At 48.1% G+C, this 70,414-nt stretch overlaps 2 protein-coding genes across 7 annotated transcripts; one reads left to right on the top strand and one right to left on the bottom strand.

The window, feature by feature from the left end:
• Positions 1-19,842: 19,842 nt before the first annotated feature.
• On the bottom strand, positions 19,843-22,443 carry LOC131518382 (macrophage receptor MARCO-like). Its single transcript, XM_058740838.1, has 2 exons — positions 22,187-22,443; positions 19,843-21,036 (listed from the first exon to the last, which is right to left on the bottom strand). The coding sequence occupies exons 1-2, from the start codon at positions 22,441-22,443 to the stop codon at positions 20,853-20,855; spliced, it is 441 nt and encodes a 146-aa protein (XP_058596821.1). The 3' UTR covers positions 19,843-20,852.
• A 46-nt stretch (positions 22,444-22,489) lies between these two features.
• ZNF496 (zinc finger protein 496) lies at positions 22,490-58,993 on the top strand. Of its 6 annotated transcripts, none has more exons than XM_058740830.1 (10): positions 22,490-22,603; positions 23,787-23,891; positions 24,247-24,673; positions 24,948-25,131; positions 28,848-28,924; positions 29,785-29,847; positions 48,313-48,424; positions 49,053-49,160; positions 50,157-50,270; positions 55,800-58,993. In XM_058740830.1, exons 3-10 carry the CDS (start codon positions 24,284-24,286, stop codon positions 56,534-56,536), a joined length of 1,785 nt encoding a protein of 594 aa, XP_058596813.1. In that variant the 5' UTR covers positions 22,490-22,603; positions 23,787-23,891; positions 24,247-24,283; the 3' UTR covers positions 56,537-58,993. The 6 variants fall into 6 exon arrangements, with proteins under 6 accessions (XP_058596813.1, XP_058596812.1, XP_058596817.1 ...); XM_058740829.1 differs by having other exon boundaries at positions 48,292-48,424; XM_058740834.1 differs by lacking the exon at positions 29,785-29,847 and having other exon boundaries at positions 28,848-28,900.
• Positions 58,994-70,414: the final 11,421 nt, after the last annotated feature.

Raw genomic sequence — 70,414 nt, 5'->3', positions numbered from 1 at the left:
ATGCCAGGGCCCCACAGGGTTTCCCTGACCACATTTTAAGAACTATAGCTGTACATCTGGGGTGAGTGTCTCCCAAACTCTACGTGCTGCTTTCACATCCTATGTCATTATTGCACATCATTATGTTAACCTCTGACCTATCAAACAAAATCAAAATTTTTGTTAGAGCTTCATAGAGAAATCTGGAGACTGTATTAGGGATGACGAGACTGAAAAGAGAAGTTGGATGAGTCACTTCAGAAAGATGGCCAGTGCTCTCCTCAAAGACACTGAACCAGAATTATGGAAGACGGGTTCATATGTGACTGTGGGTCGTGCATTCACAGAGCCTGGTGCTCCAGATGGGAGCTGTGCTTTGGGCACCGAACTGTTTTTCCCATGGAAACTCTATGTGATACACCCCAGGGGTGAAAAACCATTAATTTAATGGTAGTTAGGTCATGCAGTTGGGGCCAACCAGTGACCTGGGGATTTTTTGTCTTCGCTCCATTATTAGGAAGCCCACAAAGAGAAAGTCCTGCAGGAGGGGAGCTTGGGTCCTGGACCCACAGAACGAAGAGTGGGCTCTGCAAAACTGGGTGCTGTCCATCTACCCCTTCATTTTCCTGCTTCTCAGGGCCACTTAACTCTGTTTTGCTCCATGTTCTCCTGCCTAAGCCCTCTGCTCCATGACTGAAGGAAGGTGCTCGTTTCTTCCAATTTTAATCCAGATATGAGGAATACAAATGCAAAATCGCTAGGCACCCACAACCCCCTGGGTCTAGCACATCAAAAGAAAAAAAAAAAGGCAGGGGAAGGGTACTCAGTTGATTCCAGGGCTGTGGAGATTTTCCAGTGTTAAGAAATTGCTTAACCCTGTGCAGTGTTGGTGGAATTGTAAATCAGTACTGCTACTATGAAAACAGATAGGGAAGTTCTTCAAAAGATTAAAAACAGGGGTGTCTGGGTGGCTCAGTCAGTTGAGCGTCCGACTTCAGCTCAGGTCATGAGCTTGCGGTTCACAAGTTCGAGTTTGAGCCGCGCATCGGGTTCTGTGCTGACAGCTCGGAGCCTGGAGCCTTGTTCAGATTCTGTCATTTCCCTCTCTCTCTGACCCTCCCTGCTTGTACTCTGTCTCTTTCTCTCTCAAAATAAATAAGCATTAAAAAAATTTTTTTTAATTAAAAATAGAGCCACCATATAAGCTAGCAATTCTGAGTATGTATCCAAAGGAAATGAAAATCATGTTGGAGAGATATCTGTATCCCCATGTGCATTGAAGCATTATCACAAAGGCCAAGACATGGAAACAACCTAAGCATCCATCAACAGATGAATGGATAAAAAATATGTGATATATAGGTATAGATGATATAGATATACATATACATATAGATTCAGATATAGGTACATAGATATCACTATATATATATTCAAACATTTAAAAAAAAAAAAAAGGAAATCCTGCCATTTGCAACAACATGGATGGACCTTGAGGGCATTATGCTAAGTGAAATAAGTCAGACAGAGAAAGATTAGTGCTGTATGATCTCACTTCTATGTGGAATCTAAAACAACAACAACTCAGGAAAAGATCAAATTTGTTACCAGAGGCAACAACCGTAGGGTTATGTCTACGGTCCAATACTTAGTCCTTGGGGCACCGGGTGGCTGACAGAGAGTGGGTGTTTTTCCCTTGTAGCAATCTTGTGAAGGGAGGTGAAGGCGCTCAACGCCCTTGACCCCCTTATTGTCATATAACAATCCTGGGGGCAAAGTGGGTAAGCAGCAGTTGTGAGGGTGAGATAGGTTATCATAATATAAAGGCAATACTTAATAATTCTCCCATTCAGAGGAGGTATGTGAGACCCAGCATGCATCTTTTGTCCCATGTCCAGCTTGTTGGTGCATTCTCTATCAGCCCAACAGTAAGAATTAAGATCAGGGCTATGGCACCAGTAAGGGGCAAGGGCTGGCAGAGTTGCATCCAAACCCCTGGGCTTGGTCCACATGTTGATTCCTCAAGCTTCTGTCATGCACAGACCAGCCAGCTTCCGGGGCGTGGCTGCAGCAGGGCTGGAGATCTCAGGGGCCAGTGTCTTTTTGAGGGTCAGTTTAAGCGGGTTGACTGGATCTGGGTCACATTGCCAGGTTGAGGGTTCCTCTGAGTTGGCCTTCTTAGCTCTGGAGTGATAGACCCATGGGGTGATACCTGAAACTGAATCCTCTATTTGGTTGTATGCCTGTAAAGTCCACCTCCAAGTCTTTGAAAGGGGTGGGATTCTGGTAACTGTCAGACCAGGTTTAGGGAAGATATGGTTTGCATATTTAGAGATCCATCCTGTCCAGTTGCTTAAATAATCATATGCCCATGGGGTCTTATTATTATACCCATAGAATAACAAGCACAGAAGATTGCCTATATATGAAATACTATAACAATTTTCTGAAGTTACCTCAAGTTGTCTAGTTTAGGCAAACAACAAACATTTAAAGACAATCATAACTAGCATTTAACATCCATAACTGTGCATTGTTGAAACATAGTTGTTCTCTCTAAAACCCACCCTTTCCAGAGATAGCAAAATTGAGACCAATGCACTTGTAGAACAAATCCAGTCTTAACAAATCTGGCCTAATTATTTACATAAGCTCAGCAAGAATAGAGGTTGATCATGAGGATCTTTTAAAGTCTGCTTTGTTGGAACCTTTTATAAGGAATCTCCGGGTTGAAATTTTAGTAGCCTCTCCAGGCCAGAAGCCAAGCCAAATACTTGCCATCAGACAGGCCTGCAATCCTTGCAGAATTGGGTGAATTCCTCTTCATGAGGTCCCCAAGATATCCTGAGGTTCCTGCACCTGACAGGAAGTGACCTTCTTTACTCACCTGGTGAGGCTGCTGGGAACTCTGTAAGCAAGGCACCAAGCCAGCATTTTCTAAGGGGCTTTATGGCTCCATGTTTTATAAAGCCAACCCTAATTCCTTAAAGCTGTCTGGTCATATCTGAGTCTATGAATGTCATCCTCAAATATGACATTCCAGTCAACACCTTGGTAAAATAACCAGTATTTCCAAATGGTGACCTGTTATAAGATGAATAGATTCTTATTGAACTTATGCAAACAATTGTAATTGTCATGAAAGAAAGAATACTCATTGAGAGTTTTGAATTTGGGGGGAATTAAGTAGAGAGAAAAGATAAATGCTTCAGTTTATAAATGAATACTTTATGACATTTTTGTATATCATAGATATCTTAAGAGAAAGTTTCCTTAATCTGGGAGAGGAAACATTAGAGAACCAGCAATATTTTCAACAAGAATCACAGAAGTATAATCTTCCTCAGTTCATTTAATCCCATGTTTCTAATTCTTGTTCAATTTGAATTCAGCTTTTTAGTTCTGGAAATTGTTACACATTTTAGTATTAATCTTAAAGATGTTGAATACCTGTATTTATCCCCAAAGTCCTTTTTATAAATCTCCTTGAAGAAGAAACACATTTTGTGAGAGAATAATTATAAATGGCAAAATCTCAGAAATAGACATCATTGAAGATTTGATGAGAGTTCATTATGATGCAATTGACAAAGAAATTTGGTTATTTCTGTGACACATAACATCTCAAGTAATCAGAATATTAAGTGATGACCTTATATCAAAACATTAAAATTTTAGGAATTGCATATATTTGGGCAGTTACAGCATTTACCTGTGCAATACAATCTAAGGTTTACCACTATATAACAGAGCTTTTCCAAGTAACTTAACATCCGAAATAAAAGGGCCTAATTGGTCAAGAAGACTTCCTTTACCATTTTAAATCCTGAGAAGTTTGTTAAAACCTCAGAAGTCATAAGTACATCCTAAATAGGATTACAGATTGTTACAAATCTTACAATTTTATTTATTCAACCAAAGTGGCAATAAAAGATCCCAAAGGTGAATGTATAGCATTATATAGTTGTTATCAAAACCTAGCTCCTTTGACATTCAGAAGTTTTAACTAACTAATCAAAGACCTGATAGATATGAGACCTAAAACTTTGATTTTCCCGGAGGATAAATCTTTGTTTGCATTGTCTTATCAAAAGCAGATCAACAGTTCAAGAAAACTTTGTCATTTGAGCAGAGAGAAAAGCAGTATTTCAACCTTATACTAGTGTACTTTTAAAGTTCCATTCATCTCAACCTTCTATAATTTTCTTTTGCCTCTAAATTTTGTCCCAAAGCCATTTCTTTCCAAATAAACAGTCTCATTTAGTATAAAATTACTTTCTTCTACCCTCAACGAAACTGTATTTCCATTCCTTATATCTTTCTTATATACCTCCTATTTTCCTACAGAGTTGCTTTCTTTATTTTCATCAGTCTTAAGTACATTTAGCAGAATTTTAACTCTTGGGAAACCTTAGTCTCCAATTGAGAACTTAGTAACCAATTGAGAGGTGTTTACATCAGAAATTTTTTAGATGGTAAATTCATGAACCAATTAAGTACAAAGCATGTTTTCCAATAGGTCCAAATAGCCTTAATTTCTTAGCAATAAGAAGTTAAAAACACACACCTATGTTCAATAATCAAAGCTTTAGCATTCCATCCTATTTGGAAAGTTTCAGGTTACCAAGGACCTTGAAAGTTATCTTAACAATTACCCATGAAAACTTTGAGACAGACAAAATTAACTATCATTAACAAATTTCAACAGAGATAACATGAGCTTATTTGACCTTTGCTGATAACTTTATTTTTTTTTTTTAACGTTCATTTATTTTTGAGACAGAGAGAGACAGAGCATGAACGGGGGAGGGGCAGAGAGAGGGAGACACAGAATTGGAAGCAGGCTCCAGGCTCCGAGCCATTGGCCCAGAGCCCGATGCGGGGCCCGAACTCACGGAGTGTGAGATCGTGACCTGAGCTGAAGTCGGACCCTCAACCGACTGAGCCACCCAGGCGCCCCTGCTGATAACTTTAAAGACAGGTCCAGTAAACTTAAATTAGTTTAAACATTCAGCGTTTCACCTGTTTCCACCTAAAAGTCCATGAATTTTTCCCCATTGTCAATTTTCATTTTGGGGCACCAGTGGAGATATCTGAAATGGGTGGTCCAAGGGATGTGCACTTTGCTCCTTGATTTGGAAGGTGGGAGGAGGAACCAATGGTGCCTGAGACACTGAGGATGGTATAGGACCACACCCAAGTTGGTGCAGAAACATGAGGGGGAGGGGAAGGCTGAAGCAGCAACTGCTTGGGAATATTCCTTAAAGACCCTGTCCCGAGGTAGACTAACCACAGTTGGCTCCAATTATAGCTGTTAACCTGGGAAATGAGGGAGAATCCCTCACATCTATCTATTAAGCAGAGGAACAGGGAGGGAGAGTCAATGTCCCCTTTTAGTCTGGTTCTATCTTGGCTAGACCAATAAGGTCCCCTTCTTGAGCTTCCTCCTGATTTCGGCTGGGTTTTGGGACTTCCCCTGGTTGGGACATTTATTCTTTTTAATGTCCTTTCCCCTGCAGTAGGTTCATTGACCCCTTGCTAAGGAGGTTCTGGGCCTCCCCCCTTGCTGCTGGACATATTTATGGCCTTCTCAGCCCCCTGCTCTGATCCCCCTGAGAGCCTCTTGATATCAGCGGATGTGGACTGGCGTCTGGAGAGTGCCTGCGCCTGGCTGAGGGTGCAATCTGGCCACAGGGCCTAGTGGAGGAGGGTTCTCTGGCCTGGAAGGGGAGGAGAAATGGTCAGTGGTGGCAGCAGCAAGTCCTCCCAGGGAGGAGTTTCAAGCTCAGGGGAGGGGGGAGGGAGCCTAAAGAGTCATGAAGAGGGAAACATTAGGTGAGCGGTCAGTTGCTTCTTTGGCTCCCTGGGTAAGTCTCCACATAAAGTGGTTAAAACCTTTGCCTGGCTCTCCTTGCCCCATCCCAACCCCACAATGCTCCTGTGAGGCAGAGTCACAAAGACAGGGGGATAGGGGTGCCCCCTCCAATGAGGAGACCAGCCAGATGCCTGCCTGGCCGTGTCCTGAAGGAACCTAGGCAACGCTCAGCCCCACAGGTCCCAACTCTGCGACCCATGATCAGAAACCATTCTGATATCACCACAGAGTAAGCACCATCCATCGTGAAATCGCAGATGGGCCCACTCAGACTCCGTGGCCCCCTGGGGACCCCAAGGACACCCGCCCATGGAGCCACAGAATCGAACTCGGCAGGCAAGCTAGACCTAGTCACACATTGACATTCACATACACACCAGAAGTTATTATATTCCCTGCCATAGAATCCCTACCTGTGAGACCTCTGAAGTCTCAGGGAGTGATCAGGTCCTCCCTTCCACTCTTGCGAGTGGGCCTGACTAGATTGGACCCCAGCCTTACCGGTTCCGACCCTCCGGTCCAGGACCTCATCTGCCGAGTCTCCTCGAGTCCGGTGGAAACAGCAGAGTGGGCCAGCCTGAAGGGGACAGAGAAGGAGACTGCCAAAATTTAGGCACTCTCCCTTGTGATCCCTCATTCTGTCACCACCTTGTTGTTCTCCCAAACCAGCGGTAACAATGGGCCAATGCGGTTGGGTTTCCGGTCAGTGAACCAAATTTTTTATGGAATCAGGCTGGAACGCTGGTGGGAAAACCAAGCAGCACTCGGAGACCTTGGTGGATTGGAGATTTATTTAACACCAGCAGGCTCAGAGGAGACCATTTCTCCAAAGATCTGAGCCCCGAATGCGAGCAGGAAGGGTAATTTATAGTTATCAGGCTCCATGTTTGTGTGTGTGTGCAAATATGCACACATATTTGTGTGCATAGCATACAAGGAAGAAGGACCTCCCCCCCCCCAGGAGGGGTCTCTAAGCTAGAGACCAGAGTTTGTTTTAGTCCAATCAGCCATCTTTGACGTACTTTATCCACTTCTCCAACACTCCCTCCCCCTCCTCCCCTTCTCTCACCCCTCCTCTTCCTATCTTCTCCTTCCTCCTCCTCCCCCTCTTCATCCTCTCCCTCTCCCTCCTCCCCCTCTCTCACCTCCTCTTCCTCCTCCCTCTATATCCTCTCCCTCCTCCTCCCTCCCCCTCCTCCCTTTCTCTCACCCCCTTCTCTTCCTTTCTTCTTCCTCTTCCTCCCCCCACTTCTTCTGACTTAAGAGGTACAGGATTGATGTCAGCTGGGCAAGTCCTAGGCATCTTTTCTAGAACCTCTTTTGGAATAATGTGCCTGCCCCAGCCGATCCAGCTGTGGACATGACCTCTCCAAGGCGCCTGTGCTTCACCAGTGCCCCTGCAGCCTGGACCCACTAGCACAGTGGACTGCGCCCAGTCCCCCTGCATGTTGTCCTGTTTTCTAGGACGTGTGGTGTGCATTCGGGCACAGATGCCCCGATGCCCTGAACTCCTCAGGATAATCTCTGGCAAAGACTGCAGGAAAGGCACTCCTGGGCCACAGGCCAGGGAGGCAGGCACAGGCGGCTCTGGGGATCTCCCCTGGGAGGCAGTGTGCACAGAACACTACTTTTTTTTTCTTTTATAAAGTCTTTTTCAGTCTTCCAGCAAGTCACTTTAGTTTTAGAAGGGTGCAGGGTTCTATCAACAATAGCCAAAATATGGAAAGAGCCCAAATGTCCATCGATGGATGAATGGATAAAGAAGACGTGGGGTGTGTGTGTGTGTGTGTGTGTGTGTGTGTGTGTGTATACAATGGAGTATTACTTGGCAATTAAATGGCAAGAATTAAATCTTGCCATTTGCAACTATATGGATGGAACAGGAGGGTATTATGCTAAGTGAAATTAGTCAGTCAAAGAAAGGCAAAAATCATATGACTTCACTCATATGAGAACTCTAAAAGACAAAACAGATGAACATAAGGGAAGGGAAGCAAAAATAATATAAAACCAGGGAGGGGGACAAAACAGAAGAGACTCTTAAATATGGAGAACAAACAGAGGGTTACTGGAGGGATTGTGGGAGGGGAGATGGGCTAAATGGGTAAGGGGCATTAAGAAATCTACTGAAATCATTGTTGCACTGTATGCAAACTAACTTGGATGTAAATTAAAAAAATAAATACAAATAAAAAAAAAAAAAAAAGAAGAGTCCAGGGTTGCTAATAAACCATCCAGGATTGTGCAGGGAGCTCTTACATTAAAGCCCACTCCATTACTGTGGGTACCAGCGTGCACATCTGCCTTCCCTTCTTCCCCAGCCAGGGGTACAGCATCCCGCAACTCCTAAATCCCAGGAGGAGGTTCTGCCAGAGAATGATGCTTCAGGCTTCATAGTCCCTCCCAGCCTGGGTAACTTGCCTTTTGTTCCATATTAAAATACAATGGGGGGGGGGGAAATGGGGGAATGTGGCCTAAAGCTACAAAACTCCAGCTACAAAATAAGTAAGTCCTTGGGGATATATGCACACTGCATTTTAAGAAATACTGATGGTATGGTGCTAAAATGTAGGTGGGAAGGCCCTCTCCCAGTACTTCCATTGGGAAGGTTTGAGGAGGCATCAGGAATCAGCATTTTCATTTTCATTATACAGGATACCAGTGTCTCAAAAACAAAAACAAAAAAAAAACTCAGGGTCTCATATGGTTACTGTCTTTCACACTTTTTAAAAACATTCTGGTGTGTTTTTTTTTTTTAAGTTTATTTATTTATTTTGAGAGAGTACACAAGTAGGGGAGGGGCAGAGAGAAAGAGAGAATCCCAAGCAGACCCCTACTGTCACCACAGAGCCCAGTGTGGGGGCTCAAACTCATGAACCCCTGAGATCATGACAAAGTCAGACACGTAACAACTGAGACACCCAGGAGCCCCCCTTTCATGCTTTCTTAAATGGAAAGCCAAAGAAACACATTTAACATTGCATTTGTATGTATGTGTAAAACAAGAACAAATTTCAGAGAATACCCTGACACAGAGTTCTATCATCAGCACTGTGCTTGTCCTAAAAGTTGAAACACACAAGAAAATTCCTTACATTTTCTTCCCTCCACAGTCCTGCTTCTTTTTGCTGGTTCTGAATAAAACCCAGACTCCTCTAACTCCTCTTTCAAATGTATATTTGCCTGGCTTTTTAAATGCGTATTCCACCTTAACTGTGGTTGCTTGAGATTGGGTTTCAAAATGGGTACCTCAATAGCTTTTCCAAAGTACTTTGTGTGTTTTCTTTTGAGGACTTCCCCAGATAGGCAGGCGATCCCCAAACTATTTCTGGTGGGGAGGTGTCTCCTTTTCTTCTCTGAAACAATCCATGAAATTGCGGAGATAAGAACAGTGGTGAAGTAACCAGTGATTTCTGGCTGCTGGACGCTCCCCTCATTCTTCCTTCTTGCAGAGTTTGAGAAAACAAAAACCCTATCTCAGAAATACCATAGTCTTATTTCCAAAACTAGGGCAATGACATCTAATCTCCACTAGTTTTTTCAGTTAAAAAAAAAAAAAAAAAAAAAAAAAAAATATATATATATATATATATATATATATATATATATATATATATATATATAACAGTAACACTGGCGTTGACCCGCTACTGTAAGCCACGCACAACTCATAAAGGAAACACCAGTCTAAGACCAGTTGGGAGGATTTGTTGCGAGGCTCCAGGTGTAGAAAAAGGCTCTTCGACATTCAGCGGGCCGGCAGTACCCGCCCCTCCCCCCCGCCAAACTCATGGATCCTTCCAAAAGTCCCCCAGTAAGAAGGAAGATTCCAAAAAGTCTTAGTACAGGGTTTGGGGACGTTTCTGGAAGAGGAAGGAAAGGGAAAGCCGCATTGCCCCCAAATCAAATAGAACCCGGTGAGGAGTTGCAGTAACTGGAGACGTAAGTTCATACCCGGAGGCGATCCCCCTCTGGCGGTGGTTCTGCACTCGTGAGTTTACTAGCTTTTCACTCGCGAGGGTGCTGCATCTGCTGGGCGCGCATCTGCCGCCGCGCACGAGCCCGCGCATGAGGCCTGCTTCCGCTCTGGCTGTTACTACTTTAATTCGCCGTCAACCGTAGGTGGGAACAATCCAGACGCGGGGGGCAGTCTAGCTTCCTTTTCAAAGGACATGTCCTAGGACAATTATTCGCTGTTAACGTTTGTTTATTTATTTTTTACATTATTTATTTTTGAGAGAGAGAGAGAGCGCGCACAAGTGGTGGAGGGGCAGAGAGAGAAGGAGACACAGAATCTGAATCCAAAGCAGGTTCCAGGCTGAGAGCCTTCAGCACAGAGCCCAGGCGGGGCTCGAACTCACAAACTGTGAGATCATGACCTGAGCCAAAGTCAACGCTTAACCCACTGAGCCACCCAGGCACCCCGCTGTTAACATTTATTTAAACAACCTCCCGCCCTAGAAATGGCAGGACTGAAATGGTTCCTTTCGGGTTTCAAACACCCGCCTGACCATCTGGATATAAATACCGGATCCCGTAGCCTCTCCCTCTCATCTGTCCGGGGTGGCGGGCAGGAGCTGCTGAGACTCCCAATTCTGCCCGTTGGAGGGCGCGAGAGCCTGAGCGAGCCCTTCTTACCAAAGTTGGTGACTGATGACGACAGATGGTGGCGGGAGGCTGCAGGGTCCAGCCATGTGCCTGAGTCACCCGCGCGGGCCCCACAGACTTGGCGGGTGCTCCTACCTCCCGGACCCTTGCCTTCCCAGACAAGGTGCACCGACCCTGCCCTGGGCCAGCCCACCCGGTGTTCCGCAGCAGAGGCCCTGGAAAGTCAGAGAGGCGCGTGGCCTTGCGCCAAAGTGCTGACCACAGGAGACTCCCAGAGCCCCGGAGGGGGCCACCGGCTTTGATGGGGGTGGTGGAGAATACGAGGAACTCCGCGAGGCCAGACGTCCAGTTGGAGAGGGCACAGGAGAAGGTCATAGCAGGTCCAGCTGGAAACCAGGGAAAGGTTCTGGAATTCTAGACAGACCAGGCAGCGGTCCCATAAAATAGCCCGGAAATTGAAATTTTCGTCCCCAGAAATTCCTCAAATGCCCTTGGGGAGAGAGGGGGAGATCCTTAACTTTTCTAGGCCTCAGTTTCAACAATTCAGACGTTTGATACTTGGATAATGTATAAGCATTTATCATAGTATTAACTCAGTAAAAGTAGCAAATTAAAAAAAAATAACTTTTTAAAAGAAATATTAAACAGTCGGAGTAAATAATAACTGGTTATGAGACATGCAGGTCTGTGTGTGTGAAAGAGAGATGCTAAGGATACGAGTAATTTGGGGTTTTTTTAAAATGTTTTTATTTATTTCTGAGAGAGACAGACAGAACATGAGCAGGGGAGGGGCAGAGAGAGGAGACAAATCGAAAGCAGACTCCACGCTCTGAGCTGTCACCACAGAACCGGACCTGGGGCTTATCATGACCTGAGCTGAAGTTCAAGTGAAAGTTGAAGCTGGCCACCCAACCCACTGAATCACCTAGGCATCCCAGGATACAAGTAAATTCTAACCTTCCACATGAGAATTTGTAAAGTAAGAAACATTTAAACTACCTACTTCCAGAGCTGGAAACCTGGATCATGGAAGCCATACAGGAAGGCAGCCCTTCACATCTAGTTACACGTGGTGCACCTGTCCCATTTGTTAAGACCCACTAGTGTCCCTCCTGCCACAGCTGGGGAGTCCCCGTGAAGGCCAGTGGTGTGATCAGATCTGGGACCTACCTACTTCACAGGTTTAGAATTCTAGCTCCTATTCTGGGTGAGATTTAGGAGACAGACCTTCCCAATTTCCAAAGCTCACAATGTAGGCTTTAGGATGCTCTTTCTCAAGCAAAATATTACTACAAGCTAAAGAGTTTTTGGTTCCCAGACATCCCACAGATCTGGGAGAGAACTTTTACCTGACACTGTCTTTCCACAACCTGTTGGTGGCTGAGGCATACAAGGGCCCTCTTCAGTGAATGCTGGATTCAGTAACCGTTATGGGGCAGAGGTCTTTCCAGCCTTCAATTCCTGTACTGACAATTATCTACTTTCTTGCCATGCCAGAGAGCCAGCAACCCACACTTCTCTTTCCAGGGCTTTGCCAAAATGCTAACTGAAGTCTGATATCTGTCAAGATCCTCTTAGCCTTATGAGAACCCTTCATCAACACCCCGTTATATTAAAAGACCCATTACAGCTTGTGCCAGTGTTTAAAGAAAAAAAAAAAAATCATGACACTTGTTAAAACACCGTAAGGCAATCTATTCAAGGGACTATTGGGATACATGTAGGGAGGCAGTGGGGTCTTGCAGTGGGGCAGAGAAATTGGGCTCCACTCTGAATACAACAAGGAAAAGTGGGAATTTATAGCCAAGGAGCATGGTGGGAGTGAGCGGATAGAAAATTACTAAGAGGAAACATTAGGAGCAAAGGGGGATTCTGGCTAAGCCAACATGACCTAAAGGGACTCCTGCAGAAGGCAAGCCAGGGTGATCTGACAGCACCTGAAGGATATCTAATCAGGCATCTCCAGGGCCACCAGACTGAGCATGATAGTTGTTAAAACTGGACAGTACAGATGAACATGGACCCCCAAAGCCAGGTCTAAGTTGAAAAAATGCTCAGAGAAGCCTGAGAGGAGTTGGGTCGAGGGGAAAATCTTTGCCTACAACAGCTCATCCTTCTTCTAGCAACATGGAATAGATATTATCAGCGTGATTCATGAGGCATGTGCCTTCTCTAGAATGCAGGCAAAAAGAAGCATGAGAAACACCAACCGGCAGTGATACCCACCGTGTGGTTGCCTGGTGGTTGTGGACGTCTGACCTCACCTCCAGGTTTGTCATGCGGTTCTACCCAAACAGCAAGTGTTTTCAAGACCCCTCACCTTTGTGTTAGCCTCCCAGGTACCCTTCCCTCCTACGTTTCAGCTCAGGTCATGATCTCAAGGTTTGTGGGTTTGGGCCCCATGTCAGGTTCTGTGCTGATAGCTCAGAGCCTGGAGCCTGCTTCAGGTTCTGTGTCTTCCTCTCTCTCTGCCCCTCCCCCCTAACGTTCTCTCATTCTCTCTCTCTCTCTCTCAAAAGTAAATAAACAAAAAAATTTAGGGGTGCCTGGGTGGCTCAGTCAGTTAAGCATCCGAATTCGGTTCAGGTCATGATCTCATGATTCGTGAGTTCCACCCCTGCACTGGGCTCTGTGTGGGCAGCTCAGAGCCTGGAGCCTGCTTCAGATTCTGTGTCTCCCTCTCTCTCTGCCCCTCCCCTGTTTGCACTCCATCTTTTTCACTTGGAAATAAATAAACTTTAAAAAATAACAATAATAAATTGGGTGCCCTGAAACAGCAAGAGTCCTGGAGGCCAGCCTGAAATCAAGGCACCAGCCAGGCCATGCTCTCTATGAACGGAGGGATAGTTCCTTGTCTTCTCACTTCTGGTGATTACCAACAATCAATGCTGTTCCTCGCCTTGTAGACACATCACTCCAACCTCTGCCCCTGGTGTCACATGGCTTTCTTTCTGTGTGTCTGTCTTCACATGGCCTTACTTACTTTTTTCCTAAGACTTTTTTAACTTTTTTTTTTTTTTTTTGACAGAGGGACAAAGAGACAGAGTGTGAGTGGGGGAGGGGCAGAGAGAAATGGAGACACAGAATCAGAAGCAGGCTCCAGGCTCTGAGCTGTCAGAACAGAGCCCAATGTAGGGCTCAAACCCACAAACTGTGAGATCATGACCTGAGCTGAAGTCGGACGCTTAACCGAGAGCCACCAAGGCACCCTTTTAAGACTTTTAGTAATTTCTACACCTGACATGGGGCTTGAATGCACAATCTTGAGATCAAGAGTCACGTGCTCTACTGACTGAGCCAGCCAGGCACCCCACATGGCCTGCTTACAAGGCATCATGACATTTCGGGCTCACTCTAGTTCAATATAACTGTGTGAACTTGATTACATCTTTGAAGACCCTATTTCCCAATAAGGTCACATTCACAGGAATCAAAGGTTACAACTTAAACATATCTTGCTGGGGGACACATTTCCACCCATTCTGCCCTCGGTTTCACCCCTACCTGCACACTAAGCACATTGAGCATGAGGGAATGGGGTAGAGAGAGGCTGGCAAAGTGGAGGGGCCTCTAGAGTATCAGGAAATACCCGAAATACTTGGAGTACAGAATTCATGTCTGGGGCAAAAATATGTAGATGGATCCAGGTGTTTAACAGCAGAAAAGTAAACTGGTACACACTGAAATGTCAAACTTGAAAACAGTTGAAAGGTTCCCATGCAACTAATGGCAGAGGATGAATTAGAAGGACCTATTCAGGGGCACCTGGACGGCTCAGTTCATGACCTCAAGGTTCGTGGTTTCAAGCCCTGCATCAGGCTCTGTGCTGACAGTGTGGAGCCTGCTCGGGTTTCTCTCTCTGTATTTCTCTCTCAAAATAAACTTTTCAGTATCTCTGGCTGTGTGCTGGAGAACTTATATAAAATAATTTGTGTCTGATCCCTGTGAGGCAGGAGTAGAATCACCAGCTCTTGCATGGAGAAACTTATCTATGCCTCCCAGCATTTAAGTAATTACAGGGCAAGGAGGCAGATACTGGACTTCTGTGTGCCTGGGACTGAGAGAAAATACCCAAGGTAAGGACACCAGGGTTATAGAACTTAAACTATAACCCTGAACCTCAGGGTTCAGGCTGTATAAAGATGGAGGGAACAGGACAGGGTCTGTGCTCTGAGAGGGGATCAGGACACACATGTGGTGGGATGCATCGGAATGTGGGATCCAGCATGCAGTGAGCCCTTCTTTTCTGCTGGACAGACTTCAAACTCTTTATGTGGTGTTTAGGGCTCAGGCTTCCTGGGACTCCAGTGAGCATGGTGATAAACGCAGGTGGTAAGCCTAGCAGATGCCAAATGTAACCTTTGTAATGTCTCTTTTCTTCTTTCTCCTTCTCTTTCTATCTCTCTCTTTCACACACAACGTAATATGGGCTCCTTGACCAGTTTCCTCTCCCTGAGCCTCAGTGGCCATCGGGACTTGAGCATGCAGAAAGGAAGGTCAGAAAGCACAAATACGCATAAATGGAAACATCCAAAGAACTGCAGTGACCGGTGTTTACCTGCTGAAAAAGTCAAAACCTGTCTAGGAGGAAAAGCATGAAGATCAGTGAGGACTAAAAAGCAGACAGGCAGGGACACCTGGGGGGCTTAGTCGGTTAACCATCTGACTTCGTCTCAGGTCATGATCTCGAGGCTTGTGGGTTTGAGCCCTGCATCAGGCTCTGTGCTGACAGCTCTGAGCCTGGAGCCTGCTTTGGATTCTGTCTCCTTCTCTCTGCCCTTCCCCCACTCACACTCTGTCTCTCAAAAATGAATAAACATTAAAAGAAAAAAAAGTTTAAAAAAAAAAAGAAAGAAGGAGATGGGCAGGGAAGACGGATGCACCAGAGAAGCTATGTGTCCCCAGGAAACACGGACTCACAGGTCCCCAGGGTCTTACAGCAGCTGGGAAATGCCACAATGTACCTGTCTCGGTGTGACTTACTTCCTTACCTGAGACGTCCCAGATCTACTTGCTATACTTAGCTGTGACTCCACCGTTAAGCAATCCTCTTCTCCTAAGAGCCCAGGACCCTTAGCTACCCCCACTCTCCTGAGCCCACCTCTAAACGGCATCCACACTGCAGTGTCCCTGATACCCTTCTCTTCCTCCTTCCTTCAGCTGGAACCAAACCTTACAAAAGACTTTTCTCCTCCCCCTTTTTTTTGTCTTTTTTTTTTTTATTATATGAAATTTATTGTCAAATTAGTTTCCATACAACACCCAGTGCTCATCCCAAAAGATGCCCTTTTCAATGCCCATCACCTACTCTCTTCCCCTTTTTTATCAAGCCTCACTCTAGCCTCCTCTGGGCATCATCCCTCAAGACACAAGCCCAGAAATCTGGTTGTTTCAGCTAATCTGAATTTGTCAAACTACAGGCTGGCTCCTGGTGACCTGGCTATGTTGGCATTAACATCCCGAAGCTCACAAACAGCTCCCAAAAGCTAATGTTTGAGGTCTCATTTTTTTTTTTTTTACATTTATTCATTTTTGAGAGACAGAGCGTGAGCGGGGGAGGGGCAGAGAGAGACTGAGAGACACAGAATCCGAAGCAGGTTCCAGGCTCTGAGCTGTCAGCACAGAGCCCAATGCTGGGCTCGAACTCATGAACCATGAGATCATGATCTGAGCCAAAATGGATGGTTAACCGACAGAGCCACCCAGGCACCCCATGAGAGTTCTATTTCTAACAAGCTTCCAGGGAATGTGGATGCGGCTGGTGTAGGACTACATGGGAGGCAGCATACATACCTGTATTTGTTACAGGTCCACAAGCATATTTTGTGCAATCATGACACGAACCCCAAGGGAAGGCATAATTGTTGCCTTTCTTTTTCTCTCTTTATTTTCAATGTTATTTATTTGGGGGAGGGGGAGAGAGAGAGAGAGAGAGAGAGAGAGAGAGAGAGAGAGAGGAAAGAGAGGCAGGGGAGAGAGACAGGGACTGTGAGATCATGACCTGAGGCGAATTTAACTGGCTGAGCCCCCCCCCCCGGGTGCCCTTAAGTGTTGCCCTTCTGTGTGCAGACTCTGGGTTTTTAGGAGAGCCGTATACATCACACTTCACTGTGCACAGTTCACTTCCTGCGTTTGGCAACATCTGTCAAGTCTTTTGCTATATCCCATTCGCTGTGTCAGTCTGCAACACAAGCATGAAATACCAAGTCCTCCCTGCTCTCAGGCATCCACACCCTCCTTCTCCTCCCTGTCAGCAGTGGGGTGGGGCGGGGGCAGTTCTCCAAAGGCAGTGACCGATGGCATTTGCATTGGGGTGGGGGGTGGGGAGAATGAAAACAGAGAGACGGATTTAGGATATGTATGGATTTAGGATATGTCGGGTATGTACACAGAGAGACATTTAGGGTATGTATGTATAAAGATATTTAGGAGATATATTAGATAGAGAGCATGCACACATGAATGGGGGAGAAGGGGAGAGGGAGAGGGAAAAGTGAGAGAGAATCCCAGGCAGTCTCCACACCCAGCACGGGCCCTCGAGGCAGCTGGATCCCAGGACCCTGGAATCCTGACCTGAGCTGAAATCAGAAATCAAGAGTGGGCAGCCCAAAGGACAGGGACACCCAGGGGCCCCAGGGCAGAGAAAGAGATTTAACATATGTATACATGTAGAGAGCTATTTAGGATAAGTGTACAGATTGACAGATTTAGAGATAAGGGATTGGCTCTGGAGCCTCTGGAGGCTGGATGAGGTTCAACCACATTATGGAGGGAGAATAACCAGGTTTACTCAAAGCTTCCTGATTTCAAGGTTAATCTCATCTAGAAATACCTTCACAGCAAATGTAAACCAGTGTTTGATCAAAATCTGGGCACCTTGGCCCAGCCAAGTGGACACATAAAATATACCATCACACCCTGCTTCTCATCTTACTGGACAGTGTCCACCATGGACTCCCAGACAGCCACACATTCTCACTCTGTCACCAGAGGCCACCTTCCCTATCCTCCTCCCTTCGCAGCTCCCCTGGGCCCTGGACCCCAGCCCCCTCCCTGCTGCTGGAGATTGCTCCCACACAGCCCCTGGCTCCTGCCCAGCCCCTCTACCCAGTCCTAGGAGGGTGTTAGTTCCTCATGGGGTGTGATCTGCCAGCAGCAATTACCCCATTCCTCAGTCACCTATGGGGGATTCCAAGGCTCAGCACTGCCCAATTTCCCTCCACCTCAGGGCAGCTGCTCCCCTTCCTCCTCCCTCCCTTTCCCTCCTCCAGCCCCTCCCCTCCTCCCCCTCCTCCTCACCTTCTCCCTTTCCCCCTCTCCCTCCCCTTCCTCCTCCCCCCTTTCCTCTTCTCCCTTCTCCCCTCTCCCTTTCTTCCTCCTCTCCTCCCTTCCTCCTCCCCCTCCTCCTCCCTTTCCTTCTCTCCCTCCTCTCCTCTTTCCCCTCCCTTCTTCCTCCCCTTCCTCCTCCCCTTCTCCCTTTCCTTCTCTCCCTCCTCCCTCTCCTTCTTCCCCTCCCTCCTCCTCCCCCTCCTTCTCCCCTCCCTCCTCCTTCCCCTCTCCTCCTCCATCTCCTCCCCTCCTCCCTTTCCTCCTCCCCCTCCTACTCCCCCTCCTCCTCCCCTTCTCCCTTCTCCCTCTCCTCCTTCCCTTCCCTCCTCCTCCTCCCCTTCCTCCTCCTTCCCTTCTCCTCCTCCATTTCCTCCCCTCCCTCCTCCTTCCCTTCTCCTCCTCCATCTCCTCCCTCCCTCCTCCTTCCCCTCTCCTCCTCCATCTCCTCCCCTCCTCCCTTTCCTCCTCCTTCCCCTCCCTTCTTCCTCCCCCACCTTCTCCCCTTCTCTCTTTCCTTCTCTCCCTCCTCCCTCTCCTGCTTCCCCTCCCTCCTCCCCCTCCCCTCCCTCCTCCTTCCCCTCTCCTCCTCCATCTCCTCCCCCTCCCTTTCCTCCTCCCCCTCCTCCTCCCTTTCCTACTCCTCCCTTTCTTCCTCCCTTCCTCCCTTTCCTGCTCCCCTCCACCTCTCCTCCTACTCCTCCCTCTTCCTCTCCTCTTCCCACCCCCTTCCCCTTCCTCCCTCTCCTCCTCCCTCCCCCCTCCTTTTCCCCTCCCTTCCTCTCCCTCCCTCTCCCCCTCCCCCTCTGCATCTCCCCACTCTCTTCCTGATCTGGAAGCTGCCCTGGCCCAGTTCTGCCTGCTCTTCTCAGAGGCAGCATCTGCACCCACTCATACTTGTCTATCCCAGGGTCACTGCTGTTGTGATTCCACATTTCCACCTCCAGCCTCCATGTTCTCCCCCAAGGGTCATCACTACTTGTCTCTTGGGCATTTCAGACCCAGCAAGTACAAAATTCTACAACTGCCTCCCAAGCCCTTTCCAGAAACCTGCTTCACTGTTTCCTAGACAAACCCTTCAGCTGCCCAATTCAGGTCCAAACCACACTGTTCCTCATTCCTCTAACATCCACAGCACATCAGGGGGATCCCAGCCACAGCTTGCCAGATCAACCATCTACTGCCTGTTTCCCCTGCGGCTTCTAACTCAGCCCCTGCTCTCTGTGTCCTCCAATCTGTTGCATACAGTGATCACAGTAGGAAAGTCCCATCAGGCCATGCCCCTTCCTGAAAACTTCTGAAGATAAAATCCAGTCACTGTTCCAGCTCCTTGTTCTCTCACCATGCATGCACAGAGGGAAACAAACTCCTGCTTCACAGCCTTTGCATGCAGTTCTCTCTGCTGCAATGCTCTTCCCCACACACCTCTGTTCTGCTTGTTCAGAGCACCTGCTGAAACTTCCATACTCTCTCTGTTCAAATGTCACCTCATGGAGGTCCTTCTAGACTGCCCTGGCAGGCTCCTCCTTACCTGGGTTTTATTTTATTTTGTTTCATTTTATTTTATTTTTATTTTCATGGCATCTATCACCAATAGTGTTATATCACAGAGGCATTTATTTATTATCTGATTTCCCTTCAAGATTCCAGAAACCAGGATTTTCCATCCACCACAAGAATGGAAGAACTAGTGGCAGATGGAAAGTATTTCAATCAATCAGCAACAGTAACATAAACAGAATAAACATACACACTGATGCAAGATGGCCAATGGTCCTTGAGCAGAGTCTATATGCAGGGTTCATACCATGGTGCTTCACGCTGTGGTCCCCAACACAGTCCTGTATGGTGCAGAAAAAAAAAAAAAAAGACATTTCCATGGCTTCCAGGCCTATGCACCTACCTGCTCACTCTCTGACACCCCACTCCTTTAGCTCACCGTGGTGACGGTGGCCTCCACGGGGGACCCTGTTCTCACCCCTGCTGGAGCTTGATTGACTCTCTCAGATATCACAGTCACGATGGAGCCTCGACACTGCTCCACTTCTGCAACACGGATCCAACATAGCAGCCACATTACTGATTGCACCAAGTGCTTGCCTGCACCCTACCCCCATGAGCTGGTTGTGTGCATGGATGTGCCTGAGTGCTGGAAGTGCCTAGTAGGTGCTCAATAAGTTTGCTAAATGCCTGAACGATCCCAAACATGCACCCAATGAGGTAGGCAGCTTCATCTGTTTCCTGGATGAAGAAACTGAGGCATAGAAAGGTTAAGCATGCCTGAGATCACCTGGTCAGGAACTGATGAAGCAGGATTTACCCCAGAGGCTGGCTCTCACCCTGGGGCTGAGTGAAATGTAGAGTGAGGGCATATTCTAAGCTGTGAAGGGCAGACAGGTGACAGGGAGGTGTCAGTTTGGGGGAGGGAAAAGGAGTAGGCAGCAGGGAATGATCTGAAGCTGTACACAGTCATCTCTAGGCTCTGCATTTTATCTGCCGCAGGGCCACTGGCCCTAGGCAGAATTGTGAGCACAGATTCCCAGCACTCCACAGCAGCATCTCCGGCCAGTCACAGGGCTAGGAGCTCCAGCAGAGGGTGTGGGCGTGGGCTGCTGGCTAGACCACCTCAACCCAAACTACCTGGGCTAGCCTTGGTCCAGGCCAAGCTGCTGGCTGGTGCTTCTGAAATTGAGTGTGCCTGATTCCTGCTAACCGTGAGTCCAGGGAAAACCTGAAGGGGGTGGCTGCACATAAGATACCTGGGTGGCCCTGCATGTATCTGTCATTTGGGGGAACACTCACTGTTCACAAAGAACTTCACTGCTTCACTTTGGTGCATCTCCTGTTAAAGTCAAATCCAGGTATTTGACAAATGGTGGATCCCAGTAACTGCACTAGTCAGGAGTGATGATTTACAGTCTATAGAAAACAGGAGGTGCCCAGGCCCTGAAGTGCGAACAACACAGCTAAGGGATCCAGGTTCTCCTCAGTCCATCCACTTTCTACCCATTTGTTCTGCCAGGCCACTTTCTTCAGGGGAACTGATTTCATTTCTGCTTGGCCTTCAAACAGGATCTGAGGCAAATGGGTTCTGTGTCGTCAGGCGCCGCTCTGGTAGATGGAACCTTTTCTTTGCCTTCTCTTCTGTGGGAAAGTCCAACTTCGGTATGGAGCAGACGATGCAGAGGGCTGGTGGGAATCGGGTCTGCTCAGGGATCCTGGACATGCCTTCTCCCAGGCTCCAGAGCCTGGAAGATTAGGGATGGGCGCAGGAAGACCCCTTTGAGCCACCAGACTATGTTCAGCATAGGGTTGTGGCAAGTGGCCCTGTCTGGGGGTCCGACGGCCCTAATTCCTGCTCGCCCCTGTTACCTGACTTCAAATACCCTTCGCCTCTCTCCCCAGCACAGTATGCACATCTAGCCGTACCCTTCGCTGAAGCGAGGAATGAGCTTCCCGATCAGCCACTCGTGGCCGGGATTCCCCACAGCCCCTTTGCGCATCCCCCAGGGTTGTCCTAATGCTCAGAAGGGCCTTAGCGGGCAGCCCTATCTCAAACTGAATCATCCCTGGAAAGCGCGGGCTGCAGCGGGCTGCGACGGGGAGGAGGGGTCTCCGTCTCTGCAGCCCTGGCGTCCCCTGCGGCCGCGAGCTGGGCGTGAGGGAGGGGTTCCGGCTGCAGGGGGGTTGGGTCGGGAGGGTCCCAGGAGGACTCCGGGAATGCAGTGGCCCAGGGCGCGCGGGAGCGTCCTCCTTCCGCTGCCCCCTCCCAGTTCCAACATTCCGGTGCGGCTCCGGGATCGGGATCGGCCCTTCCCGGCGTCCCCGGGCCCCCCGGCCAGCCCCCGGTCCGCCCCCAGGCGCGTCCCCAGCGCGACACCGGGGTGGTCCAGGCCGCAGCCGCGCGGTGGGCCCCACAACGCCCCCGGCCGGACGCCCGTGTCCCGGCGGGCGCGCGCGCGCGCGCGCGGAGCGGGGCGGGGCGCGCGGGCCGGGCCCGGCCGGGGGGTGTCGGATGTCACCCCCCGCGCACACCTCGACCACTGAGATGCGGAGACCTCCCCAGTCCTAGAGCGGAGCAGGAAGTGTCCCAGGGGAGGGAGCCGGAGGGCTCCGGCCTTTCCTTTCCTGCGCGTCCGGCGGGCTCCGCGGCGGCCAGGCTAGCGCGGCCCGCCAAAGGGGACGCGCCGCGGCGGTGAGTGCGGCCCGGAGCTCGGCGGGGCCCGCGCGCTCTGCCCGGTGCCTTCCCGAGCGCCCTGGCCTCCCCGCGCCCCGCTCCCGGCCTCCGCGCGCGCCCCGGCCTCCCCGCTCCCGGCCCCGGTCTCCCCGCGCCCCCGCCTCCTAGCCCGCAGCCCCGTCCTCCGCCTCCGCCCTGACCTCCCGCGCGCTCCCCGCTACCGGCCCCTCAAGCCCGGGCCTCCCCGCCTGCAGTCGCGGTCTCCCCGCGCGCCCGGCCTCCCCGCGCGCCCGGGTCTCCCCGCTCGCAGCCCAGGTCTCTCCGCGCGTCCCGGCCTCACCACGCGCCCGGGTCTCCCCGCCCGCAGCCCAGGTCTCTCCGCGCCAGGGACTCCGCGGGCGGGGCTGTAAGGCTGCACGAATGCTGTTTTGCAGGCGCCTCCATTTGCTCGCACTAGTTCAGCCGCGTTTTCGTGCATGAGCGGGAGAAGGGGCTCGACCAACCAAGGAGAGAGCTCCTCGGCCTCAGGAAGGACGCCCGGGAGGCCGGGCTGGAAGGATGAGGAGCTGCTGCCGGAGACTTCCGCAGCAGCAAGAGGGATTGGAGTTAGACTCGGGGAAGGAGGTCCGGGCTGCGAGGTGAGGAGCCTGGAGCGGATTACGCTGGAGGCGCGCCTGGGGTAGGCGGGGAACGAGGACAGCCTGCCTCTCTGTCTGGCCTAGCGTGCCCTCCTCCTTCCTTTCTGCTGATGGGGCTCTGTCCTCCGAGAGCTGCTACAGGCATGCCCCGCCCCCTTCGGGAAGGCCCCCGGGACTTAAGTTAGCTCATTCATCAGGCATCCTTCTGCGCCGCCTGCGTGCCAGGTGCCAGGTCCCGGGGTGACAAAGGCAGACCCGGCTGTCTGCTTAGGATGATCCGCACAGACCCCTAGCGGGATGCCCCGCTGCGAAGAGTGTAGAAGGTGGGGCCCGAGCCCCCGCCCAAGCGTAGGGGCAGGTCTGAGCAATATAGCAGCCCGGCAGGTGTGCGCTGGCTGAACTCAAGGAACGAGGGGGCAGGTGGAGGAGAGATTGTATTCCAGGTGCTGGAGGCGGGAGGACACCCAGACACACTTGGAATACTTTGGTGTCATTCTGTATTGGTTTCTATGTTGCAGAGCAAGGGGGCCCAGAGACTGGAGTGTTTCTGATTGCCACTCAGTGGCATTTGTTCTCTCTCCTGGCCTCACTGGTCTTCCTGTGAAATGGGAGTGAGCTGGAGCCTTATGCAGACTGGAGTCCAAGGCCCTCATGTTTCCCCCATTCGCCCTTCCCTTGAGTCCCACAGTGCAGAGTCAGGGTTACTGCTCCCTGATGTCGCCCTGTGTGTGTTCACTGGGGAGGTGCAGGTGTGACTGTGCCAGAGCAGTACGCGGTTGCCTTCATCATGGTTTGAAGAGGACAAGGGGGTGGGTTAGAGGCTTGATGGAAGGCCAGTGCATCTTTAAACACATCCTAAAGTTTGCCATCCAGACTTGGGGGCAAATTGGGTGGAGGCTGATCTGAAAGCACTGATGTTTTTACATACGTAGTTACTTCTGCTCTACACTCAGGATGTACCTGCCTCTTTTGACTCTTCCCATCTTATGCATGGGCATCATCTGGGCTGTGTGCTTTATCCCCCTGGATTCTGCTGGGTGCCATTAATTCTTGCTCTGTGTGAGTCCAGCAGATCCAGCACCGATGGCTGGCCCTGGGCACCAGCATGGCTGATTTCTGGTCCTGGATCCTCTTTGAAGGCTCCTCCCAGGCACCCCAGGCATGTCTGTTTGTGTCTTTCCAGCTCTTTTTGTAAAGGTCTCAAGGGCAAGAACGGGGACTTTGGCTGCGAAGCCTCAAGATAGCGGCCTATTCACTTGTCCTGTCCAGGAGGACCTGGCCACGGAAGGTACCACAGAGTCTCATTTCAATCTATGCCCTGCATGTGGCCCTGTCGGGCTCCCTGGATGCCTGAAATGCCCGTGACGTGTTGATATGCTAGTGCTTCTCTCCCAGATCCTCCGCCTCATTTGGCTGCCCCGTTAGGGAAATCCTGTCATGATGCTGTTGTGTTGGGGGTGGGGGTGGGGGGTCTTCCCTATCTCCCCTTGTGCAAGGGCCAGCCACAGTGACCCTTGTCCCATGTCCGAGGACTTGTCCCATGGGCTGGTCTCTGCGGGTTTTGTCACTTTCCCCATCACTGCCCCAAAAAACTGCCACAGGAGACCAGAAAATTAAAGCCAGTGATTTCTGTTTGGAAATAGGGTCGTCCTCTGCTGCTGACCCCCATCAAATCCCATCATGCCCACAGCCCTGTGCCCCCGAGTCTTGGCTCCGAAAGAAAGCGAGGAGCCCAGGAAAATGAGGAGCCCACCAGGAGAGAACCCTAGCCCCCAGGGCGAGCTTCCCAGCCCCGAGTCTTCCCGCCGCCTCTTCCGCCGTTTTCGCTACCAGGAGGCGGCGGGCCCCCGGGAGGCCCTGCGCCGCCTCTGGGACCTGTGCCAGGGCTGGCTGAGGCCCGATAGACACACCAAGGAACAGATCCTGGAGCGACTGGTGCTGGAGCAGTTCCTGGCCATCCTGCCCCGTGAGATCCAGGGCTGGGTGCGGGCCCAGGAGCCCGAGAGTGGTGATCAGGCTGTGGCGGCCGTGGAGGCGCTGGAGCGGGAGCCTGGGCGGCCCTGGCAGTGGGTGAGCAGGGGAACACAGCGGGGCTGGGCAGCACTGGTGGGGAGGGTGCCTCGGGGCCCCTGACTGCGGAGAAGTTCTGTGTAGAGCCCCACGCTTCAGCAAGGCTCATACTGGAGTTTGGTTTCCCAAGAAAGCAGGTTCCATTCCTTGAAGGTCCTGCTTTGGGGCATGGTTCTGTCCTATGCGGGGCCCTGGCGGAGCCTATGGCGGTCACTGTGCAGATGGTCAGCAGGACCTCTCCACCTCACCCTGAGCACCCTCTCTGGGATTGCAGCTCAAGCACTGTGAAGACCCCGTGGTGATTGATGATGGCGAAGGCCCTCCAGACCGAGAGCCGGAGCGGCTGCCGGCAGAAGCCCAGAGCGACCTTGCAAAGAGCCAGGACAGCCAGCCCACGGCCGTAGCACAGGGCCCTGGGCTCCCGAGCAGAACCCCGGGCCAGCCCGGTGGGGATCCAGGTACTCAGTGGGGTTACCCCTCCCTGTGCCTCTGGCTCTGGACTTGGGTTTTTCTTGCTCATCCCCTGAAGAGCCGTGAACTGTTTCCATGGTCTGGGTCCTTCTATAGAGCAATTCAGTCAGGATCTCCTGAGGATGTGTGCCCCCTTCACTGTGGTAAATCCACACAGAGTGACCAGGGCTGTGGGTGGGTGTCTGAGGCCGCACCATCTCCTCTTCTTGAGGGTGCATCTCCAGGCTCGGTCGGTTTGGGGAGACGCCTGTGTGAGTGGCTGAGCACAGCCACATCTTGTGTTTCCGAACCTCCTTCCCCAGCGAAGAAATAGCTGCTCTCCAGATTTGTTAGGAAGCTGCAAGGAAATCTACAAGTGCTTCAGAGGGAACAGGGTGGGTTTTTCAGGCCTGAATGTTGCCTGGACCTATTTGGCTATCTGTACAAAGAGTGCCAGTGGTGGCTTGAGGGTGGCTTTGACTCCTCTAGCTATGACCAAGAGCACTCTCCAAGTCCTGGTTTCCTGGCCCACCCTTTGGGGATAATCATCATCCATATGGGTCTTTTGAGAATTAAAGGACTTTACCCACAGAATGCTGAGAGCGGAGACCCTGAGCCCCTCTTGACTTTTGGTCACGGTAACCACCATGGGAAGTTGTGGTTGAGGGGAGTGACCCCTGTGGGGTGCAGGTTGGCGTGGGCAGACTCCCCACGTTGTACTGTAGTTACACATGCCATAGGAAGCCGGGAGTGCACTCCTGTGACTCACAGAAGTGATCCTTTATAAGCTTTTCAGTAAAAAAAAAAAAAAAAAATATTAAGTTTCTTTTTGGGTGGAATTAATCTGACTTTAGTACAGATGTCCAGGCACGCTGGCCGTGTGTTAGTTTGCTAGGGATTGCTTGGCAAAGCATTGTACCGGGCAGGCCCAACAATGCAGGTTTACATCCTCAGAGTTCTGCGGGATAGATGTTCTAAACCAAGGTGCAGGCAGGCTCGCTTTCCCGTGAGGCTCCTTCCTTGGCTTGTTGATCACCGTGGTCTCCCTGCATCTCCACATGGTTGTCCTAATCTCTATTTATAAGGACACGAGTCGTTGGAGCAGGGCCCACCCTTGTGACCTCATGTTAACTCATTACCTCTTGAGAGACCTCTCTAAATGCAGTCATATTCTGAGGTACTAGGGTTGGGACACAACTCAGCCCAGAACTCATTCTCCCAGATAAACCTTGTGTGTGCACACAGCCTGGGTCGTGCCCTGGGAGGGTCTTCAGGAGGGCAGATAGGAGATCCAGGCGCTGCACCAGCCCAGGCAGGTGAGCCGGGTGCTGCAAGGGGCTTTGGGTCAGATAGGTCAGCTCCAGTATTTCCCCGGGCAACAGTAAATGGATAGGGTAGGCATGATGCGAGTTAGTTATCAGGAAGACCTTAAAATTCATCATTGACTTGTGGGGATGAGCCTCTAGTAGCAGCTATATAGTTCCTATGTTGTTGTTTTTTTTTTTTTTTCTAAGTTTATTTATTTATTTAGAGAGTGAGAATGGGATAGCATGAGCAGGGGAGGGGCAGAGAGAGGGTGAGAGAGAGAATGCCAGATAGCCTCAGCACAGTTAGCACGGAGCTTGACTCAGAGCTTAAACTCTCAACCGTGAGCTCATGACCTGAGCAGAAATCCAGAGTTTGACACTTGACCACCTGAGCCACCCAGGCACCCCAGTGTAGTTGCTAATCTTGAAGGTCTTCCTCAAAAGCTAGATTTTGTTTGGAGACAGCTCTGCAGAGGGATGTGCGTAGTGTCCCTGCACTCATTTCTTCTGGGGACATGTAAGGCAGGGCTGTAGTCCCTCCCTCAGAAGGCAGCAGGTAAGAGAGCATATTAAATCACCCCCTACTCGAATCCTGAACTTCCACAGCTGGGGCAGCCAGACGTCACCACAGGCTAAACTGGCTCCCCTCCCGGTGTCTCGCCTGTGCCATGACGAAAGCTTCGTGTCCCAGGTCCGAAAGGTGAGGGACACTGGCTTTCAGTGTTCGCTTTGGCAGTGATTTAACACATGACCTAGGGTCAGCCTCTGGGATTTCCTCTCAACCAGGAGATGGTAGTACAGCTTTCCAAGTCTCACTCTGTAAAAGGAGCATATTGTTTTTTTAAAGTTTACTTATTTTTCGGAGAGAGAGAGAGAATCTCAAACAGGCTCCACACCATCAGTGCGGAGCCCGATGTGAGGCTCAAACTCATAAACTGCGAGATTGTGACCCGAGCCAAAATCGAGAGTTGGAGACTTAATCGACTAAGCCACCCAGACGCCCCAAAAGGAGCGCATTCTAAAACACAGCTCGGGTTCACACAGCAACTCCCTGCCAGGTACATGGCTCCCCCCCTGCTAGCAGAAGCCTGAGGCAGGGACGTCATAGGAGAATATAGCAGAGGTCCCAGCAGCTCAAGTTGAGGGCAGGTGAGATGACTCTAATCACACACTCTGCACTTTCATGTGACAGTAGCTCTTCCAAGAGTACCTCACAGCTGCTTCCTCATGCAGCTTTGCAATTTATGAACTTAAAAATCTATAGATGATAGCGGAGTCTACAATCATGTTCATTACTAGCAGCTCTTACTGGCACCACAGCCCCGTAGAGCTTTAACCTTTATTTTCCCCCATATCGCGGTTGAAGCTGAGATCCCTGCACCCGTGGAAAGTTGCAGAGCTACCTGATGGCAGCATACAGTTATCCTGATGAGCTGAGTAAATACACAGATTTGCTAAACTACTGTATTGTCCACCTGAAACTAATATAACGCTGTATGTATACTATACTGGAATTAAAATTTAAAAAAATAAAATAATAGTGGCACCTGGGTAGCTCAGTCAGCTGAGCATCTGACTCTTGATTTCAGTTCAGGTCAAGATCGCAGGGTCATGGGTTTGAGCCCCATGTTGGACTCTACACTGAGCGTGGAGCCTCCTTGGGATTTTCTCTGTCTCCTCTGCCCCTCCCTGTTCATACTCTTTCTCTTAAAATTAAAAAACGGGCACCTGGGTGGCTCAGTCAGTTAGGCGTCTGACTCCAACTCAGGTCATGATCTCATGGTTTGTGACTTCAAGCCCTGCATTGGGCTCTGTGCTGACTGCTCAGAACCTGGAGCCTGGTTTGGATTTTGTGTCTCCCCCTCTTTCTGCCCCTCCCCTGCTCATATTCTCTCTCTCTCTCTCTCTCTCTCTCTCTCTCTCTCCCTCTCCCCCTCTCCCCCTCCCCCTCTCCCTCTCCCTCTCTCTCTCTGCCAAAAACAAACATTAAAAAATTGTTTAAAAATTGGGGGCACTTGGGTGGCTCAGTTGGTCAGGCGTCCAACTTTGGCTCAGGTCATGATCTCATGGTTTGTGGGTTTGAGCCCCGCATTGGGCTCTGTGCTGACAGCTCAGAGCCTAGAGCCTGCTTCAGATTCTATATCTCCCTCTCTCTCTGTCCCTCTCCTGCTGACACTGTGCAACTCTCAAAAATAAATAAGCATTAAAAAAATTTTATTAAAAAACATCACATATACACAAAAAAGCTCCCTAGTGACCTAGCGCACATGACCCAGGCATTCCCCGCTGAAGCCTTCTCATTGGTGACATAAATTCTTGTGGTTCACAAGTGCTTTACCCCTTTGACGTCTTGCAGCCCTCCTCTTGCAGATGAGAAGAGACCTGAGATTTATGAATCCACGTTTCTTCTCTTTCAGTTCTGCAAGAGCCTGCCCTTCTTCAGGAGGCAAGTCTGAGGGACACGCAGCAGGTAACCGCCCTACAGCTGCCCCCGGTGAGTGATGTGTGGACAGCCCTTGAAGAACCCCATCTCTGCCCGCGAGCTGTGATGGTGGGAGACAGATGTCCTCCCCCTGTGTGTTAGGGTTTCCCCCTTGTGAAAAAAGGGAGACCTCTCTTTTCATACTTCACAGGGTACTGTCTTACGCAGTGATAACCACAGTGATTGTATTTAGGAAATGGAGGAAAAGCAGAGATTATGTCAGTGCTGGACGCAAGCGGGCATGTTGTTGGGGAGTTTCCTGGGCGTTTTTCCCTGTTGTGATTCTGCACAAGGCCGTGCAAGGCTTCCCTTGTTGGGCGTCCCTGTGGGATGGAAAGCTGGTCCGATAGGGGGTCTCACGCACTTCCTTCCAGCCTCATTGCCTCTGGCCACGGTTTCTCATCACACCCCCTTTGTTTCTCTCTAATGATGTCTGCTGGCTGGCATGCGACTTGGGTATTACAGCCTGGTCTGGTTGTACAAGAAAGTGCATGACAAGAAGGTGTGGACCTTGTCCGGTTATTGTTCCTTACAGATGGAGGGCCATCTGAAGGCTGGTAGACACACAGTAATCACGTCCCAAGGTTGCTCTCAGTAATCCTAAGCACAATGCATCCCGTATAACCTGAAGCCTGGGTACGTGGTACCGGGCACATGGGGTGGGGCACCTCCTTTCCCCAAGAGCTGCGTTCGTGGGCTCTGTTCACATGTGTGCTGAGCACAAGTGTGAGCCCAAGGAGGGAAAACTCAGGTTTCTTATTAAAGATTGAGACTTTTGGCCAGTATGACACACAGAGATGCTGTGATCTTAGTATCTAATGAGCCTTGGTATTCGTCTTTGAATTTCTCTGCGTTCCTGTACCCCAACCAAGGTATTCGTCTTTGAATTTCTCTGCGTTCCTGTAAAGGCCCCAGTAAACAGGAGACAGATTTTGGTAAGTCAGTGCTGTTTCATCACTCTGCTGAAGATCGTTTCTGCTCAGTGCAGTGAAAGTCTTCATCATGAAGGTTTTTGTTTCTCAGTCTTTCTAACATTTTTTTTTAAGTTTTATTTTGAGAGAGAGAGAGAGAGAGTGAAGGAGGGAGTGGCAGAGTGAGAGAAAGAGAATCCCAAGCAGGCTCTGTGCTGTCAGCACAGAGCCCAACATGTGGCTTGAACTCACAATCTGAGATCATGACCTGAGTGGAAATTAAGAATCAGACACTTAATCGACTGAGCCCCCCCAGGCGCCCCTTAGTTTCAATTGTAGTAAAATACATGTTACATAAAATTTACCATCTTAACTATTTTTATGTACTGTAGTGTTTTTAAGTGTTTAGTAATACACATATTCACACTGTTATGCAGCCCATCTCCAGAACTTTCTCATCTTTTCCAAACTGAAACTCCTCACTGGTTCCAGGAATAGCTCGCCGTGTCCCCAGAGAGATGACCGTTCTATTTTATGAACTCAGCTACCCTAACTAGCTTGCATAAGAATTACACCTTTGTGACTGGCTTGTTTCACGTAGTATAGGGACTTCAGGGTCTGTCCATACCGTATCCTGTGACAGGACTTCCTTTCTGAGGCTGGATAACATCCCATAGTGTGTGTATAATGCATGTTGTTTATTCATTTTTGGTGGACCCTTGGTTTGTGTCCAGCTGTCGTGAATAATGCTGCTGTGAACGTGGGTACATGTAATGTTTATCTTTTTTCTTTGAGTAACTACCTTCGCATGCAGTTGTGAGAAATATCAGAGATCCCTTGTACTCTTTACACTAAATGGTAACGTCTTGTGAAAACACAGCCCGAGGCTACAGCCAGCGCACTGGTGTTGATACACACACGATACAGAACATTTGTGTCACCACGACCATCCCTCCTGTTGCTTTTTATAGTGAAATCCATGGCTCCTTCACGCCGTCCTCTCGTTGGCCACACTAACCACAGATGTTGTCAACTTCACAGACATTGTACAGACGGACCCCTGCCTTTGGGGGTTGACTGTTCAGTCGGCACGGTCTGAGGAGCTGTTTATTTCTGAGTGGAATTCCATGGTCCAGATACACCACATTTTTTTGCCCATACACCTGTTGAACAACCTCTGGGTTGTTTTCTAGTTTGGGCCATTCTGCCTAATGCTGTTGTAAATATTTATAAGGTTTTTATGTGAGCGTCACTTTGTGTCTCTGGGGTAAATGCCCAGGTATATAGTCCCTGGGTTGTGTGCTAAGTGCAAATTTAGTTTTGTCTTCCGGAGGGACTCTACGCCATCCCATTCCCATGAGCAGTGTGTGAGTAATCTACATTCTCGCCGCCACCGTTTACTGTTTGCACTGTTTTTTTTTTGTTTTGTTTTGTTTTTTTAAGCTGTTCTGATGGGTGTGCTGTGATGTCTCATTATGGTTTACATTTTCATTCCATGAGGGCTAATAATGTCGGGCATCTTTTCCTGTGCGGATCTGGCCTGTGAATATCCTGTCATCTTCTATGGAATATTTCATCACGACTTTTGCTCATGTTCTAGTGGGACCATTTGCATTTTTCTCTTACTCTGAGAGTTCTTTATATGTCCCCGATATTTGACCTTCGTTGGATATGTGTTTTGTAAATGTTTCCTCTCATTCTGGAGCTTGACTTTCCTTCCCTTTGACAGGGTCTTCCCACCCCCTCCCTCCTGCCCCCAACCAAGGTTTCATCCATTTTCTTTTACTGTATTTAATTTCTATTTTATTTTTTTTATTAAAGTATAGTTGAAGCACAAAAGTTTTTAATGTTTGTTTACTCCAAATTGTGAGTTTTTCCTTTTAAGGATCGTGCTTTTGGTGTAAAGTCTAAGAACTCTTTGCCTGGTCTTCAATCTCAAAAACTTCATCCTATATTTTTGCCTAAAAGTTATATAGTTAAACATTTTCCATTTTAAGTCTATGATTGGTTTAATCCATGATCTGTGATCCAGTTGGATTTGAGTCCATGATCTGTAGCTTATTTATTTATGTATGTATGTATGTATGTAAGTTTCTTTATTTTGAGAGAGAGAGAGAGAGAGAGAGAGAAAGAAAGCAGGGGAGGGGCAGAGAGAGAGAGGAAGAGAGAATCCCAAGCAGTTTCCACACTGTGGAGCCCAATGTGGTGCTCCATCCCACAAACCCACGAGATCATGACCTGAGCTGGACACTCTCCTGAGCCATCTCCTGAGCCATCCAGGCGCCCCCGTGATCTCTAACTTATAAATGAGGTGTGACACATTAGTTGTGGCTTATTTGTTTGTGCCAGTGGATGTCTGGTTCCAGCCCCATCTGTTGGAAAGGTTTTCGGGGTTCCTGGGTAGCTCAGTGGGTTTAAGGTCTCACTCTTGACTCTGGCTCAGGTCATGATCTCACAGTTCGTGAGATCGAGCCCTCCATCAGGTCTGTGCTGTCAGCATGGAGCCTGCTTGGAATTCTGTCTCTCCCTCTCTCTCTCTGCCCTCCTCTGTGCTCTCTCAAAATAAAGAAGTAAACATTTTAAAAAAAAAAAAAAAAAAAAAAGGAAGATTTTCTTCCCTCCATTGAATTGCTTTTGCTCCTTCGTCAAACATCACTCGAGGGCGCCTGGGTGGCTCAGTTGGTTGAGCGTCCGACTTTTGATTGTGGCTCAGGTCATGATCCCAGGGCCTGAGATCTATCCCCACATCCATGCTGGGTGTGGAGCCTGCTTAAGATTCTCTGTCTCTCTTTCCGCCCCAGCCCTTTCGTGCACACACTCACGCTTTCTCTCTCTGTAAAAAAAGCAAAAACTCTGTTGAGCATATTTCTATAGGTCTGTTCCTGGGTTCTTTACTCTGTTTCATTGACCTAGGTCTGTCTCTACTAATACTGCACAGCTTTGATTACTGCGGCTATTTTCTAAGTCTTGGAAGTGGCGGCCTTGATTCCTCCCATTGTATTGTTTTCAGAAATTACTTCAGCTGTTTTAGTCCCTTTGCCTTTCTTTGTAAATTTTAGAATAATCTTGTCCATGTCTACAAAGAGTCTTACAGAGATTCCGATAGGAATTTTGTTTAGCCTGTATATCCCTTTGGGGAGCATTGACATTTTCACCCATCTGAGTCATTCTGTCTGTGAATGTGGGATGCCTCTCCATTTACTTATTTCTTTTTCTCTCTTTTTTTTTTAAGATTTTTTTATTTTTATTTTTTTTGAGTAATCTCTGTAGCCAGTGTGGGACTAGAACTCACAACCTCGAGATCAACAGGTGCACACTTTCCCAACTGAGCCAGTGGGCACCCCTCCATTTACTTACTTCTTCTTTGATTTCTTTCATTAGCGCTGTGTACTCCTTAGCTTGTAAGTAGCTGTACACGTTTTGTTAAATTCATACCTAAGTACTTCATTTTTTGAGCAATTATAAATGATACTATTTTTTCTTTTTTTTAAAATTTTGATTTCTAGTATAAGACATGCAGTGGAATGGAACCTGGGTGGCTCAGACAGTTAAGTGTCTTGATTTTGGGTCAGGTCATGATCACAGGGTAATGAGTTCAAGCCCTGTATCAGGCTCGGCACTGACATTGTGGAGCCTGCTTGGGATTCTCTCTCCCTCTCTCTGCCACTCTCCCCTGCTCATGCGCACAGGCTTTCTCTGTCCCAAAATAAATAAATAAACTTAACAACAACAACAAAAAGAAATGCAGTTGGTTTTTTTGTATGTTGATTTTGTATTCTGTGATCTTGCTGGATTGACACATTGTTTAAGGAGGGATTTTTGTTGGTTTGTTTTTAAATAGAGTCCTCTAGATTTTCTATGTAAACCATCATGCTATCTGCAAATAAAAACTTTTATTTCTTTCCAATTATATGCCTTTATATCCTTTTCTTGCTTCATTCAGCTGGTGAGGACTCTTATCATGTTTTTGAAAAGCACTGATGAGAGCAGATGTCCTTGTTCCCAATCTTAGAGAGAAGGCATTCAGTCTTTCACCATTTGGTATGTTAGCTGTAGGATTTTTGTAAATCCTCTTTATCCACTTGAGAAACCTCCTCAATTCCTGTTTCTCTGGAGTTTTTATCATGGGTGGTTATTGAATTTTGTCCAATGTTATGTGTTTTTGTTTCCATTGATCACATGAATTTTCTTGCGACTCTTAATATTGTGGGTTATGTTTATTGATTTTTGAATATTGAACTGGCCTTGCCTCCCTGGAATAAACGTCTTCTTGCCATGGAATAAACGTCTTCTTCTGTTGATATATTACTGGATTTTATTTGCACTTACAGTTGAACATTGAACACATGAATTTGAACTGTTTGTCCACTTATACGAAGATTTCCTTTTGACAAATGCAGTACTTTACTGTAATGTATTTTCCTTGCGATTTTCTTAATAATGATCTCTTTTGTCACTTTATTGTAAGAATGCAGTGTATAATACATATAACATACAAAATATGGGTTAACTGTTTATATCATCGGTAAGTTTTCCTTATGGTAAAGAGCAGGTGATTAGTAAAGTTTTGGGGAAGTCGAAAGGTATACATGGATTTTCTGTTGTAGTGGGGGAGGGTCGGTGCCCCTAATCCCTGACTTGTTCAAGGGTCACCTGCATTTTAAGAATTTCTGTACCTATACTCATGGGTGAGTATGGTGAATCAGAAAGTGTCCCCTTTTATTTTCTAAAAGAGATTGTTTAGAATTGGTTTTATTTGTTTGTTATTTTTTAAATGTTATTTTAGAGAGAGAGAAAGAGAGTGCGCATGAGGTGGTGAGGGACAGAGAGAGAGAATCCCAATCTGGGGGTCCATGCTCAGTGCAGAGCCCGACCTGGTGCTCAATCTCACGACCCTGGGGTTGTGACCTGACCCGAAAACCAAGAGCCAGAAACTCAACCCTGGGCCACCCCGGCGCCCCTAGACTTGCTTTTGATTCTTCAACATTTGGTAGAATACGATAGTGGAACCATATGAATGGGAGATTTTGTCGGGGTTGGGGGGAAGTGGTATTTTAATTATAGAGCCAACTTCCTTAATGGTTACAGAGCTGTTCATGTGATCTGATAGTGGTTGAGTTTTGGTAGTACGCGCTTCTCAAGCAGTTGGCTCATTTCATTGAAATTGTCAAATGTATTGCATGTAGACTTTCTTGTGGTGTTCCTTTATCGTTTTGGTATGGGCATGGTCTGTGATATTCCGGTTTCATTTCTGATACTGGAAATTTGTGTTTTCTCTCTCTCTCTTTTTTTTTTTCTGTTTAAGTCTTGTTAGAGGTTTTCACTTTCACTGACCTTTTCAAAGAACTAGTTCATTGTTTCATTGGTTTTTCTTTGTTATTTTCCTGTTTTCAGTTTCGTTGATTTCTGCTCTCATCTTGACTGTTTTCTTTTTCCTACATGCTTTGGGTTTATTTTACTGTTTGCCTTCTAGGTTCGTGAGGTGGGAGCTTCAATTATTGATTTGAGACTTTCCCTCAAATGTAAGCATTTTTTTTTAATTTACATCCAAGTTAGCATACAGTGCAATAATGATTTCAGGAGTCAAATCCAACGATTCATCCCCTGTGTATAACACCCAGTGCTCATCCCAGCAAGTGTGTTCCTTAATGCCCCTTGCCCATTTAGCCCATCTCCCCTCCCACAACCCCTCCAGTAACCCTGTTTGTTCTCCATATTTAAGAGTCTCTTATGTTGTGTCCCCCTCCCTGTTTTTATATTATTTTTGCTTCCCTTACCTTATGTTCATCTGTTTTGTATCTTAAAGTCCTCATATGAGTGAAGTCATATGATATTTGTCTTTCTCTGACTAATTCCACTTAGCATAATACCCTCTAGTTCCATCCATGTAGTTGCAAATGCCAAGATTTCATTCTTTTTAATTGCCAAGTAATACTCCATTGTGTGTGTGTGTGCATGTGTGTATACATACCATGTCTTCTTTATCCATTCATCCATCAATGGACATTTGGGCTCTTTCCATGCTTTGCCTTTGTTAATAATTGTAAGCATTTTTTAATATAAGCATTTTAGTGCTGTAGATATCCCTCTGAGAACCACTTTGGCCGTATCCCACAAGTTACAGTATGATGTGGTTTTACCTTCATTTATTTCAGTGTATTTTTTAATTTCTCTTGAGCCTTCTTTGACCCAAGGATTATTTTAAAATGTGGTATTTCATTTCCAAAGGCTTGAAGGTTTTCCCTTTATTTTCTTTTATACATTTCTGGTTTGGTTCCATTATGATCCAAGAATATACTCTGTATTTCTTTCAAATTTGTTGGGAGTTTCTCCTCTCCCTCCAGGATTTTGATGACCCAGTGTATGGTCTGTCTTGGTATAGTCCTGTGCACACGTAAAAACAGGATATATATTCTGCTGGTGCTGGGTGAAGTGTTTTATAGAAGTTGATCAGAACCTCTTGTTTGGTGGTGCTATCAAGTTACTTCTTATTTTCTGTCAGTTGAGAGCAGGATATGGAAGTCAATAGTAATTGATTTGTCTGTTTTCCTTTGAGTTCTGTCAGTTTTTGCCTTGTATATTTTTCAGCTTTGTTGTTTGGTACATACACATTTAGGATTGCTATGCCTTCACGGACTACCCTTTTATTATATAACATCTCTAGTAATTTTCTTTGCTGTATCTCATTTGGTATTAATATACCTACTCTTGTTCCTTTTGTAATGGTTGTGTAATGTATACTTTCCATCTTTTTACTTCCAACCTGCCAAATCATCATGTTTGAGGTGAGTTTCTTTTAGATAGCATATAGTTAGGGGCACCTGGGTGGCTCAGTCGGTTAAGCGTCTGACTTTTGGTTTCAGCTCATGGTCACGATAGCATGGTTCGTGAGATTGAGCCCCACGTGGGGCTCTGCGCTCACTTGAGAGCCTGCTTTGGGTCTTCTGTCTCCCCCTTTCTGGGCCTCTCCCACTTGTGCGCTCTCTCTCTCTCTCTCTCTCTCCCCCTCAAAAATAAATAAACATAAAAAAATTTAGATAGCCTATATTTGGGTCAGGTTTTTTGTTTTTTTATTAATTTTAAATATATATTTTAAATTTTTTTAAAGTTTACTTTATTATTTATTTGGGGAGATAAAGCACTGGTGGAGGAGGGGCAGAGTGGGAAGGAGAGAGCGAATCCCAAGCAGGCTCCATGCTATCAGCACAGAGCCCAACTCAGGGCTCCATCTCACAAATCATGACCTGAGCCAATACCAAGAGTTAGACGCTTAACGTTTAACTGAGTGAGCCACCCAGGTGCCCCAGATCAGGTTTTTTAATCCCCTCTGCCAATCGCTGTGTTTTAAGTGATGAATTTAGGGGCACCTGACTGGCTCAGTTGGTAGAGCATCAGTTCTTGATCTCAGGGTCTTGAGTTCAAACCCCATGTGTGGTATAGAGTTTACTTTAAAAAAAAAAAAAAAGTCTTATTTAGACCATTTATATTTTTTAAATTTTTTTTTTAATTTACATCCAAATTAGCATATGGTGCAACAATGATTTCAGGAGTAGATAGATTCCTTAGTACCCCTTACCCATTTAGCCCATCCCCCCTCCCCCAACCCCTCCAGTAACCCTCTATTTGTTCTCCATATTTATGAGTCTCTTATGTTTTGTCCCCCTCCCTGTTTTTATATTATTTTTGCTTCCCTTCCTTTATGTTCATCTGTTTTGTCTCTTAAAGTCCTCATATGAGTGAAGTCATATGATATTTGTCTTTCTCTGACTAATTTCACTTAGCATAATGCTCTCCAGTTCCATCCACGTAGTTACAAATGACAAGATTTCATTCTTTTTGATTGTCGAGTAATACTCCATTGTGTGTGTGTGTGTGTGTGTGTGTGTGTGTGTGTGTGTGTGTATGTATCTTTATCATCTTCTTTATCCATTCATCCATCGATGGACATTTGGGCTGTTTCCATACTTTGGCTATTGTTGATAGTGCTGCTATAAACATGGGGGTGTACATGTCCCTTAGAAACAACACACCTGTATCCCGTGGATAAATGCCTAGTAGTGCAATTGCTGGGTCGTAGGGTAGTTCTATTTTTATTTTTGGGAGGGAACCTCTATACTGTTTTCCAGAGTGGCTGCACCAGTTTGCATTCATTCCCATAGACCATTTATATTTTAATGTAATTATTGACATTCCTTTTTCCCATTTGTTCTGTTTTTCGTTTCTCTTTTTTTTTTTTTCTTGCCTTGCTCTGGGTTGCCTGAACATTCTGTAGCTTTCCATCTTGACTTACCTAGTGTGTTGTCAAGTATATGTCTTTATTGTTAAAATATTCAGTGACACTTGTTACAGATGATAAGGCAGACTTTATTCAGGACCACATAGGGAACATGGCAGGAATCGTGCAGTGGAGGAGAGAGCTGGGGCTCACCTCCAAATACAGCAATGGCAAGTGGGAGTTTACGGCTGGGGAGCATGGGGTAGGGAGGTCTGTGGACAGAACATTACTAGGAGGAAACATCAGGGATAAGATGGGGTTCCAGCTAAACTGACCTAACAGGATTCTCACCAAAGGCAGGCCACAGAGATCAGACTTCACCTAGGGATGATGGACAATAAGGAACCTAATCAGGTATCAAGGGTTGGGGTTCTGGTTAAACTGACTTATCAGCGTTCTTACTAAACATGCGTTTTGTTTTATATTCTACAATTTTAAAAAGCTTTTAAAGGAGTTTTTATTTTTTTTAATATGTATTTATTTTGAGAGAGAGAGCATGCGTGTGCGTGAGCTCAGGAGGGACAGAGAGGGAGGGAGACAGAGACTCCCAAGCAGGATCCATGCCACCAGTGCAGAGCCCAACATGGGGCTCGAACCCACGAACCATGACCTGCGCTGAAATTGAAGAGTTGGACACTCAACCGACTGAACCACCCAGGTGTCCAAAAATGTGTGTTTTATAAGAAGGTGCCTTATAGGAGGGCCACAGATGGCCCCAGGAGAAGATTCGGGAGCCTGACTAAAGTTTGGTCAATCAAAGAATCTGTCATGCAGCTTTTTTAGTGATTGCTGTGGGTATTAAATTATGTATGTATGTATGTATGTATCTATATCTATATCTATATATATATATATATATATATAGATATATGTATATATCTGTGTGCATATAGATGTATACAGATGTATATGTATTGATTTTATTGATTCAAACCAGAAATCAATATATCCATATCCAGATATACCTCTCTATTATACATATAGATATATAGAGAGATATTTATCTTATCACAGCCCTTAACATCCCTTCATTCCCCCCCCCTTTTTGTATTAAAAGTGATTAGGGGTTGCCTGGGTGGCTCTGTTGATTGGGTGTCTTGAGTCTTGATTTTGGCTCAGGTCATGATCTCAGAGTCATGGGGTTGAGTCCCATGTCGGGCTCTGTGCTGAGTGAGCATAGAGCCTGCTTGAGATTCTCCCCCATTTGTGCTCTCTCTCCAAAATAAAAAAATAAAGTTTCTTTAAAAGGTGATTTAACTAGTTCCTGTAGATACTTTTTTTTTTTTTTTGGACAGAAAGAGAAAGAGTGTGCACACGAGCAGGGGAGGAGCAGAGAGAGAGACACACACACAGAATCTGAAGCAGGTTCCAGGCTCTGAGCTATCACTATAGAGCCTGATGTGGGGCTTGAACTCACGAACCGTAAGATCATGACCTGAGCCAAAGTCAGGTGCTCAACCGACTGAGCCCCCAAGTGCGCCTCCCAAGATACATTTAGAACTACATCAGACTGTCAGTTATTGAGAAAACTTAAATGGAGAAGGAAAGCCTAGTGCATCTCCTATTTTTGCTTACCATTTTCTTCCTTTTGGTTCCTTCTCTGGCTTCCTTTCCACTTAGATAATTTCCTTCAGCCTTTCCTACAGGGCGAGTCTGCTGGTCAAGATGGACTTGGTTGTGATCCATCTGAGAATGCCCGGATCCCTCCATTCCTGCAGGTGTTTTCTCCCGACATGGGCCCCACACTGCCCCGATTCCTGTCAGTACTTGAAGCATATGGCCCCCCTCTGCCTGCCCTCCGTGGTTTCTCATCAGAGACGGGGATTTTCTTCCCTCATGTGGGGAAGCTGTCATTTTCCTCTAGCCACTTTTCAGATTCTGTTTTTGGAAGTTTAATTAGGATGTGTTTTGGTGTGGATTTCCTTGGATTACCTGTTTGGGGTTGGCTCTGCTTCCTGAATGAGCTGGTCTAACGTCTTTTTCCAGAGAAGGGAATTATTGAGGCCTGGTTTCTTGGAGGCGTTTTTCGGCCCTACGCTGTGTGCCCATCTGGGACATGTTCTTGCAGTCCCACAGGCACCGGAGACTGTTAGAGCATCTCCGCCACAGTTGGCTTTTCCTGTCTTCACAGGTTGACAGACTGTCCTGTGCCCTTCATTCTGCTGTTGAGCTCATCCCTGAGCTCTCAGGTTCTCGGTTCTTGTATTTCCATTTACTTGCTCTTTATATCTTCCGTTTTCACTCACTTTGAGATCGTTCTGGTTCTTGGTGTTACCAGTGATTTTCTTGCTTTCTTTGTTCCTTTCTTTCTTCTTTTCTTTCTTTTTTAATGTTTATTTAGTTTTGAGAGAGAGAGAGAGAGCGAGCACAGGGACGGGGGAAGGGGCAGAGAGAGAGAGAGGCAGACACAGAATCCGCAGCAGGCTCCAGGCTCTGAGCTGTCAGCTCAGAGCCCGACGTGGGACTTGAACTCAGGAGCCTTGAGATCATGACCTGAGCTAAAGTCAGATGCTTAACCAACTGAGCCACCCAGGTGCCCTTGACTTTCTATGTTACGTTATGACACTCTGGGTCCCCTTGAAACCTGTTCAGGTGGGTTTTCACTGTGACCCCTGCTTAAGCAGAAGACCCCTCAGGGTGGGCTGTCCTGTCCTGTTCCTGCCAGGGAGGGAAGGAGTCCAGCCCCCTCCTCAGTCTCCATGGGCACCAGGGAGGGGCGCTCCTGACTGGGGCAGAGCTCCAACTGACCATGTGGTCTCCCTAGATGACCACAGGTGTGGGGGCAGGCTGGGAGGGGTGAACTGTTCCAGCCAGCAGGACAGGAGCCCTGGCTTCTGCTCAGCCCTCTCGGAGGCCACTACACCCAGCAGTGGGGTGTCAGGATGCCTGGCATCAGCCTCATGAGGGTGTTTGTTCTCTGCCACAGGAGCAGGCTGGGGGCTGTGCTGTTTTCTGCGGTGCTGGGTAGAGGAGAACAGTGATGCCGGCTGGCTCAGCTGCTCCTTTCCTGGTCTTGTGGCTGAGACCACAAGCTTTGTTCGGGTTTGTTTTTCTCTGCACCTGGGGTGGGGAGAGGGGGGGTGTCTCTGGCTTGCCAGCTTCTCTGCGTTCACTTCAAGTTGGGATGCATGAGACATAAAGAATGAGAGAGCTCGTCATCTTGAGATTCCTCAGGGTCCACGTCAGCCTTCTTCCTCTCCCCATTCAGACTCCCATGTGTGTTTTATGCATCAGGGGGCTGGGATTTTAGCTATTCTTAGAGGCAGGAATCAGGGAAAAGTAGCTCTGTTTTTAAATTGACATATTTATGTACTCCATCCACTCTCCTTATAAAAATTGGCAGGACTGGACATCTAAGTGGGTCAGTTGGTTAAACGTCCCTCGCAATTTTGGCTCAGGTCATGACCTCATAGTTCATGGGTTCAAGCCCCACATTATACTCCGTGTTGACAGTGCACAGCCTGCTTGAGTTTTTCTCTCCCCTCCCAAAAATAAACACTAAAAAAAAAGGAGAAGAAGAATAACGAGCAAGATTTAGCACAGGAGTGTGTTACATGTTCCCAGTTCCTGTGAAGATCTTCAAATGTTTTTTTTTTTTAATTTTTTTTTTTTCAACGTTTTTTATTTATTTTTGGGACAGAGAGAGACAGAGCATGAACGGGGGAGGGGCAGAGAGAGAGGGAGACACAGAATCGGAAGCAGGCTCCAGGCTCTGAGCCATCAGCCCAGAGCCTGACGCGGGGCTCGAACTCACGGACCACGAGATCGTGACCTGGCTGAAGTCGGACGCTTAACCGACTGCGCCACCCAGGCGCCCCGAAGATCTTCAAATGTTTTGTTGAACTTGCGCCCAGAGTTACCTGTGCCAGTTTTTTCTCCCTTGCAGGGATTATGCTGTACATCCTTGCTTCTCCCTGACATGTGAGCATTTCCCCATATGAGACAGAAGTCCCCGGGGGTCCCAGGGTGGCTGTGTCAGACTGTGTCAGACTCTGTCAGCAAGTAGAGCATCACAGATCCACCACCTGGCCCTGGCACTGGGGTTTGCTTCCATGATGCTAACTTTGTCCACTGTGATTAGTTCCTATTTCCACTTGGGGTCTGTTCCCAGACACCCATCCAAGGCTAAAGTGAGCAATTTCTACATCTCCTCCACTTTTGTCTTCAGAATCTGCAGAACCAGAACCACACTGCCATCTGAGAGCTCTGATTTCTTTTTTTTTTTCTTTCAATTTTTTTTAATGTGTATTTATTTTTGAGAGAGAGAGACAGAGTGTGACTGGGGGAGGGGCAGAGAGAGAGAGAGACACAGAACCGAAGCAGGCTCCAGGCTCTGAGCTGTCAGCACAGAGCCCAATGCGGGGTTCTAACTCATAAACCGTGAGATCATGACCTGAGCCAAAGTCGGATGCTTAACCGACTGAGCCACCCAGGTGCCCCTGAGAGCTCTGATTTCTCAACTGTTTACCAACAGGGGCAGTTACCACCTTCAAGGAGAAAAAAAACCTTTTTCCTCCACTCTGTTAGGCTCAGTGCCCCCTGTACATTGAATTGACACAATGCAGAGTCACAGGATTAAAAAGATTTATTTCCTGTGCCTGTGGGTTGCCTCACAGAAATGAAATGAAAACCCCAAGAAGGCAGTCAGATCCGCAGGCTGACTGATGCACCATGTTAACCCAAGGCGGTAATTGCAGAGAAGTGACAAGACAGGAAAGGGATTGTTAGCTCAGAGCGTTGGTAAATTATGGGAAGGCAAGTATTTGGAGAGTAATGGAAAACAAGGGTTACTTGGTCAAGTGTGTTTTGTTGTCTCTGGTCTGGTAAGAGTCCAGTTCTGTCCTCTCTGGAGATTAAGAGTAATTTTGCCCTTGCGGGTGGGAGACCAGGGTGCTTTTCACAGGGAAGCTTCATGTCCTTCATTTAGGCAGATGGGGGAGAGTAGAGAGCTTTTGTTTTGTAAATGTTTATTTTGAGAGACAGAGAAAAGTATTGTGCAAGTGGGGCAGGGGCAGAGAGAGAGACAGAATTTCAAGCAGGCTCTGCACTGACAGAACACACCCTCCACAGGGCTTGAACCCACGAACCGTGAGATCATGACCTGAACTGAGGTCAAGAGTCACTCAACCAACTGAGCCACCCAGGCACCCTGAGTAGAGAACTTTCTCTGTGATCCTGTTTCTCAGTTGACTGAAAGTCCTAATGCCAAAGTGGTGTATTTGGGATGGACCTTCTAATCCCCTTTGAAACCAACATCAGATTCTGTCCTGCAAACCCATGGCTTTCTCAGCTCCATCTTCCATCCTGTGGAACTCGTCTTGGGAGGACAGGCTTCCATCATACCGACCTCTTCTGGGAGCAAAGCCACTTACAGCTTGTTCAAATGCCGCCTCTCAGACTCCTCCATAGACCTACTGATGCAGAGTGCATCGTTACTGAGATGCCTAGGTGGTTCGTAGGCATATGTGAGTTTGAGAAGCCTGTTCCAAACTCCTGATTTGACTTCACACGTTTTTGAAATACTCTATTAGTTTATTTATTTATTTTTTTAATGTTTTAATGTTTATTTTTGAGGGAGAGACAGAGCATGAGCAGGGGAGGGGCAGAGAGAGAGGGAGACACAGAATCCAAAGCAGGCTCCAGGCTCTGAGCTTACAGCACAGAGCCCGACATGGGGCTTGAACCCACAGACCATGAGATCATGACCTGAGCTGAAGTTGGACACTTAAAAACTGACTGAGTCTCCCACGCACCCCAAGTTTGGATAGTTTTTGACAAGTGTCTGCACTCACATAACTATGACCCCAGTCAACATAGAAAACATCTCCTTTCCATCAAATCCCAGAAGTTCCCCTGTGCCCATTTACAAGTCCTGCTCTCACACCCAGGCCAGCCATGATCTCCCTTTTGCCACTGTAGATGATTTTCTCTCATTCTAGAATTTTCTGTAAATGGAATCCTACAGTACGTGGTCTTTTGTGCCAGGCTTCTCTTACTCAGCCCAGTGATTTCAGCATCACTCACATGTTTATCAATTGTTCCTTTTTTATTGCTGAGTAGTATTCCATTGTACACTGACAGCTGGTTTACCCAGTCACTTGTCAACCCATATTTGGGTCCTTTCCACTTTGGCCATTATGAGTGAGACTTCTAGAACACTTATATGTCTTTTTGTGGATACAGGTTTTTATTTCTCTTGGGCGATTATCCAGAAGTGGAATTGTAGGGTAAGGATGTGATTGATTATATGAGAAATGGCTGTTTTCTGTGGTGGTTTACCACTCAACACTCCTACCTAAATGAATGAGAGTTCCTTTTGCTACACATCTTCACCATTTACTGGTATTGTCATTTTTTTTTTAAGAAAAAGTGTATATTTTGCCCATTAAAATAGGTATCTTATTATGGTTTTAATTTTCAATTCCCTGTTGACTAATGAGGTTTTTCATCTTTCCATGTGCTGTGGATCATTTCTTTTAATCTTTCGTGAAGTGCCTATTTTCCCTGCTTACTGGGTTGCTTACTGCAGTTTTTTGTTTTGTTTTAAGTAAGCTCTACACCTAATGTGGGGCTTAAACTCATGGCCCTGAGATTGCATGCATACCAACTGAACCAACCAGGCACCCTTCCCCCCCCCCCCCCCCATCTTACTGTGTTTCAAGAACTTTGTAAAATAGGAGTGCCTAGGTGGCTCAGTCAGTTGAGCATCTGATTCTTGATTTCGGCTCAGGTCATAATCCCAGGGTCATGGGATTGAGCTCTGTGTCAGGCTCTGTGCTGAGCATAGAACCTGCTTAAGATTCTCTCTCCCTCTGCCCCTCTGTCCCTCTCCCCTGCTCTCTCTCTCTCTCTCTCTCTCAAATAAAAACTAAATTTAGGGCGCCTGGGTGGCCCAGTTGTTTAAGCATCCAACTCTTGATTTCGGTTCAGGTCATGATCTCACGGCTTCATGGGTTTGAGCCCCCCATTAGGCCCTGTGCTGACAGCACAGCGCCTGCTTGGGATTCTTTCGCTCCCTCCCTAGCTGCCCTTCCCCCACTCATACTGTCTCTGTCTCTCAAAATAAATAAACTTAAAAATTTTTTTTTTAATTAAAAAGGACTTGTAAAAAAATATATATATATGTGTGTGTGTGTGTGTGTGTATATATATATATATATATATATGCTGGATAAAAGTCCTTTGATATATTATTGGAAATATTTTCTATCACTCTTCTACAGTTTGCCTTTTCAGTGTTTTGATGTCTTATGAAGATTGGACATCAGAGGTCCCATGTTTTTCTTTTGTAATATATACTTTTTATGTCCTAACGAATCTGTCTACCCCAGAGTCACACAGAATTTTCTTCTGGAAATTTTATAGTTGTGATTTTTTCCATATGGGTCTTTGATTCATTTCAAGATTTTGTTGTTTTTGTTCTTTGTTCTGGTTTTGGTTGGGGTTTTTTTTGTTTTGTGTTTTTGTCATGAGGTGTGAGGTTTTTGTGTTTTGTTCTGTTTTTTCAAACAGTTCTTTCTATACCACTAATATTACTGATTTTTTTAATGCAACACATTGGATTTTTTTTTAATTTTAAAATTAAAATAATATTAATTTTTCTTTTATAAGAGACACATATGTCCGCAATTTTAAATAAGCTGGTTAAAAAAATTAGGAAAAGGAACCATGAGAAAATAGAAAAACGTGCAAAGAAAATACACGAGGATTTCAAAGAAGACAGATGCAGATTGGCCCATAAACCCATGAGAAAAATGTTCATCGAGAAAAGGGTAGTTCCACTGCTGATTGCTCCTTGCCCACAGTGTCATTAGAACCGTAGACGTGGCCTTGCCAGGTGTTGGCAAAGGTGTGGGTGAACAGTACAGGTGTGTTGCCTGTGGAGTACAGTTGTGGGTACCCCACTGGAAGAACGATGTGGGAATATTTAATATTGGGGAAGAGGTGTGTTCATGTCGACCCTGGAGACACTTGCTCGTGGGCAGGGAGACTGATGAGGGAGTTCATTGGACCATTGCTCTTAGTAGCAAAGAATTGGGGAAAACCCGAACGTTATTGACAGAACCATACTCTGAAATAAGTCCATGTCCTAGAGCTAGCTACATACTACACGCTCAGGGCAGTCTTCAGCCACTAGGGAAAAGTGTGCAGAACGAAAGAATCCTCGCACAGTTCTCCCAAACAGCGTGTTCCATGTTGTTTCACACACATTTTTGCATATATCTCTGAGGATTCCTTAGGAAAATTTCCCAGAAGTAGAATGGGTGTGCTTCTGTTAGCATTCTCCCAAATGTCCAGAAACATGCATTTCTGCTAAGCACGTGTGAGGACCCGTTTTCCTACACCCTCCAGGACCCAGAGGAGCATAACACTTATAATCTTTTTAATCAGATTTAACCTTTGCTTGGGCAAAGAAAAACCAAGAAGTAATTGTAAACCTACGACTGTTAAATTTCACTTATATTCCTGATAATTGACCTTTAAAGAGTTTATGGGGCACCTGCATGGTTCAATCGGTTGAGCATCCGACTCTTGATTTCGGCTCAGGTAATGATCTCATGGTTCATGGGTTCAAGGCCCACATTGGGCTCCATGCTGATGGTGCAGAGCCTGCTTGGGATTCCGTCTCCCTCTCTCTGTGCCCCTTCCCTGCTCATGCTGTCGCTCTCTCAGAAATGTGTGGATAAACATTAAAAAATTAATAATGAAAGAAATACTATGAATTCTCTTTCATGTTTTTAATGTTTTATTTATTTTTGAGAGAGAGAGTGAGTATGAGCAGGGGAGGGGCAGAGAGAGAGGGAGACACAGAATCTGAAGCAGGCTCTAGGCTCTGAGCTGCCAGCACAGAGCCTGATGCAGGGCTCAAACTCACAAACGGTGAGATCATGACCTAAGCTGAAACCAAGAGTTGGATGCTTAACCGACTGAACCACCCATGTGCCCCCAAAATGAACAATGTTTACATGACATTTATTGTTACCATCCATTTGTCTTGTAACATTCACAGGAAACTTGAAACCCTCACTTCATGCTTCAGCTGGCAGAGATCTTGTAGTTCCATTTTGCAGAGGATATCTTCATTTATTTATTTTTTTAATGTTTATTGTATTTATATTTGAGAGGGAGAGAGAGTGCAAATGGGGGAGGGGCAGAGAGAGAAGGAGACACAGAATCTGAAGCAGGCTCCAGGTTCTGACCTCTCAGCACAGAGCCCAGCATGGTGCTCGAACCCACAAACTGCGAGATCACGACCTGAGCTGCAGTCGGACGCCTAACCGACTAAGCCCCCAGGTGCCCTTCTTTATTGTTATGGTATCCTGGTATTATATGCATATGCTATCACTTTTTAAATTAAAAATTGCCATGGTTCATGACTCAAAGTATAAGAAAAGTCTCCTTGTCAGGACACCTGGCTGGCTCAGTCGGTGGATCATCCAACACTTGATCTCAGCATCCTGAGTTCAAGCCCCACCTTGGGTGTGGAGCCTATGTAATTTAAAAAGACAGTAATAAATTTTTTTTTTAAGAAAGAAAGAAGGCAAAGTCTCCATGTAGCACTAACCATAGGCCCCTCTATAGCAGCAGGCAGCGTTCCAGACTTCTGGACACTTGGCACATGGGGACCATCTAGACCACCTTCCACATGGGTGCTTTTTCCATGGGTGAATCCCTTAGAGGGATTCCTTCTTGGTACAGACAGGCCCTCGTTCCTCCTCACCGGTGTGTGATGTTCCTGCTGGGAAGTAGCTTAGTTCTATGACACTGGGCACAGATGTCGGATTCTTTCACTGTCACCTGGAATCATTAATGCTGCAGTGAACAAGCTTGTACTTTGCACATATGCAGCGTAAACTCTAAAAATGCAATGTCTGCATTGGTGATTCAGTTGGACACCCCCCCGTGTACCCACCTCGGAGCTGAAGGTGTCAGGCTGCCCCAGCACTGACAAGGAAGCCAGTGAATGATCCGTGGCCATCCTGTCCCCGAGAGGCATCTGCCATTGGGATTATGCTGAACCCGATCCGTGTGAGGTCATCTCAGGCTACAGCTGGGGCAGCCTCTCTGCCTTCCCTTCCTGGGGCTCATGCAGCTGGGGTCTCGAGGGGCTCTGCCCTCCATCCCAGCTTGCTTTCCCCTGGTTCAGAGCTTCCCTGGACTCAGGCATCCTCGTTGTCCCCCTGTGGTTTCAGAACCGGGTTTCTCCTTTCAAGGATATGATCTTCTGCTTCTCCCAAGAGGACTGGTCCCTTCTAGACCCTGCGCAGACGGGCTTCTATGGAGAGTTCATCATCGGGGAGGACTGTGGGGTCTCGCTGCCTCCAAGTAAGACTTACCCCCTCTCTCCTGAGGCCAGAGACTGGGGGAGCCAGCATCTGATTGCTTTTCACCCCCAGACCTCATGGGCACTCTGCAGATTGACCATCACCCACCCTCTGTCTGCTACATGTAGATCAGGCTCGCCTGGCTGTTTCATACAAAACCAAATGCAACATGTTTCCTGTGCGTCTGGTTTTCTGCCATTTTTTTTTTTTTTAGCGTTTGTTTATTTTTGAGAGAGCAAGAGAGACTGAGCATGAGTGGGGGAGGGGCAGAGAGAGAGGGAGACACACAAAGCAGGCTCCAGGCTCTGAGCTGTCAGCACAGGGCCCAATGCGGGGTTCGAACTCACAAGCCGTGAGATCATGACCTGAGCCACGCAGGCACCCCTGGTTTTCTGTCATTCTTCTATGGCTCTCTTCATGTCTGATTTCCTGACAGCCCCAGAGGATATGCGCTCATCCCAAAGCTCTTCCTTTCATGTGCTCCTTGTCCTGCTCCCTCCCTGTGTGCCCATGGCCCCTCATGGCCCCTGCGGGTGCGTCTGCCCTGATGCGGAGTTCCCCCCCTCCATCTGGCCTGGGCTCCTGTGCAGACACCTCAGTGACAACTGTGTCCTCCTCTCCACGAACAGGTGACCCGGGCACCCAGCTGCATCTCTCCCAGGGAGAGGAGAACGAGCCCCGGGTTCCAGAGTTGCAGGACCTGCAAGGGAAGGACGTGCCCCAGGTTTCTTACTTGGGTGAGTGATGGTTGCAGAGCTGGGGGGAGTTTGCTGCTGGCCAGGGCAGGCCAGCCTCTCCAGCCTCCCTCTGCAGCTCAGTGTCCCTCCCCCTCCCCCCCATCCCACACTCTGTCTTGCTGGAACATGCCTGGCCTCTTCCCTGACTCTTCCAGAAACACTGTGAGGTTTCAGTTCTGTTGGGTGTGGGGATCACTCTGCCCTCAGCCAGAGTCCAGGGTGTGACAGAAGTCTTTCTTCTCACTGTAAGCAGTGCTGGTTTGTGCCGAACAGGTGCCCCCCTGCCCCCAACTCCCACATGTGAGGTCAGGTACTCTCCAGAACTGAGGCCGGGGAGGAGGAGGAGGAGGAGGAGGCCATAGCTTCTCCTGGCCAGGCACCAGGCATAGCACCTCTGGATGCCTGGCCAGTCTGGTTTATGTGAGGAAACCAAGGCACAGAGAGGTGCTGGGGCTTAGTGGACAGCAGCACAGCTCAGCAGCATTTTCCCACAACCTCCCTGCCCTGGGGCAGTCCATGTCACCAGAACTCCGTGCCCCGATGCCATGAGATGTCCACCCCTTCAGGGAGACACGCTTTGCACAGTATGGGCAGCAGCTCCACACCTCGGCCCCTCTGGGACCTGAAGCTGGCAAATCAGACCAGGCTGTGGCTCACCACCCCCAGCTGGGACGAGGTGCAGACTCTCCGGCACATGGAGGCGGCGGCCCCTGTGCTCCCTCTGCCCCGGCTGGGTCTGTATCCGTGGGTGCAGGGCCCCATGCTGAAGCCTGCACAAACCCCACCACAGAGTGGCGGTGAGCACAGGGATGCCCTCAGGACCAGACGGCATCCACATCCACACGGATTCTGTCTGGTGTCAGAGCCCATGTTCCTGCTGCTGGCCATTCTGCCTTAGCAAGCGGCTGCCCAGGGCTGCTCCCAGATCACAGCAGGGCATATGTGAGGCTGGCAACTGCAGGGCAAATCATTTTCTCCATTTTCTTCTCTGGAAAGACTTCCCAGGTCTCCAGCCATTCCAGGTGGAAGAGAGAAGGAAACGGGATGAGCTGCAGGTGCCCGAGTTCCAGACCTGCCAGCAGACGGCACTCACCCAGAGCACCTGCCCAGGTAAAGGGGGTGGGGAGACTGGGGGGCGGTGTGCAGTGTGTATGCGAGCAACAATGTACATGGTAGGGGGTGTAGCATGGTGTGTGCTGGTGTGTAGTGTGGTGCGCGTGAGCACATGTCTACCTGCCTGTGTGCTGTGTGGTGGGGTCCATGTGTGCGTGCCTGTGCACTTGGTATCCGGTGTGAGGCATGCGAAAGTGCACGCGTGTGTAGTGTCCAGTGTGGTGCGTGTGTGCGGCTGGGAGGTAGGGTGGGGTCAGGAACTGGACTCTTCAGGATCCCTACCAGCTGCAGCTGCTTGGGCTGGTTCTGTTCTGCCTGGATCCCTCAGGTTTGGAGAAACTCCCTTCCTTGCCCTCCCTCTGCGGGTTGAAGCAGGGCTATGATGTAGGGTCAGAGTCCCCAATCTGAGTCCAGGAATTAAGACCAGGTCTGGGATGGCCGAGTTGAGGGGCCCTCTGGACAAGGAGGCAGAGCCTCACAGGAGTGGCCAGCATGCACTCTGAGCTGTGATGGTGAAAGTCACCACCTGCAGAAGCAAGGACTAAAATACAGCCAGCCTTATTGGTCTCGGGATTCAGACCTTCTTCCAAACATCAAACCCAAGCTCTGGTTCTCCCTAGAGCCCACTGGGTCATGGAGATTTCCCTCAGTTAGGAAGACGGGCTAACGCATGATCTCTTTGACCCGTGGTGGCATTTGGAGGCAAGACTTGCGTGGGATTGTGGTATTTCCATGCAGCTTCATGCAGGGCCCACAGTCATTTATGTGTGTGTTTGTGTAAATCTGTGTGCTGAGGGTGATCGTTCATGCAGGCTTCAGCAATACCCCCAGAGGCATGTTGGGTCCTTGCTGGCACCTCCCTGCCCACAGTGTGTCTCACCCCCACCGGCGTCATTTCACAAGGGGGATGGATGTTCACCAACATGGAGTGCTCTCACCTCCACTCCCCTTCCTGGGTCCTGACACAGAGTCTCTTCTGAAATGGCACAATCCAAGGTTGCCATCTGAGATTGGGGAGGTGCTGGATTCCCAGGAACAGGCACTGGTTTTGTTTTGGTGGCCCATGCTGTGTGACATCAGGGGAAGGGTCTGTACCTGCACAGCCGTGCCCACGCAAGATGCTACGGGCCCGTCCATTCGTGCCAATCACCAGTGCGTCTCAGTGCTGCGTGGAGATGGAACATGTCTTTTTGCTTCCCACGTTTCCTCTGTGTGTCAACTAGTTAATATTCGTTCATCCTTGTTTTTGTTGGCTTTTCCTTGTTCACATTTGGTGAGCTCTGTTTAGGGCCCAAGTGCAGCACTACTGTAAGTTCTCAACGAGATTGTGTGCACTGGGTCCTTCTGGCACCTTCCAAGATGCATACTGTCTTAGCACAGGCTGATTCTGCAAGACAGTGTAGATGGGGCACCTTAGACGAAAGGGATTTATTTCTCACAGTCTGGAGGTGGGGGGAGTCTGAGATGGCAGTGCTAGCACATCCTATAAGTAGTTAGGACTCTTCCTGGCTTGTAGACGCTTGCCTTCTCCCTGTGTGCTCTTGGAAGGAGACAGCATGGATCTGTCCTGTCTCTTCCTCTTCTTGTAAGGGCTCTCATCCCAACGCAAGGGTCCCAATACCATTAGGTCCCACTGTCTAAACCTAGCCACCACCACCCCCCACCCCCCACAAAGGCCGCACTGCCTAACGCAGGCTCGAAAGTATGAGTACTGGGGGAGACAGATATCTAGCCCGTAAGAGGTACTGTGATGTCTCTGTTGTGCATCTGGGGCACGTGGTCCAAAGTCAGGGGCCCAGGAACACCCTGCACTGCAGATATGAAGCCATGTGGTCAGATGCACAACATCTGGGCTATGCCCTTCACATTACCAAGCTGGTGTTCTCTGAGAGAATTTCATAGAAACTCAACATTAAGGGCCTCTTACATATATGCACACGATTCTTCCCACTTTTTTTAAACTTTCTAGGTCTTTCAGCCTGTGATTCTTATTCTGCATTTTAAAAATGTAAATTTATTCATCGTCTCCTGTTTGGTTTTTTGTCTTGTAAGTAAGCCTCCCCATTCTAACATTCTACGAATATATTTTTTATAATGCCTTTATTTTTTTTTATTTACTTTCAGTCCACGCTGCCCCTCAGCCCCTCTGGCTCTTGGGGGTCTGTTCATTTCTAGTGCACAGAGTGCTCTTCAGGACATGTCAGCTACGAGCCAAGGCATGTGCCTCTGCTCCCGGCTCACACGCCGGTCTGGTCATTTCCTGCCTGCAGCACAGCCTGGCCACAGCTCTCCTGAAACCCAGGGCTGCTTTCTCCCTCTGCTTTAAATTTTTCACCTGCCAAACGGCGTAATCATCATAGTTGCCAGGTGGGGTTACTATGGTTCTTTTTCCTTTTTTTAATGTTTATTTATTTATTTTGAGAGACAGAGAATCCCAAGCAGGCTCCACACTGTCAGCACAGAGCCCAGCATGGGGCTTGAACCCACAAACCATGAGATCATGACCTGAACTGAATTCAAGAGTCTGGACACCTAAAGGACTGAGCCCCTCTCCCCCCCGGGTGCCCTCAGATGGACTCGTTGTTGAGGATTAAATAGTTCATGTAAAAGCACGTAGATAGATCAGTAATTCTTGCCTGTTACCCCACCGTTACCCTACTACTCAGTTCAGCGCCCCTGCGTCCGCCCCCACACACCTTGTTACTCATCAGTGCTGAGCCAAGAGCCCCCTGTTACTCTCTTCCTGCTGCTCTGGGCACACCTTGGAGTCTCATGTTACCTACTAGGGATTCTTCACATTGTTGTATTGATGACACACAACAGCATTACTGTTGATTTCTTCCTCCCTCTTCAGAAGCTCCACGTCTATTTTTGTTAACTTTCTGATCTGAGTGGATGTCCTCCCATGTGCATTCTATTAGTCTCGGAGGGCTGCGATACCAAGATACCACAGACCGGGAGGCTCAAACAAGGGTGGATTTTCTCAGCATTCTGGAGGCCGCACAGCTAGGATGAAGGTGGCCGCATGGTGGGCTTCTGAGCCCCCCTCCCCCTTCTTGGCTTGTGGATGGCGGTCTCCCTGTGTCTTCTCGCAATCCATCTCTGAGTGTCTGTGCCCCAATCTTCTTACAAGGACACCTGGTGGAGCAGGTCCTGCCCTAATGACCTCATTTTAACTTAATTCCCTCTTGAAATGCCTTATTTCCAAATATGCTCATATTCGGAGGTACTGGGGTTAGGACTTGGATCTATGGGTTTTTGAGGGGCTGCAGTTCAGCTCATTCCACCCTCGTGTCCTGCAAAGTCCATGTTCTCTTCCCATGCAAAGTGTATTCACCCTCTCTGGACATCCCTTAATCTCTTCCAGCACCAGCTCTGCATCCGTAACCTTATCTGAATGTCCTGTAGATCAGGTAGAGGTGAGACCCAAGGCATATCCTCTCTGGCTGTGAATCTGTGAAACCACATGTCCAGTGCTGTACTTCTCAAAGTGCAGTCCTCAGGCTGGCACAGGATAGACCTTTTCATCCCAAAAGGGGAAAATTGGGAAGAAGAAGAAAGGTTCCCAAGCACGTTTGAGGCCCAGTAGGGCAAATTCCATTAGAACTTAAGGCTTGGGGTGCCTGGGTGGCTCAGTTGGTTAAGGGTCCGACTTCGGCTCAAATCATGATCTCATGGTTCATGAGTTTGAGCCCCACGCCGGGCTCTGTATCGACAGCTCAGAGCCTGGAGCCTGCTTCAGATTCTGTGCCTCCCACTCTCTGCCCCTCCCCTGCTTGCACTCTGTCTCTCTTTCAAAAATAAACATTAAAAACTTAAAAAAAAAAAAAGGTTTGGGGCACCTGGGTGGCTCAGTGTGTTAAATGTCTGACTCTTTATATTGGCTCAGGTCGTGATCTCATGGTCATGAGTTTGAGCACCAAGTTGGGTTCTGTGCTGACTCAGCACAGAACCCTCTTGGGATTCTCTCTCTCTCTGCCCCTCCCCTGCTCATGTGCACACTCATTCGTTCTCTCTCTCTCTCAAAAATAAATGAACTTGAACTTAAGGCTTGGGATCAATCTCTGGCCAGCACTGTGATCGCCCTTGGGCCCCAGGCCGCTGTAGCATCCTGTCTACCTGGGGACGGCCATTGGAACCAGCCCTCTTTCATCAAGGCTGACTCCCATGTGTCTCCAGATAGCTCTGCTGGCCTACTCTGTGGAATCCCAGGAGTCTGACGACCTTCCTAAGGTCTCTTGCTTTTTAGTCGGAGTTGGCAGCGTCCCTGCTCACAGTGCAGTTCACAGGCATTCAGGTCACCAGACCAGAGGGTCCTCCACAGCTCTTCCCTGGATTGCCTCCCCTCCGTGGGTTACACCCAGAATCCCTTTACCAAATGGTTATCCGGCCACTTGGGCATTCTCTCCAGAGCATACTTTGTAATTTTTTCAGTGTGGATAAAAGTGGGAATTTTCCAGGTTCTCAAGTCTTTATTCCCCAGTCTCATGTTGTGCTGTGTCCCCTTACCCTAGTCCCCTTAGGAACAAGTGCTTCATGGCCCTGCTGCTGCCTGGTGTCTGCCCCATGCTCTGTGGCTTCTGGGTCCTGCTGCCCTGCTTCTGTCTCTCCAGCTCCACCCACCCTCAGGTTCCCTAACCTCACAGAATGCTCCTTCCTCCAGAGACTAAATCCAGAATCAGCATATTTCTGCTAACATCTCAATTCCTGCTAAGACCTCAAGGGGGTCTCGCAGCACTCCCCGCCTCCCCACCTCAGTCCCACATCTCACACAGTGAGGAAACAGACCAGATGGGGAGCTACGTGGTGGGCCTGGGGCTACGACTTCACCCCACTCCCCACCCATCTTCCAACATCACAGACTCAGGATTCATAGAGTCTGCCCACTGCAGTCTAGAGTATAAAGTACAGAGCAGCTCTACCCATCACCACTGGGGGCGGCTGGCAGGTGTCAGAGGTGACACTGAGGAAAAGCTGACCTGGGTGTAGGGTACTGTTGAACAGCCCTGAGGTCAGCACAACGAGCCTGACTCCCCTTCAACCCTGAGCCCAGAGTGTGTCACCCAAGTTTGCGTGTGTATATAATTTGGCAAATAATACATGAGTGATTTATGTCCAGGAACAAACAGGGCTGTTTATGTCACAAGTGCCACAGAGCCCCTGGAGCTTGTCAGTGCTCAGCACATGGTAGCTGGTACCTTCCTGGCACTGCCTTTCTAGAATATGGTGTCTTTCTCTTTCCTGACAGCTTTAACGTGCCCTATGACATTAGGTAAGTGGTGTTAACTGATGTGTAAATGGCCAAGACTTCATACTGACAAATACAAAGTCCTTAGAGCTTGTAGGGGTCTCTGCCTAGAAAAGGAGGAAGGAAAGGATTGTGTGATGGGGCCTTAAGGGATCAGGACAGGGAAGGGGAAGAGAATCTACTCTGAACCTCCCTGGGGAGCCTTTGCAGGGGCAGAGCTGTGGCATGGGCAGCAGCACTGATTGAACTTATTGAACTTCCGCGTGGCTTCCCTGTAGCCGGAGGGGATGCGCTGACCCCCGAGAACGGCCTGGACGAGGAGGTGACCATCGAGATCGTCCTGTCCAGCTCTGGAGACGAGGACTCCCAGCTCGGCCCTTACTGCACTGATGAGCCGCGGGGCCCGGCCGAGAAGCCGCGCAGCCTCCCCACCTCCCACCGCAGCGGCGCAGAGCCCGGGGACGAGGTGCAGACGTCATCCAAAAAGTCCTACATCTGCCCCAACTGCGGGAAGATCTTCCGCTGGAGAGTCAACTTCATCCGGCACCTGCGCAGCCGCAGGGAGCAGAAGCCGCACGAGTGCTCGGTGTGCGGGGAGCTGTTCAGCGACAGCGAGGACCTGGACGGGCACCTGGAGAGCCACGAGGCGCAGAAGCCCTACCGCTGCGGCGCCTGCGGGAAGAGCTTCCGCCTCAACTCGCACCTGCTGTCGCACAGGCGGATACACCTGCCGACGGGTGGACTGGAGCCCGTGGCGAAGACCGAGCCGAACGCGGCGGGGGCCGTGGGCGGGGGCCCGGACGGCCTGCTAGCCTTCCAGTGCTGCGACTGCGGGCGGGCGTTCCAGCGGCCGGAACACCTGGCGCGGCACCGCAGCAGCGCGCACCTGCGGGGCACGGCGCAGCCCTTCCAGTGCCGCTACTGCGTCAAGAGCTTCTCTCAGAACTGCGACCTGCTTCGCCACCAGCGCCTGCACTTGAAGCGCCGCTCCAAGCAGGCCCTCAACTCCTACTGAGGCGGCCCGGCCTGGCCCCTCCCGCGGTGCACCTGCCCGGGACAGAAGCTCCGTCCTCCCACTCTTCGCTCTCAGGTAGAAATGAGATAGTGGCCGACTGAGCATGCGCTCTGTCTCGGCCGTGCCAAAAAGCAGGGAGGGCACGTCTCCACCAGCTGTGACTCTTCATCTCTGCAGGTCCTAGAGAACAGTCACTCCAGAGCTTCCCTGGCAGGGAGGGATGGGACCACCCCCCGGGGTCTGGCCCTTGCCAGCCAGTGTCAAGTACACTCCCTTTCCCTGTACTGAGGTCTGGGGGGTACCTGCACTGCTGTCTGGCAGCAAGAAGCTTGGGGTGTGCTGATGGGCTGAGGGTGGCAATAAGGCAGGGCCTGTGGGCCTGTGACCACAGGGCCAAACACACCAGGCCACATCCTGTCATCAGAAGGCTGAGTCTCCATCACCTCTTGGCCCATAGAAACAACCTACTGCTATCAGGCAGCCCTTTTCAGGCTCAAACCGTGCTGGGGGGCTTTATAGCTCCTGCAGAAGGGAAACTCCTACCCTTTTATTTGTGATGGTGTCTGCTTATTAGGGAACAGGAGCTTATCTAAGGCAAAGCCCCATTTTAAACTGTAGCACACCCGCCCCTAAATGCTGTTTCCTTGTACCCTTGAAGGGTCTCCATAGGTGGTTTTGGGTGGACGTGCAGTCCATCAAGTCCAAGAAGGGGGGGACGCTCAGCCCCCAGTGAGGGTGTCCTGTTGTGTTTGTCTGGGTGAGCTGAGCCGGGAAAACAGAACCTCACGTGAAGTCATGCTCATGCTCTGCGTATGTGACTTAGTGTGCTGGTTGTGGTCGTTTGCAAGGGCTCCTGCAGAAACCAGATGCCTTAAACAACAAAGGCATCATCTCAGTTCTGAAGGCACAAGTCCAAGATCAGGGTGGCCGCTCCCAGGGGAGGGTTTATTTCATGCGTCGCCTGTCGCCTGTCCCCGCACCCCAGGGCTTGCTGGCAATTGTTGGTACTGCATGGCTTCCAGAAGCATCACCCCAGCTCTGCTGTATTCTCACATGGTGCTCTGTGTGTGTGTCTGTCCCTTTCTGGAAGGACTGCATCCATATCTAAGGTCTGCCCGTCCTACTCCCGTAGACTCCCGTCTTAACTAATTACACCTGCCGTGGCCTCAGTTCCAAAGAAGGTCACACTCCAGTGTGCCAGGGTTAGAGTTGTGGGGGTTGGGGACACAGTTCAGCCCACAATACCACATGGTCATGTAATGGTCTCATCCCCAATCCACACAAGAACCAATACAAACACTGTAGCTAGCTCTTCCTTCAACCGGAAGCACGATTCAGACCCAAGCTGCTGCTTTCAGGGCAGGGTGTCCTCTGCACAAGAGCCTTCAAAGTTTGTAGCCTGGCATTCTGGATGGGGAGTGGAATCTCAGTCATGGATGGCTGTGGTCTTAATGCTTCTGGGAGAACTGACCATGTCCACTAGGCCCAGTGACGAGAAGGCCTGGGGACTGGTGAGCAGCTGTGGCCAGTTGTAAAAGCCAGCAACCGGTCAGGTGTTCTGTATTATTTATACACCTGCCAGTGTCTCCTTGTCATTCACTTCATTGTCCTGTCAAGACACCACTCCCCCAGACCCAATGAGAGAGTCCCAAGGTCCTACAGTTAAATGATGGCTGTGCCTGTGTAAGGGCAGCTTCATACCCAGGAACAGTAAGTGTCATAAAACCATTTGGTCGTACCCTCGGTAATAAATAAACTATTGGGGCTCTTTGTTTCAGAAGAATTTGCCTCTTGTATCAATCTGCCAGGAAACGGGGGAAATAAACCCCCCAGATCTTTTAAGGCTAATAAGAAAGTGGAAAATTCCAAATAGAAGCCAGACGCTGTGCACATTTGTCTCGTCCAGCTGTGCTTTTGCCCAAAGGTCCATTGGTGAGTGTATTAACCCACCCACTTAAGACACGTCTACAAGGAGCATTGCTTCACTTACCTGGTGTATTTTACATGTGAAATCTGATTGTAAGTAAGGAACAAGTGGAATGTAACAGAACTGAAACCTAAAGAGAGGCTGTGTGTTTCTTGAGTATCAATCAGACATCGTGAGGCAGCCTCTGATTCCCTGACCCAAAGCTGACCAAGGCGCCCAGCAAACCAGGAGTTGACATTGCTCCTGGGAACCGTCATGGGTGATGTAGCTCAAATCCCAGGTTCATCTGTGCAGAAGAAGCCAGGGCTGCCTGCATTGTGGAAAGCTGCAGGTAATAGGAGGGCTGGCCCACTTGGTTCCTCCCTCCCTCTGTGGGCACTGGGCAGGCAGGTGAGGGGTCTCTACCTGGCCATGGAGGTTCAGAAGACGAGACTTCTCGTCTGAGAAGCATCTGCCCTCTCTGTTCCTCTGATCCCTTGGCATTGTTCCCACAAACTGAACAGGTGCATAATAAAAACTCACTGAATTAATATTCGTGTTAGACTTTTAATTTTAGTTAAAGTAAAATGCACAGCTGAGAGAGATGGTCAGTCAACAGGCCAGAACAGTAGGGCTTCAGGTATAATGATCTTGAAAATGTTCCTTCTGGACATCAGACATCCCCATGTGAAACCTTTATGTCTCAGTTTCCGTCACCTGATCTGAGCCTTCTCTGGAAGAGAAAGGAAGTCACTCTCTCTACACCAAGGGTAAGTTGCACTCCTGGTTACACCATAGCTATTTCACTGAACTTTGGCCATTTTTTAGTGCATCCTTTGTCTCCTGAACTCTTGCCATTCCTAAGTCACGCTGTAACACTGATGGGAGAGAAGGCGCAAGTCCACACCTGACTTGGACTTGGACGTTGGTCCAAGTTGCTCTTCTTCCCTGAGATGGTTTCCTTCCTCCACCAAAAGCAGAATTTGGACCATGCACAAGCTCTTCTATTTGCAGTGTAATGTAGGGGATTGGATGACCCCCAATCCTCTCAAGCCCAGGCACGTTGTCTTTTGGCAACAAAAGTTGATCCTGTTTTGTCTTAAAAGTGATGGTGCGGCCCACTGGTGCTCCTTGCATCAAGACTACATGTTAAGACATGTGCTCAAGAAGGCAGGCTGGCCAGGAAAGGAGTACTGGGGAGTCTTCGTGATGCCACATTGCACAAAGCTCTCTACCAAGTAGCAGAGTCACAGGAAAGGTAGGAGATTCAGGGAGAGTCCGAGATTGTCTAGCACCTCATTCTGAAGCAGATAAGGTACAGAAGCTTTTAGGACATGAAATAAGTTAGGCCAAAGTTCATCTATTTGACTCAGTTTCCTATTCCCAGGCAACAGGTCTTCCAACACATTTTCAAGTCACAGTTTATCCACAAAACCCTTGGAAACGAGACCTTCAGCATATCCCCAAGCACAGGAACACATTATTAAAAGTCTCAAGGGATAGAAATAGTAGGAAGGAGATAAAAAAGGAGTTTGCCTCATGGAGAGCCAGCAAGTAGAGCATTAGAATGTGAGACTCATAAACGCCCTGGTCAGGGTTCTGATAGCAAGACCCCAGTGGCTGATACATAGTGCAGGACCATTTGGGCCAGTGGTCACATCTGAATGCTCTTCCTGGGACTCCCTGTACCTAAAGTAGCCACAAGATTCACCCTCACTAACCAGCGAGGCTCCATAGGTTTCCTTTTTTTTTTTTTTTTAAGCTTTTATTTAAATTTGTTAGATAACATAGTGTAATATTAGTTTCAGGTGTAGAATTTAGTGATTCAATACCTAATATACAACACCTGGTGCTTACTACAAGTGCTCTCCTTAATTCCCATCCCCTATTTAAGCTATCTCCCACCAGCCTCCCATCTGGTAACCATCAAGTTGCTCTCCATTGTTAAGAGTCTGTTTCTTGGTTTGCCTCTCTTTTTTCCATGTTTGTTTCTTAAGTTCCACATAAGAGTGAAATCATATGGTACTTTTCTCTGACTGACTTATTTCACTTAGTATAATACTCTAGCTCCATCCACATTGTTGCAAATGGCAGGGTTTTCTTTTATGGATGAGTAATAATCCATGTATATATATACACACATCTTTATCCAGGCATTTGGGTTCTTTCCATACCTTGGCTATTGTCGATAGCACTGCTGTAAACATTGGGCATGTGTCCCTTCGAATCAGCATTTTTGTATCCTTTGGGTAAATATCTAGCAGTGCAATTGCTGGATGTTAGGGTAGCTCTATTTTTAACTTTTTGGGGAAACTCCATACTGTTTTCTAGAGTGGCTGTGCCAGTTTACATTCCCACCAGCAGTGCAAGAGGGTTCCCCTTTCTGTGCATCCTTGCCAACACCTATTTCTTGAGTTGTTAATTTTGAGGCTCCATAGGTTTCACTGTTAGGAGTGAAATCCCAAGTTAGAGTAAGTAGTCTTGGGAGAAAGAACGGTCATTCAGGATTCCTGAGAATCTGGTATAAGCAAGATAACAACAAACTGCATATAAAATGGGGTTAAAACCTGGCCCCAGGTGTTAAATAGGTGATGGGGATCAAGGTTGCACTTGTGATGAGCACCAGGTGTTGTATGAAATGCTGAATGACTATATTGTACATCTGAAACTAATATTACACTGTATGTTAACCAACTGAAATTAAAATAAAAACTTAAAAACAAAACATGGCCCCATGTAAGAGAAAACACTGGGAAACTGTATGGGGATGAAAGGGCTCAGTTTTGTCCCTCAAAAAGATATGTCCATGTCCTAACCCCCAGAACCTGTGAACATGAAACCTGTTTAGAAAAAGGGTCTTTCCTGATGTAATGAAGTTAAAAATTTTATGGATAGATGATCCTGAATTACGTGTGTGGGCCTGAAATCCAAAAGGTGTTCTTAAGAGACACAGCAGGGGGGACGCATGGGAGAACACTATATCAGGCACAGGCAGAGATCGAGTGAGAAGCCACAAGCTGAGGAAAGTCTCAACCAATAGAAGCTGGAAGATGCAAGAAATGATCAGACCCTAGAGCCTTCAACACCTTGATTTCAGACTTCTGGCCTCCAGAACTGTGAGAGGACACATTCTGGATGTTTTAAGCCACCCAGTTTGTGATAATTTGTTGTGACATCCATGGGTTACACCAGCTTCTGGTGGCTCCAGGTATCCCTTGGCTTATGACTACATCAGCCCAAATTCTGTCTTGTCAAGGCCTCTTCTTCACATCTTCTGCTCTTATAAACTCTCATTGGAATTAGGACCAACCCAGGTAATCCTTGAGGGTCTCATGTCAAAAACCTTAATTTAATTAGTCTGCAAAGACCCCTTTCTCCAAACAAGGTGACATTCACAAGTTTCAGGGAACAGATCATCAAGGGGTCCCCATTCAACTCATTATGGTGGTTACTGAGAATCTGATTCTTTCAAGTGAGGATTAAAATCAAAACCAGCCAGTTAATTGATAATGTGCTATGTCTCTGGCAAATTAAAACTGCCCGTGGGGCACCTGGGTGGCTCAGTCTGTTGAGCGTCCCAACTTTGGCTCAGGTCATGATCTCGGGGTTCGTGAGTTCAAGCCCCGCATTAGGCTCTGTGCTGACGGCTCGGAGCCTGGAGCCTGCTTCAGATCTGTGTGTGTCTCTCTCTCTGCTCCTCCCCTGCTCACGTTCTGTCTCTCTCTCTCTCAAAAATAAATAAATGTTTAAAAAATTAAAAAAAAAAAAAAAAAAAAAAACTGCCCTTGACTGTCTGGTTTTCCACAGTAAAGAGATGCTCCCCCAGGAAATGATTCTCTTCAGTCAAGAGTCTGGAGTGTTAAACCTGAAGGAAATGTGATGAGTTACCCAAAACCCTCCTCAGCAGGTGGGGGCCGTTTGGTTTTGTCTAAGATCAGAGGCATCTAAGGGAAGCGCCCAGGATATCTGCTGCTGGGCCAGGATCCCTGGCTTTGCACCGTGAAGTGGGGAGAGGAGAGACAGACTGATACCTCATTGTGTTGTTAAAAGGAAATAATGGGCCCCAAGTGGAGTCACTCTTGCTAAGCACCATCAAAACTTAATAACCAACCAAATTAATTTTGATCTCTCCCAGGAATAGAATTTTAAACCACTCAGTCTGGAATTTCCTGATCAACACTAGTAAGGCAAACCCACCCTTTCCCCAGAAGAAGGTGATTAACTGAAATAATAATTTCTTTTGTTTATGACATCCTTGTCCCGGCCCCTTTCTGCCTGTTAAAGCCTTTCATATTGTACAGGTCCTCAGAGATCAGAGATCGCTTCTGCTTGCTAGATGGTGAGCTGCCTAAGTCAAGTCATTGAATACAGTCAATTAGATCTTTAAACTTACTCAGCTGAGAGGTTTTTTCTTTAAAAAAAAAAAAGTTTCTTTACTTGGGGGAGGGGGGGGCAGTGGGTGGGCAGAGAGAGAATTCCAAGCAGGCTCCAAGCTGTCTGCCCAGAGCCTGATATGGGACTCGATCCCTCGAGTCCCTCATGAGATCATGACCTGAGCCAAAATCAAGAGTCGGACGCTTAACCTACTGAGCCACCTAAACACTCCTTTTTTTTTTTTTTTTTAACAGTATCTATCAAGAGGGGCACCTGGCTGGCTCAGTGGAGAGTATGACTTGATCTTGGGGTTGTGAATTCTGGCCCCATGTTGAGTGTAGAGATTGCTTAAGTAAAACATGAAAAATCTTTTTTTTTTTTTTTTAATTTTTAATGTTTTTGTTTTGTTTTGTTTTTTGAGAGAGAGAGAGACAAAGACAAACAGTGAGCAGGGAAGGAGCACAGAGCAAGGGGGACACAGAATCTGAAGCAGGGTCCGGGCTCTGAGCTGTAAGCACAGAGCCAGATGCAAGGCTCAGTATTACGAGCCGTAAGATCATGACCTGAGCTGAAGTCAGACATTTAACCAACTAAGCCACCCAAAGTGAAAAATCTTAACTATCAGGATTTTCCACAGAAATGTCACCAATACAGGATGTGTATATGCATAGAGAGAGAGAGAGAGAGAGAGAGAGAGAGAGAAAGGGATTTATTTATTCATTTAAAATTTATTTTTTAAATTTACATCCAAGTAAATTAGCGTATAGTGCAACAATGATTTTAGGAGTATTCTTTAGTGCCCCTTACCCATTTAGCCCATCCCCGCTCCCACGACCCCTCCAGTAACCCTCTGTTTGTTCTCTATATTTAAGAGTGTCTTATGTTTTGTCCCCCTCCCAAATTTAAATTCTTTTTTTTTAATGTTTATTTACTTTTTGAGAGAGAGAGAGAGAGTGAACAGGGGAGGGACAGAGAGAGAGAACTTGAAGCAAGCTCTGTTCTGTCAGTGCAAAGCCCGACATGGGGCTCAAACCCATGAACCATAAGATCATGAACTGAACTGAAGTCAAGCTCTCAACTGACTGAGCCACTCAGATACCCCAAGAAAGGCATTTATGTTAAGGAAATTGCTCACATAATTTCCAGAGCTGGCAGATCTAAAACCTACAGGGCATGCTGTCCATCTGGACACGCAGGAAGACTTGCAGTTCTAGTGTAAAGGCAGTCTGCTAGCAGAATTCCTTCTTTCTTAGGAAAGGTCAATCTTTTATTAAGGCTTTTGTCTCAGTCAGTTTGGGCTTCAGTAATAAAAGTGCCAGAGACTGGGTGGCAAACACTGATTTCTCACAGTTATGAAGTTTGGGAAGTACAAGATGGAGGCTCCAGTACATCTGGTGTCTGGTGAGAACCCACTTCCTGGTTCATAAGCAGCCACCTGCTTGCTGTGTCCTCATATGGTAGAAGGCGTGAGGGGGCTCTCCGGATTTGTATATAAGGGCACTAATCCTATCATGAGGCTCATGACCTAATCACCTCCCAAGGCTCCACTTCCTCATACCATTACACTGGGGATTAGGTTCCAACATATAAATTTTAGCAGGTTGAGCCTAGAGTTGGGAGAGAGGTCCCTGATTTGGAGCATAGCAGGCTCTGAATCGAGGAAAAGAGGCCACCAGAATTTCTTCTCAGCCTGCTTCCCTGCTTCTCTAGGAGGTGGGCTTGGATAAGCACCCATGCAGAGTGGTGCAGAACAGGAGGTATCAGGATGGATGGCAGCTGGTAGTGAGTACAGAAGGGTTGGAGTCCTGGGGGTACAAACAGTCAGTCCATAGCAGCCTTCATCTGATTGGCTGTGGCCAACCCACATTATGGAGAGCAATCTGCTTTATTCAACATCTACTGATTTAGCATTTTTTTAAAGTAGGCTCCATGCCCAGTGGGAAGCCCAACACCCTGAGATCAAGACCTGAGCTGAGATCAAGAATAGGGTGCTTAACCCACTGAGCCACTCAGACGCGCCAACATCAACTGATTTAAGTGTTAATCTCATCCAAAAACACCTTCCCAGGAGCATCCAAAATTTTTTTGACAGAATATCTGGCCACCATGGCCCCACCACACTGACACATAAAATCAACCATCACACTTAGATTCCTACTTCCTTAGGGGACCAATTCTGTGCAACAAAAGCAAACTCTCCAGGTATCTGGTGCACAAAGTCTTGAGTGAGTTAGAAACTTTGGTTCCAAATAAGCCCTATGGCCAAGTTAATGGCTGGCCAGGCCTAGAGTTGGCTTTTCATCATGAAAGTAAATTTGGGTCTGCTCAAGACAGAGCTCTGGGGATGCCTGGGTGGCTCAGTTGGTTAAGCGTCTGACTTTGGCTCAGGTCATGATCTCACAGTTCATGGATTTGAGCCCCGTGTTGGGCTCTGCTGACAGCTCAGATCCTGGGGCCTGTTTCAGGTTCTGTGTCTCACTCTCTCTCTGCCCCTCACCCCACCAATTTTTCTGCCCCTCCCCCCTCACAAAAAATAAACATTAAAAAGAAAAAGTGGGGAGCCTGGGTGGCTCAGTTGGTTAAGCATCCGACTTCTGCTCAGGTCATGATCTCTCGATTTCTGAGTTCAAGCCCCTCGTTGGACTCTGTGCTGACAGCTCAGAGCCTGGAGCCTGCTTTGGATTCTGTGTCTCCCCATCTCTTGGCCCCTCCCATGCTCATGCTCTGTCCCTCTCTGTCTCTCAATAATAAATAAATGTAAAAAAAAAGAAAAAAAAGGAAAAAAAAAAAGAGCTCTGTTCCAAGCCTCTCAACTTGTGCTGAAATTCTCAGAGTCCCTTGAGTGTCCAGGGCATTGCTATGACGGTGTCAGCCAGAGCCAACCCTAGCCACAGCTAGTGGAAGCCATGGGTCAGGGCTACACCAGCTCAGGACACCCCCTTGTGGTCAAGGAAGACTGGCCACCCACCAGTCCCACCGCCTGCCAGGGTCCTGCCATTTCCCTCCTTGCTGACTTTGCTCACCCACCTAGGGAAGGAAGAGGAGGGTGGGAGGAACATCCCTTATTACCTCTGCACTATCTACAGGAGGTTCTTAGGACAGACTTCCAAGAATGACTGAACCTCAATAGGGTAAAGAATTGGGAGCCAGGAACTTGAACTTTAGAGGTGAGATGAACTTTCACTGAGGTTCTGAGATGCTGCATGGGTGCAATCTTCCCTGCTCTGTCTGGCAGAGAGGCCTCGTCTGCTTTGAAGAAAATGTTGAGCCTCCTAGGATGGGCCCTGGGTGTCCCTGGCTCCCTGACTACACCCGTGCCATGATCTGGGCAGTACTCAAGGCAGCATACGGTGGACAGGTTGACATGATGTCCCCATATGAGCACCCAGCCTCTGGGGTCCAGAAGCCTGCGTCCCTGACAAGCTTCCCTGCTCCACACTTGGGTGTCCACACAGAAGCCTAAACAAACACCTGTCCTCTTCTCTCTCAACTTCCATAACTCGTGCCTCAAGTTGACTGATAAGGAATGGAGGCCCCTCTTCCTTCCCTTCCGCCCTGCCTGCACCCCGCACCCCAATCCTTCTGTACTACCAGCTGTCCCCCATCTTAATACCTCCTGTTCTGCATCACTCTGTGTGGGAGTTTATCTAAGCCCACCTCCTAGACAGGCAGGGAAGCAGGCTGAGAAGACTATTCTGGTGGCCTCTTTTCCTCGATTCAGAGCCTGCTATGTTCCAAATCAGGTACCTCTCTCCCAACTCTAGGCTCAACCATTGTTTCCACTCTGAGGGGTAAGATTGAAACCCCATGCTGCCCACCCTCTCTTACCTGTCATCCTGAGATTAAACTGCCTTGAGTATGAATGTGCCTTTCACAAGCTGAGCAAAACTCAGCATGGGGAGTGGGGACTCCTCATTTATGGACTGATTTTAAAATCCTTTTATACTGCCTCCTATTTTAGAATGGAATAAGAGGGATACAGGACAAAACATTAGCATGCATGGAGTTCTCCAGAGTGAGTTCACTGTCTCCTCAGAGGGAAATGGTTTGTGATGCTATTTGTATCACGGTGCATCCCTGCCCTTGGAAGTGATGATTATAGAACCACTGGGCATCTTCAGATTGCCTGGCTTGGCCCATTTATTCCATTGATGAGGAAGCTGAAGCCCAAGCAGGCTTGAACAGCTCATTCACAGGCAGCCAGTTAGTGGTGGGACACAGTGTCTGTCCTTGCACCAGGCTCTCCCAGCCTCAGAGTCTTGCAGGATTTTTTACCTCAATACCCAGGATTCGTTGTCTCACTACTTCGAAAAATGAAGAGATGGACACAGAATGAGTGGTAGGCAAAAGTTTATTAATTAGAGTATAAGATTCTAATCTAGTCTTAATCAGCTCAGGTCATGATTTTACGGTTCGTGGGTTGCAGCCCCATATCAGGCTCTGTGCTGACAGCTCAAAACCTGGAGACTGCTTCCAATTCTTGTCTCCCCTCTCTTCCTGCCCCTTCCTTGCTCATGCTTTCTCTCTGTCTCTCAAAAACTGAATAAACGTTAAATTTTTTTTTTTTTTTTAAATGGACACCTGGGTGGCTCAGTCCGTTGGGCCTCCAACTTTGGTTCAGGTCGTTTGAGCCCTGCGTTGGGCTCTGTGCTGACAGCTCGGAGCCTGGAGACTGCTTCGGATTCTGTCTCCCTCTCTCTCCTTCCCTCCCATGCTCACGCTCTGTCTCTTTCTCTCAAAAATAAATAAACATTAAAAAAAAAAAAGAAGAAGAATATGAATGCTGTCTTTATAGAGGGCACATTCGAAAGTGAATGCCTGCGACTATAGAGAAGCGTCCTTGTTTTATAAGGTTCTGGTCCTCACCTTCTTCCTTCCCCCTTATTCCTTCTCAGGTCCTACCCTTACCGGCTGAACAACTCTAGGCACTGGGTTGTCCATTCCTGATTGACTCAACTCCATTGTGTGAAGAGTCAGACTGGTCATACCATACCCCATATAAGGTATAACATATGCTTTATGGTTTAGCTAGGTATTTTGATTGTCAAATTCCTGAGGGGAACCTGAGGGAGAGTGGTGGTATCTGTTACATTCTTAAGAGGAAGGTTATGCCTCAGGGGATTTGTTGTGGTCAGATGCTCCCAGCATTGTTTCAAAATCTGTGTGTTTCCTTTCCCCAGGGAGCTCAGGTAACCCTTCCCTCTCTGCCTATTTTGTCCCGTCTTTCCCTATTCTAAGAGCACTTCTGTGGTTTATGGTGGGAACACTCCTTCCTGAAGCTGAGTCTTTCTCACCCAGGACTGGGACCTGCCTGCAGGTTCATGGTCATCTGTACCACCCAGTCTATCCAGTCCCACATTTCCTGTTGCACCCCACCTTTCCAAACCCAGTTTCTGTGCATGGTCTCAGCTTGTACTCACTGAGCACTGCTGGGGAGAAAAAACTCTCTACCTTCTATTCATTAATTGTGAACCTCCAAATTAAATTGGCAAAATATCAATAAGTAAGGGAAAAGACAGTTTGTTTTTTTTTTTTTTACCCACTTATATACATAAAGTCATAGAAAAATGTGATTCAAGTTGGTGGTTAGAATTTGGGGCTTCTATACCTTCTTAGTAGGGGCTGGGGAGGGACTGAGGGGCACTTTGCTATGGGAGAAGGAATGACTTCTTAGAAGGGTGGGGAAAGGGTACTTATGGAAACACAAAGGATTTTATTGACTGACAAATGCGCCCTTAGGGCCCTTAGGAGAATAGTTGGGAGGTACAATAGCCTCCCAACAAAGTCTGTCTGGGTGTGGTTCTGATTTCTAGTCCCCTTTCCTGTGATAAAAGCCCATCATCCTTTGTTGACTTTTGGTGAAGCTCCAAGGAGGTGAGGGGGTTGAGGATGTCAGTTCTTTTGGGAGAGGCTGCTTTTAGGCAAATAAGGAATTGTAGGAACTCAAATTCCTTTAGCTCCAAATCTTACTTACCCTATAGTGGCATATTTTAGGGTGGCATGTCCTGACCCCTTCCGTGCTTACCAGGAGCTTGGATCTGTGCTGGATGTCGACCACTCTGCCAATCCTGATGTCCTGCTGCACAGACTGCAAAGTGCCTCATGCTCAAACTACTGTAAGTAGCCATGCTGAGTGGATTGAGCGGTTGGGTGGCAGTGAATGCCTTACTTGTCACTGCTTCCCCCACCACACCCCAGGGCTTCCCCTTGGAGGGGGAATAAAGGTAGTAGATGCAGTTGCTCTCCTGTTAGGATGGACAGTCTGAGAACATGGAACACATGACTTTTGTCACTTTTTTCTTGGTAGAGGTGAGATTTTGGGTTAGGTTTGAAGAGGCGGAGGGAGGAACATGCCTTTTCTGCATCTTCACGGACACTTGGGAAGAAGGAATCTATGACACAAAGGCTTGTGCAAAGCCAGACAGTGTCCTCCTCCCCCAGTCTGAGCTCAGCCTCCTCCACCTGGGGGAGGCCCTCCTGGGGACAGTGGAGGTTGGGGGCTGCTCTGGCCTGTCTGTTTCCTCCAGGCAAGATCAGGGCTTGGGTCTTAGGGTGTGGCCCTGGGTGAGCTTCAGGTTCTGGAGAGTAAGGGTGAAGTCACGATAAATCCAGAGAAGGGAGAATAAAATCATTTCTAATCAGAAGACCTGGTGTGGTTTGAAATTGGGCAAGGGGGAGACTTTCTGGGAAGAAGACCTGATTTCCCTGCAAGCACGTAGGAGCAGCCCTCATTGTCTACCCTTGTCCTTTGCTACCTTGGCTGTCAGCCAGTTGGTGAGGAACGTATGGAAGGCCAGGACACCTGGGCTTGGTTGCCGTGTGCCCGTCGATGGACCCAAACTCCTGGTGCCATGGACCCTGTACTCAGAGGAGCAGCTGTTTGAGGAAGGCAGAGCATGGCTCTTAGGGTTACAGCAGAAGTTGGGTGGTGCCCCCTATTTCTGGGTATCTTGTATTCTAGTGCGCCTTCTGTCTTGTTAATTAGATCAAACCTCAAATGGGAGGCAAGGAAGCGCTGACTGCAGACATCTTGAAGGCATTCAGTTCTCCTACCTCTAATCCCCTGCCCCTCTCCAGGCTCTCTCTGTCTTTCCATCTGTTTTCCAGAAAGGCACAAAAGTGTAGTGGAGAGACCTGAGGGGACCTGACTCCCGGTCCCATCACTTTCTGATGGCTCTAAGTTGTTTCCTGGGGCTCATTTAACTGCTCTGTGCCTCAGGGGCAGTGACCCTCGTCCTGGACTGGGTAGTCAGAGGTGCAGCTGTGCCTGCAAAGCCCATAACCCAAGCTCGGCACTGGGTGGGGTCATTGGAACTAAGAAGGGAAATGCACATGCACTGTGCAAGACCTAAACCACAACATGTCCCTCCCTATGGTTGATGAACTGAGAAGCAGAAAAAGAAGTTGGAGAATATCCTATGACCTGGAAGAGACTTGGTGTTTACTTTTCCCAGGAATCGCTGGATCTCAGTGAGAAAAGCTTGGACGATCTTTCCCCATGTCAACTCTAATCGTCAGGATCGTCCTGCAAAAGAGGCACAATTATTATTTCACAGGTGATGCACAATGGTTCAGAAATAGGCTTAGGGAGACCCAGC

Source organism: Neofelis nebulosa, chromosome 1, assembly GCF_028018385.1.
Source record: "Neofelis nebulosa isolate mNeoNeb1 chromosome 1, mNeoNeb1.pri, whole genome shotgun sequence".
In the NCBI taxonomy this organism is placed as follows: Eukaryota; Metazoa; Chordata; class Mammalia; order Carnivora; family Felidae; genus Neofelis; species Neofelis nebulosa.
This window is presented reverse-complemented; position numbering and strand designations above follow the sequence as displayed.

What these genes read in the sequence shown, in the direction of transcription:
- LOC131518382 (XM_058740838.1), bottom strand. Translation starts at nt 22,443, where the DNA reads ATGCACGAAAACGCGGCTGAACTAGTGCGAGCAAATGGAGGCGCCTGC. An exon ending in GGCCCGGGCTTGAGGGGCCG is followed by an intron (nt 21,037 to 22,186) that starts GTAGCGGGGAGC and finishes CTAATCTTCCAG; the next exon opens with GCTCTGGAGCCTGGGAGAAG.
- ZNF496 (XM_058740829.1), top strand. Translation starts at nt 24,284, where the DNA reads ATGCCCACAGCCCTGTGCCCCCGAGTCTTGGCTCCGAAAGAAAGCGAG. An exon ending in TAAACAGGAGACAGATTTTG is followed by an intron (nt 29,848 to 48,291) that starts GTAAGTCAGTGC and finishes CTGTGGTTTCAG; the next exon opens with AACCGGGTTTCTCCTTTCAA. An exon ending in GCCCCAGGTTTCTTACTTGG is followed by an intron (nt 49,161 to 50,156) that starts GTGAGTGATGGT and finishes TTCTCTGGAAAG; the next exon opens with ACTTCCCAGGTCTCCAGCCA.